We start from the raw sequence: 71,152 nt of genomic DNA on the forward strand, positions 1-71,152 counted from the left end.
CGGCGCTCATCTGTCAGCGGGAGCGGGACTGTGAACGCTCAACTAGTGCAACAACTGGAGGGAGAGAAGCGCTACTGGCGCCAGGTGCTGAAACGTCCCAGCAAACATTTTCTCGACCTGCGTCTAGATGAAGACGTCCAGTCAACGTCGCGTCACGTCGTGACTTTAATTCGACTGTTTTTCAACACCATAAAATAATCTCATGGCAAATATGACCTAATTAAATATGCATTTTAGAGCGGTTTAACTGAATAAACACTGCCAGAAAACGCTTTCTCGACCTGCGTCTAGATGAAGACGTCCAATCGACGTCGCGTCATGACGTGACTTTAATTCGACTGTTTTTCAACATCATAAAATAATCTCATGGCAAATATGACCTGATTAAATATGCATTTTAGAGCGGTTTAACTGAATAAACACTGCCAGAAAACGCTTTCTCGACCTGCGTCTAGATGAAGACGTCCAGTCGACGTCGCGTCACGACGTGACTATAATTCGACTTTTTTTCGACATGATAACATTAGGGGGAATACGATCTCAAAGAAAACATATTTAACTGAAACAACACTGTCAAGAATGATTTCCTCTATCTACTGGTGTGTCGAGATGCAGATATCCAATCATGTCGGGACGTCTGATTAACGTCGGGCAGGCAGGTTGATTTGACGTCTATCTGAGGGGCTGAAATGACCAACGTCATTTAGACGTTGTTTCAACGACCTATCAACGCACGAATGTTAAAAACTATTCGAAATAATGGAAATATGTTCGTGAATTTAAGAAAATAATGTAGTATCATATTGGCAATGTGGGCTGAAATGTTTGTGATTCTAGCATCCATCTAGGAACTATTTTTCCTCGCGTAGTCAGCGCACCTAGTGGTTTCCTACGCATGCGCAAGAAGAACTTTGCAGTGTCAGTTGACGAGGAGGAGACACAGACACCTGTGAAAGGTGAGCTACTAAAAGTACTGTAATTTAAAATGAAACAGTGTTTGGTAAGACATTATACGTTTATCAGTTGCATGTTAGAGTTTAGATTTTTTTGCTGCATCGTGTATTGTTACAGATAGCTGTTTTTTTTTGCTTTTATTCGTAACCAAGCGGCGGCTAGCAGCCGAGTTAGCTGCCGTGTGAAACTAGCCCTGAGTTAGCTCACAGGCTACGTGAGGTGCTCGATGCTAAACCGAGCCGAACATCTGTGCAACTATCGGTTTAGCATCGTTACAGAACCAAAGCACTTTAAGGGGCCGTCCAGACGGGCGAAAACGTTATTTTTTCTCCGTCTTCCTCGGCATTGTTTCAAGAATATTTGCATCTAGACGGATCAACCGAAAACGTTGTAGTTCATATGCCAGGCCTATAGGTGTCGCTTGACATACACCAAAAACGGGACGGACCATACGGTCCATACCAGCTCCCGAAAACTATCTGGTCCACGGACATTGATATGTGGCCAGAAATCGTCTTATAACCGGGGTCTAACCGTTGACACATGCTGATAGTTGTCTGGTGTCGCTACACGACCGCAACGGCAGAGGGCGCCAGCTTATTGTAGAGACGTGACTGACAGTGTGGCTGGTTATCTGTCAATCACAGCGTAGGTGTAGAATGGTCATACTTTGTGCCATCTTCTTCAAATTTGAAACAAGTGTTCACTGATAGTGTGGCTACAGCCCCATAATGCCATTGACATGCTCAGATGAAGCCACAAGCAGTTATTCATCCTTACAGTTTTTTTTTATTTTAGGCGTACTAAAATTTTTACATTTTTATTGACTTCAGAGGTTAATCAATGTCACTATCTCTCTACATATAAAAGTAATCTATTTGTGTGTCTCTGTCCCTCGCATAGGCCTGTTTTGATAACTATTTGTCCAATTTACCTCACTTCACAGGTTTATTGTGAGACGCACACCAGGTGAGATACACACACACACACACACACACTTGAATGGGGGGGCTTGAATGAATATGAATATTTGGATACAGCCTCAGAGCCGTCCGCCACTGTTTTATGCTGTTGTGATGATGCTTGGACAGAGGTGCTAATGCATAACAGCAGCAACAGTGAGGAATATCTTCAAATTCATTCTTTTAGTAAATGTATATGTAAATGTACATGTAAATGTATTCCGAAACTGTAGCACATGTTTGAAATGGAATTGTCCTTTAAAAGAAAACCTCTAATGTGCTATTGTGCTCCCTGTGTGTACAGCCAGGCACCTGCATGAAAGAGAAGTTATGCTTAGTGTTGCATCTCTGTGTTGTGCCTTTTAAAGCCACAAAGATGTTCCATGTCATCAAGTGTAAGAAACTAAGATTGATATAATTGAAATTACTGAATGGGCTTCATGTGCATGTGGCTATCCTGGGCTAAGCTGGGCTACCATAGCACAGACTGTTAATGCCTACTGGCTTTATTAGGAACCATCAGATTCAGGCTACTGAGTGGCTCTAAGAAGTGGTTCTTTCATTACTCTTTCAACTCCCAAAACAATTTGTTCTTGCCATCTATAAAGTGCATTTAACATCTGAATAGGCGCTCTGTAAAAATGTTTATTTTTTTCTTATGCCCTCTCTCCAGCTGCTGTGAAGAGATGGAGTCCAAAGGCCACAGATGCAGAAATAGAGAGTGTGATTCAGAACCAACTTAAAGGAGAATTCCGGTTATTTGACACCTGGACCTTATTTATAGGTGGGTGTGTGCTGGTATACTCACACAGACGATTGTAGCGCAGCTCGGAGTCCTTCGGAAGTTATTTACATCCAACCGATCGTGACCGCAGCTCACCGGGGCCACGGCAACGGAGCTTTTAAATATGAGTTATCTGCCGCGAAACTCGCTCATTTCACCTACATTTTGTCATGAATGGTCAGTGTTATCATCATGTTAGCTCAGCTAGCTTGTTGTCGTCTTCACCCAAACAAACTTTTGATGACGTCATAGGCATGCGCCGCCAAAACTCAGCTGTTTCACTTTGTTTTCGTCGGCTATTTCTGTGCAACATGGCAGAATATTTATCTGATGTAGAGGTGTCTCTTGAGGCTCTGACGCTGTGGTTGCTTGCCTTTTTTCTTTGGCTTCGTGGGAATAAAGTCCTCCGGAGCGAAGTGAGCACTGCAGACCCGATGATCCGCTTCAATTCTTCCACTTCAATATTCGTATCCATTTTGAGCGCAACAAGCCAGAGCTTTAGTAACTCCGGGTAGTCCAAAGGAAGCCGGTGGAAGCTGAACTTTGACGAACTAGTCATTTTGTTTGGACAAAGTGGAAATACACAATGGCGAACCATGTTTGTAGCAGTGCAGCCGAGCGTAAAACAGCGTGGACGGCACGGTACAAAGAGTATCAGCTGAGTTTTGGCGGCGCATGCCTATGACGTCATCAAAAGTTTGTTTGGGTGAAGACGACAACAAGCTAGCTGAGCTAACATGATGATAACACTGACCATTTATGACAAAATGTAGGTAAAATGAGCGAGTTTCGCGGCAGATAATTCATATTTAAAAGCTCCGTTGCCGTGGCCCCGGTGAGCTGCGGTCACGATCGGTTGGATGTAAATAACTTCCGAAGGACTCCGAGCTGCGCTACAATCGTCTGTGTGAGTATACCAGCACACACCCACCTATAAATAAGGTCCAGGTGTCAAATAACCGGAATTCTCCTTTAAACATGCCCCACCAAGAAGCGGGGGCAAGGGGCAGACCCCCACAGGACTGCAATAAAAAGAAAGTCAATAAAACATTTGTTCCCATAAACATGTTCGTTTTTTATTCAATTATTCAATATATAGATAACTCGTTACATATATCTGGTCCTGAATGCTGTCTTTTTTTTCTTTACCTGAGATTTGTCCATGTGCTACTTGTATTTTACAGTATGGGTGAACATTATTCGAGTATTTTTAACTTTATCACAGCTGAGTTTATTTACTATGAAAGTTTTAACCAGGTTCACCATTCCTGTGATATTTTAAGTTGGCAAATGTCAAATTTGCTGGTGTTGTCTATTGGACTTTTTGACCTCTTTGCATTTTAAGGATTTTTTTGCTGAAATTGATAAGTTAATTTAAATAGTTGCAGATTAGAGCATTGAGAATTGCACATGTAGACTATAGGCTACAGCACAAGCGCTGTGCTTGTAATAGAATGTATGGATGTGGTAATGCCAGTTATGTAGGCACTAGTTGAAACTCGATTTAGGTAAACATATTTTTAAATGCAATACATTACATGTGTATTTTGACAAAGGTTGATATGCCGTCGAAACGACGTTGAAACGACGTGAATTGATGCCGTCTAAGAGCCGTCGAAATGACGTCGGTCATGAAAACGACGTCAGAAAAACTTTCATTTCAGCACCTCTGGTAGACGTCGAATCGACCTGCCTGACCGACGTTGATTAGACGTCAAAAAGACGCCACGTAGAGACGTTGAAAAGTCGTCTATACGACATAATAATTGAAGTAGCCTGCTCTGTGAGCCGTTTTTATGGCGTCGAAACGACGTGAATTGATGCCGTCAATATGACCGACGTCAGAAAAACTTTCATTTCAGCACCTCTGCTAGACGTCGAATCGACCTTCCTGACCGACGTTGATTAGACGTCAGATAGACGTCACGTAGAGACGTTGAAAAGTCGTCTATACGACGTAATAATGACATTGATTGAAGTAGCCTGCTCTGTGAGCCGTTGATATGTCGTTGAAACGACGTGAATTGATGCGGTCTAATAACGGTCGAAATGTGGTCGGTCATAAGACCGACGTCAGAAAAACTTTCATTTCAGCACCTCTGCTAGACGTCGAATCGACCTGCCTGACCGACGTTGATTAGACGTCAAATAGACGTCAAAATGTTTGCTGGGGTGTCGTGGCTGTCATTAAGTTTTTAAGTGAAAGGGGGTTGCCTTTCCGTGGTGATGATGAACTTATTGGATCACCACACAATGGTAACTTTCTTGGCATTCTGGAGGTCATTTCCCAGTTTGATCCTTTCCTGGCTGAACACATGAATAAGTATGGTCAAAAGGGAAGGGGAAGCACATCCTATGTTTCATCCACTATATATGAGGAGTTGAGACAGAGCTGAGGAGGAGAGACAGAGCTGAGGAGAGAGAGAGCTGAGGAGGAGAGACAGAGCTGAGGAGGAGAGAGACAGAGCTGAGGACGAGAGAGACAGAGCTGAGGAGGAGAGACAGCTGAGGACGAGAGAGACAGAGCTGAGGAGGAGAGACAGAGCTGAGGACGAGAGACAGAGCTGAGGAGGAGAGAGAGAGCTGAGGAGGAGAGACAGAGCTGAGGAGGAGAGAGAGCTGAGGAGGAGAGACAGAGCTGAGGAGGAGAGAGAGAGCTGAGGAGGAGAGACAGAGCTGAGGAGGAGAGACATAGCTGAGGAGAGAGAGAGCTGAGGAGGAGAGACAGAGCTGAGGAGAGAGAGAGCTGAGGAGGAGAGAGACATAGCTGAGGAGGAGAGACATAGCTGAGGAGAGAGAGAGCTGAGGAGGAGAGAGACATAGCTGAGGAGGAGAGACATAGCTGAGGAGAGAGAGAGCTGAGGAGGAGAGACAGAGCTGAGGATGAGAGAGACAGAGCTGAGGAGGAGAGACAGAGCTGAGGAGGAGAGAGACAGAGCTGAGGACGAGAGAGACAGAGCTGAGGAGGAGAGACATAGCTGAGGAGAGAGAGAGCTGAGGAGGAGAGACAGAGCTGAGGAGGAGAGACGGAGCTGAGGAGGAGAGAGACAGAGCTGAGGAGAGAGACAGAGCTGAGGACGAGAGAGACAGAGCTGAGGAGGAGAGACAAAGCTGATGGAGGTACGTGTGTGTGCGTGTTTGTATTCGGGGGGCCATCCAAGAATTTGTGCCCAGGGGCCCCTGCCCTCTTGATCCAGGCCTGTCTACAACCATGCTTTGGCTGTGACCAGTGATGTCCACAGTGAGGAAGAGTAGGCTAAAAGGCATACACTGGCATCTGAAGCCCATGTGACACTCAAGAACACACACACACACACACACACACACACACACACACACACACAGTGATTCACTAGCATTTCTAAATGGTATTAGTAGCCTATAGCCTAAGGTGGATATATAGCGTTTTGCAAAAAAAAAAAAGTTATGTTGTGTATGTTCTGGCCAAAACTAACTCAGAATCTTATTAATGTGTCTATATGATTATCATTACTCAATCTTTGTATATACTATTCCATATATTTTAATTCAATTTAAGATGTTTGACAATGTCAGTGTTAAGATGATATGTTGCATTTCGGCATGGTTTTTGTTAGAGATGCACCGATCAATCGGCCGCCGATTAAAAAAGCCGGTTTTATATCCAATCGGCCCCAATCGGTGACCGGCAGGTCACTGTCCTAATTTCCGGTTTTCGGCCGATCAAACTGACCCGCATGCGCGGTGCGTAGCAGCTCAACGCGCCCAGAGCAAAACAGCTAAAAACTAGCAAGACTCATGAAGAAAACATGTCGCTGATTTGGACTTATTTCACTTTGTGGCAACAGGCAGGAGAATAGTCACGCACATAAACATTCAGTGGGGTTTAATTGAGAATGTGTTGAGCCTCCTTGAACCTTTTGAGGAACTCACTAAGACAATAAGCTCCTCGTCAGCCACCGCCGCAGTTGTCATCCCTGAAATCACTGCACTGAAACGCCTTTTGGGGAGAGCAGCAGACACAGACCGTGGTGTGGGCACTGCCAAAGCCACGCTGTTGGAAGCAGTCCAGAGAAGGTTTGCAGACACCGAGAAGAATCCACTGTACGCTGTGGCCACTGCTATGGATCCCAGGCAAGTTATATAACTTAAGTTAAACAGTAAGTTAAATAACTTACTGCTAATAATGAAAAGGGTGCTTCTGAACATGCTGGACACAGTGGACACCAGTGCCAGCAAACCCACACCTGATCAGCCTTCTGAGGAACCTGCAGCCAAAAGGGCAAGTCTACTGCTTTCGGTGCATGATGAGATACTGAAGGAGAGTGCTAGCAATGAGGAAGAGCACCTGCTGGGCAGCCCTTCATCTGTGCAGTTACATCGTTACCTGTCCGAGTTGCCCATCAAGAGATCTGAAGATGAAACTGTAAATGATGTACTGAAATACTGGCACGAAAACAAAACACACTACCCTGCACTTGCCCCACTTGCCGAAGCCTACCTCTCTGCTCCATGTACCAGTGTCGATAGTGAGCGCTTGTTTAGCTTGGCTAGTAATGTCATAGATGAGAAAAGAAACAGGCTTTCTGGTGAGAAGGCAGAGATGCTTCTGTTTGTGAAGAAGAACCTGCCATTGATGGTTAAGTGATCGCATTGAGAGTGGGACAGAGTACTTTGTTCACAACCTAAAGCTACCTGTTTGTATTAATGTTTTTTTTTTTTGTATCCCATATTATGATGCACTTTTTTATTCAGAGATGTCAAGAGAGGTCAAAGGCCTGAAATGTGGTGCAATTTGCTTTGAGAACCAGTTTTCATTTTCAAGTACATATAGTGCACTTTATCTTTTGTTTGTATTAATATTTTAGTTTTATCCTATATTATATGCTGCACTTTTTATTTTGAAATATTAAAAGAGGTGGTGCAATTTACTTTGAGCACCAGCTTTAATTTTCAAGTACAAAGATTTCATTGCACTTTATTTTTTTAGATGGAGTTAAAGTTTTCTTTTGTCTTATCAACTGCTGCTTGTGTTGAGGTGTTGTTGAAAGCCTGCAATATATTGAATGTGATGTGACATTGAAAGTCAACTATTCCAGTTTCTCAAATGGTGGTACGTGTACCCCTAGGGGTACCCAGAGGTACTGGAGGGTTAGTCAATAAATTACATTACCAGGCAACTGCTGGGACGTTTTTGAATGTTGTTGTTTGAATGTAAGTTCGTTATTGACCTGTAAACTGGACTGAATGTTATGGTCAGTGTTGAAAATAAATCTGCTCAGGTGGCACTGTTGAAACTTTCACTCTATTTCTTATTTGGGATGTTTTATTCTTGAAAAGGGGGGGTTATGATAGCATCATATAGCCTACCACTAGTTGTGGTTTTAATTGCAGTTATATAAGCAAAATGGTGTCTGGGAGAGGGGTACTTGTATAGAATTTGGGAAAGGGTACTCAAGCCAAACAAATATGGTGTCTATTATATGATTATAATTATTTCTTAGATAGAAAATCGGTATCGGAAAAACCAGTTTTGGCAGGTCCGACCTCCTTTAAAACCGGAAATCGGTATCGGCCAAGAATTTTGCAATCGGTGCATCTCTAGTTTTTGTTTTATTTATTGACTATTTGTAGATATAAAATGTAATAAAAAATATCCTGGATTTGAAGAACACTGTGTCCCTGGCCTTCACTGAGCTCAAGTAATAGTTTACTGTACAAAAATTGTGAATGAACTTGATTGTTGATGTCTTATATATATATCTCGTTTTGCAACGAAACTCTTCATTTCTGAGAATAAATAGTAAAAATCACACTAAACCCCATCTGCCCATTAAGAGGATTAACACAGTGGAATTTATGTGCAAAGTTGAAAAGTAGGGGGATCTCTTCTGCTTCAATTTCATCAGCAAACAAGAACGCATTCGCAATTTCTTCAGCCATAGCTATCCGAACGTGTTCTGCAAACTGCATGTAGCGTACAGGTGGATCTAACAGGATGTAAATATTTCTGTGACCTGTATATTCTTTGACGGCGGCTGGAAACTGTCCGACTTGACTGCAGCTTTTTGTCACCGCCCCCTGCTGCTGCCGCCTGGTCTTGTCCACCTTCCAGGCAAGGCGCAGTTCATCAACGTGCCGGCAATTGCGTGAGATGGGCGGAGGTGTCGATGACCTGCACTGTTGTGCGACCCACAGACGGAGAATTTTAAAACCAGGAAACAGCTGATCACAGCAGTCAAGTCCATCACTTCATCCACGGACGTCAAGATGAGCAACTGGAAAGCCGCTGACATCCGGGGGGTGCTAGCGTCTCCTCAGTCTCTGTAGCTGACAGCTAGCGGACACAACCAAACAGCTAGTAGCTGCTGTCAACCTGTTGTGTAGCGGCAACCTACGAACGGTCGCTACTTTCAAATTAAAAGACCTCCGCTATAAACCCAGTTCTAAAATCCAATGGGGTGCAGTGTAAAGCTCTTATTTTGAAGAAACATTCGTTTTCACTGTTCACTGCCCAACTTCGTGCTTTATGTCACGTCACATGTTTACGACTATCCCAGTGGCAGCCAAGTGGCGGCTTTTGGAAAAGGATGAATATTACGCCTCCCTTTTTAGAAAGACAAGGCGGTAGATTGCCGCCCTTACCTTGGAGCAAATGTGCCGCCTTTTCTATCTAAAAATGGCTATTCATTACTCTCCCTTTCCTTTCTCATGCTGCTGTAATAGATTAGCATGAGGCAAACATGCATGACCACTATCAGCAACTACCCCCCACCCCCAAAACAAAATATCGCCGAGTCGGTTTTCCTCCATTTTGTTACCGCAGCCACGTTTCGCCAAAGCCAATGTCAGAGTTACCCATCCCCCACACTTATTAACCTCCGAGTGCCAATTTGAAAAGAGAAAAGACCTATATTCTATAAATTTTCCCATACAAACTAGTTGCCGTGCACACATTACCTTACCAGAAATAAAGACTAATGAAAAGATATTTAAGGACGGCACCCATGACCACTGCCATCAGCAGAACAGTGAATGACCGAAAAGTTAGCACCAAGACTAAGCTACCAAGTTTTTTATTACCTTTATTGTGTCCAGAGCAGCCCAAATCCACAGAAAATATCACAGCGAGGGAGATAATGGCGGAGCCTGCAGGTCTTCAACCACCATTTTCTGTCCTGGAAAAAAAAGACGCCTCCTAGAGGCGGGGATTTCAACTTCCGGCTGATAAAACATAACCTTGACATGCAGATTTAAAATTCCTCAGTATTGAAATACTTTTAAAGATTTAATCATGTTTTGGAGAGAAATATAAATCAATTATGTAGCATATACAAAACCTCCTTCTTCCATTTTTTCAGTGTAGCGGACGCTAGCTAGTTGTTATTATAGATTTGGGGCAATATATGTTATGGTTTATCTCACATAACCTAATACTGGACAACACGTTGTCAGTAGTTAACAGTCCTTTCACAAAGATAGCTGTTCCCTCCAGTGTGTCACAACGCGGTGAGGGGTTTCTTGTCCTGGTTTTCTGTCTTGTCATTTTCATGTTTTATTTTGAAAAATAACTCTCCTCTCGTTTCATGTCACTTGCCCTTCCTCTTGTGTCACCGGTCTGACGTCTCCCCTGATCCCTGATTGTTTCCACCTGTTCCCCATTAACCTCGTGTGTCTTATAGTCTGCGTCTCCCTTTGTCCTGTGCCAGAGTGTCTCGTTTATTCGTGTGCCTCCAGCCCTCATGTCCACAGCCTTGCCCGATTCCAACGACCACGTTTGTATTTTTGATATCCCTTGTTTCCTCTTTAGAAGAGTGATTTTCTGTTGTAGTTTTTCCTGTTTAGTTTCTAGATCTAGTATTTGTTTCATAGCCTTGTTGTTTTTTCCTCCCTTTTGGAGTGACTTTGTTTTCTTACAGTTTTTCTAGCTTAGGAGTGCAGTGTAGTTAAGTTTGTAGCCTCCTTTTGCTTCCCTCCTTTTGGAGCGTTTTTTGTCCATACATTTTCATAGTCATTCCTCTGAAGATTAGAGTAGATCAGCCTATTAAGTTTTCCTCCCTTTTGGAGTGATTTTTTGTTCAGTCTTGGTTTGTTTTGTTTTTCTGTGATTTGTCTGGTTTGCCATTAGTATAGTTATAGAAGGTTTCATAGCCTATTTGTTTATCACCCTGTCTACTGAGCAAAGAAGACGATTTTCAAAATAAAACGTTTGTTGATCTTTGAACCTCTGCTTCTGAGTCCTCCCTTAAGCCCAGGCCTGACATTACACTCTGGCCAGTATGGACTCAGCAGAGGCGCAACAACTGGCGGGGGCTCTGCAAGCTCAGGAAGCCCGCATTTCGCGTCAGGAGGAGTTCCAAACGGCGATGGCGGCACACATGGGTCAACTCACTGCACATCTACAGGAGTTGATCGCGCAGCTCCCTCGACCCACCGCCCCGGCTCCCGTACCCACTCCACCCACAGCCCACGTCGAAGCCGGAAGTAAGTTGGCTCCCCCTGCACAGTATAATGGCGAACCAGGACTAAGTAAGACGTTTCTCATGGACTGCTCTATTCATTTTGAGCTAAACCCCCATGCTTTCCCCACTGATCAGTCCAAGATTGCATTCATGATCTCGCACCTAACTGGGAGAGCCAAGGCCTGGGCGTCAGCAGAATGGGGCAGGAGATTGCCGATCTGCAACACGCTAACAGATTTCCAGACGGCGCTAACACGGACCTTCGACCCAGTAACAGATGATCGGGAGAAAGCGCAGGAGCTGAGTGGGCTGAGACAAGGCAGAGACTCTGTATGCGACTACGCCATCCGTTTCCGCACACTTTCAGCAGAGAGCGGGTGGAACTCCACGGCTCTGTACGATGTGCTTTTAAAGGGACTGGCAGCACCGATCCAAGATCTACTCGTCCCCCTCGACTTACCTACAGGCTTGGATGATCTCATCACTCTCGCTGTCCGAACAGACAACAGACTCGGGCAGCTCAGACGTCACCGAGGGGAGAGGACTGTAAGGACCGAAGGAGTTTCACGTTCACAGACACAGGGCCGGCCAGCTTCTCACACTTTCCCTCCGGAGCAGTATAATCATCTCCCTGCCGAGGAGGAGGGGGTCCCCATGCAGCTGGGCAGAGCACGGCTAACACAGGAGGAACGGCGCAAACGGCTACTGGAGGGGAGATGCTTCTACTGCGGTGAGGCTGGTCATCTCGTCGTCACCTGTCCAACCAAACAAGCTACAGCGGTGAGTCAAATCAAAGCTTCAAATCCTGTTTCACGTACTCTCACCAAAGTCCAGCTAATTCACCATACTGTCAATAATCTCGCTCATAGATTCAGGAGCTGACGAAAGTCTAATGGACTGTGAATTAGCGGAAGAATTGGGCATTAGATCTGAACCCTTAACTAAGCCCATCAGGGCCCGAGCTCTAGATGGGAAAGAACTGTTTGTCATTTCTCGTATCACTGAACCTCTCCATATGCACATTAAGGAACACAAGGAGAGCATTCGCTTCTATTTATTCAAAGCGGCCACTCACACTCTGATTTTGGGACAACCATGGCTTTTTCACCACAACCCTCAGGTGAATTGGAGATCTGGGGAGATCCAAAAGTGGGGGGAGGACTGCACCAAAGACTGTTTTGTCAAACTAACCCAGAACAGTGATGTTACTGAAGTTAACCTGTTCTCTGTCAATCCTGCAACAGAAACTGAGTACCCGGATCTGAACTCGGTGCCCCCCGGCTACCACCATCTCCGTGAGGTTTTTAGCAAATCTAAAGCCATGTCCCTTCCCCCACACCGCCCATACGACTGTGCCATTGACCTACTTCCAGGATCCACCATACCTAAAGGTCGGCTGTACTCTGTTTCTGGTCCTGAAAAAGAGGCTATGAGAGAATATCTCACCACATCTTTAAAAGCGGGTCTCATCCGCCCCTCGCCTTCTCCAGCTGGCGCTGGATTTTTTTTTGTTGACAAGAAGGATGGATCTCTTAGACCATGCATAGACTATAGCCCTCTCAATGACATCACATTAAAGAACCGTTACCCTCTTCCACTCATGTCCTCTGTGTTTGATCAACTTCAGCAGGCCAAGGTGTTCACCAAACTGGATCTTCGAAACGCCTATCATCTGATCCGCATAAGAGAGGGGGACGAGTGGAAGACGGGGTTCAATACACCTAGTGGTCACTACGAGTACTTGGTCATGCCATTTGGACTCACCAATGCCCCAGCTGTCTGCCAGGCGAGGATCAACGATGTGTTGAGAGATTTCCTTGACGTTTTTGTCTATGTATATTTAGATGACATTTTAATCTACTCCCCCGACATTGCCACACACCAAGACCACGTGACCAGGGTTCTGAAAAGACTGCTGGAGAACCACTTGTACGTTAAGGTTGAAAAAAGTGTGTTTCATGCCGACACCGTCTCTTTCCTGGGCTTCATCATAGACCCTGGAAAGGTTCAGATGGATCCGGCTAAAATTAGCGCTGTAGCTGAGTGGCCTATTCCTGATAGCCGCAAGAAGGTTCAGCAGTTCCTGGGATTTGCGAACTTTTACAGGCGGTTTATCAGAGGCTTTAGCGCAATAGCTGCTCCTCTCCATGCTCTTACCTCCACACAGGTGCGGTTCTGTTGGTCCCCAGAAGCGGAGAGGGCGTTCCAGGACCTCAAGAAACGTTTCACTTCTGCTCCCATCCTCACCATGCCAGATCCGCAGCGCCAGTTCGTGGTGGAGGTGGATGCCTCCAGCGAAGGGGTCGGGGCCGTCCTCTCTCAACGATCAGAGCATGACGGAAAAATGCACCCCTGCGCGTTCCTGTCACGTCGACTGTCCAAGGCGGAACGGAACTACGACGTTGGTAACCGAGAACTATTAGCAGTTAAACTCGCCCTAGAAGAGTGGAGGCATTGGTTAGAGGGGGCCAACCGCCCATTCATTGTCTGGACTGACCACAAGAATCTAGAATATATCAGAAAAGCCAAGACACTCAACTCTCGCCAGGCCAGGTGGGCGCTGTTTTTTAACCGTTTTCTCTTTTCTATCTCTTACAGGCCGGGGTCCCGGAACGTCAAACCAGACGTCCTGTCTAGACTATTCGACCCCGAGCCTGTTGCCAAGGAACCAGAGCCCATCCTTCCACTGACCCGTGTGGTTGGAGCGGTGACTTGGCAGATAGAAGAGGAGGTGAAGCAGGCTAATGGTGGAGACCCGTCACCTAGTGGGTGCCCTGATAATCGCCTGTTTGTCCCTGTTGAGTTGCGCCCACAGGTGATCCACTGGGCTCACACCTCGCTGCTTTCATGCCATCCGGGAGTTCGGAGAACCATGTTCGCCATCTCCCGGCGGTTCTGGTGGCCGTCCATGGAGCCGGAGGTTCGGGAGTACGTGGAGGCATGTTCGATCTGTGCTCGGAACAAGACGTCCTCAGGATCCCGCATGGGTCTACTACAGCCACTCCCTATCCCCTCCAGACCGTGGTCAGATATATCCATGGACTTCGTCACGGGGCTCCCGGTATCCCAAGGGAATACTACTGTTCTCACAGTTGTGGACCGATTCACCAAAATGGTGAGGTTTGTTGCTATGCCAAAGCTGCCCTCCGCCAAGGAGACGGCGGAGATCATGATGAACAATGTCTTCAAGATTCACGGCTTCCCGAAAGACATTGTCTCTGACCGGGGGCCCCAGTTCGTGTCACGGTTCTGGAGGGAGTTCTGCAGGCTCATCGGAGCCAAAGCCAGCCTGACCTCAGGATACCATCCGGAGGCCAAGGGCCAGACCGAACGCCTCAACCAGCAACTGGAAACCGGCCTCCGGTGCCTGGTCTCCCAGAACCCCTCAAAATGGAGCAAACACCTGGTCTGGGTTGAGTATGCACATAACTCTTTACCAACATCTGCAACAGGCTTGTCTCCTTTTAAGTGTGCTTACGGTTTTCAACCCCGAGTCTTTCCAGACAATGAATCAGAGGTAATGGTCCCCTCTGCCCATGCCATGGTCCGACGTTGTCGCCGCATCTGGGCCGCAGCCCGCCAGGTGCTCATCCGACAGGGAGATCGGGTCAAGAGGGCAGCGGACCGAAGGAGGCGGCCGGCTCCCACATACCGGCCGGGACAGAGAGTGTGGCTCTCGGCCAGAGACTTACACCTCAAGGTCCCCTCCAAGAAGCTGGCGCCACGGTTTGTGGGTCCATTTCCTGTCACCAGACTCATCGGCCCTGCAGCAGTACGACTTCGTCTGCCTCGGTCCCTCCGCGTACACCCGACTTTCCACGTCAGCCAGGTGAAACCAGTCAGGGAGAGTCCTATGGTCCCAGCCGCCACGCCCCCACCACCACCCGAGGTTATTGATGGCGGCCCGGTGTATAAGGTTAAACAGTTGTTGGCAGTACGCAACCGGGGTCGGGGCAGACAATACCTTGTGGACTGGGAAGGTTACAGACCAGAGGAAAGACAGTGGGTTCCCTCACGACACATCATGGACTCCAGTCTCATTGACGATTTCCATAAGGATCATCCTGAACAGCCTGGGCCGTCAGGAGTCGGCCCTAGAGGGAGGGGTTCTGTCACAACGCGGTGAGGGGTGTCTTGTCCTGGTTTTTCTGTCTTGTCATTTTCATGTTTTATTTTGAAAAATAACTCTCCTCTCGTTTCATGTCACTTGCCCTTCCTCTTGTGTCACCGGTCTGACGTCTCCCCTGATCCCTGATTGTTTCCACCTGTTCCCCATTAACCTCATGTGTCTTATAGTCTGCGTCTCCCTTTGTCCTGTGCCAGAGTGTCTCGTTTATTCGTGTGCCTCCAGCCCTCATGTCCACAGCCTTGCCCGATTCCAACGACCACGTTTGTATTTTTGATATCCCTTGTTTCCTCTTTAGAAGAGTGATTTTCTGTTGTAGTTTTTCCTGTTTAGTTTCTAGATCTAGTATTTGTTTCATAGCCTTGTTGTTTTTTCCTCCCTTTTGGAGTGACTTTGTTTTCACAGTTTTTTCCTCCCTTTTGGAGTGACTTTGTTTTCTTACAGTTTTTCTAGCTTAGGAGTGCAGTGTAGTTAAGTTTGTAGCCTCCTTTTGTTTCCCTCCTTTTGGAGCGTTTTTTGTTTATACATTTTCATGTCATTCCTCTGAAGATTAGAGTAGATCAGCCTATTAAGTTTTCCTCCCTTTTGGAGTGATTTTTTGTTCAGTCTTGGTTTGTTTTGTTTTTCTGTGATTTGTCTGGTTTGCCATTAGTATAGTTATAGAAGGTTTCATAGCCTATTTGTTCATCACCCTGTCTACTGAGCAAAGAAGACGATTTTCAAAATAAAACGTTTGTTGATCTTTGAACCTCTGCTTCTGAGTCCTCCCTTAAGCCCAGGCCTGACACAGTGTTGCCAACTCCTCAGTAAGGAAAGTCTATTGGCTGTCCTAAAAGTCGCTAGAAGTTGCTAAATGACGTCATTGCCTAATTTGCATAACTGGCCATGAGCATTTAATTGTAATGGACGATGTAGGAGAGAGGAATAACGTTGTGGGAGAGATAAAAAACACCCTTAATGTGGTTAGAACTACAAATGAACTTATTTTAGTGCAGTGATTTATTTTGGACAAAGAAAATTTTATATTTACATCCAGCCCTGACTGTAACCTAGGGTGGGATCAGCCAGCGACGGCTTCGCCCATGAGCAACTCACAGACTGGACGGGAGGGGTGAACTTCTCCCGCTCTGACTGCAGCTGGGAGGGACTGTTGCGCGAGGACTGGGCCCCCTGTGAGTGCTTTGGGACGGCAGCACCCGCTGCTCGTTGAACGATGCGTGCTTTCACGTCAGGGTCTCCACAAGTCTCCAATAACACCACAAAAAGTCGCTAGATTTGTCGCTAGTCGCTTTTTTGAAAAAGAGTCGCTAGAGGGGTCTGAAAACTCGCTAAATATAGCTGTATCCTAAAGCAGTAATTGTGTTAATTATATTATGATTTACATTAGATTAAGTAAAATCTAAATAGATTAGAGTCAACTGTATTTCCTGCTTAAACCTTCCACTACAACAAAATGCAGCTTTCTATTTAAACAGTAGCATGTAGTGCTTTCAGAAGAAGTTCATGTTTAAAGTGCTGTGGTGTAAAAGGGGTTGGAGTGCTACATGACTCCAGTTTTAAATGTTTAAACTGTATGTAATATTTGAAATTCTTAATGTTTGAGTATTTTGTCTCCTCCTATGCTAATCCCTTTCCTTTGTATTTCTAAAAAAAATATGCAGGGTCAATGCTGAAATATGTGCAAGGAGGAGCACATGGCCAAGAGGAAGAACCAGATGATGAACAACCAACCACCAGTACTTCATTCAACAATCAATCCCAGTTGATCGATCAACAGCCCCAGCCAGCCCATCAACAGCCCCAGCTAACCCATCATGAACCCCAGCTGACCAGCAGGTCTGTAGACTCCAGCTCTGATCAACTACCATCACCCAGCAATTCAGGGTTAGGGTTAGGGTGTCGTTCTAGGTAGAGTGTTCCTCCTTGTGCTGGTCAGGACACTGCATGAAAAGTGGGATATTCGGCCCCGTAAACGCCAGGAAATCTCCCTAATTTTCGGCAGTTAACGACAATTTACAGGCCGAAAATGCCGGAAAAAAAAAAATGCCGAAAAATTGTCGGAAACGAACCATGACGTATGTGGAGCTCGCGGAGGTGCGAACGGCTCTAATTAGCATATGAATAGCAGCGAAACCACGTCTGCCCAGAGAATGTGTGGCCTGGCTTGAGTTTCCCCACTCAGGATTGGATGAATCCACTACTTTTAAACACAAAAAATCACTCGTGATTGGTTGGCAGATCTGTCACTATTGGTTCTTCTTTTCTCCGACTCTTGCTTTTTCGTTGCCATTACGGAAAAAAACACAGCTTGCTGTCAAGCCTGCAGTCAAACGTGAGTTGTGGGCGTGAGTTGTGAGGCCCAATCGACCAGACCAGACCACTGCCATGGAGAAGGGGGCACCACGGAGGCGAGGGGGGATGGCCTATAGTAATTCATTTTGCGAGCAAGTAGTCCTGATTGTAGAGTGAAATAGTATCTATAACATACACAGTACTTGATTTCACATTAAAATCTCGATTATGATTACCATGGTTTTTTTCATCAATGTATTTTGGTGCCCCCCAGGCGTCTGATGCCTTACGCACATTGCGTATTGTGCATAATGGTAGCAGCGGTTATTTTTATTTCTTTTATTTGAACAGGGACAGTGCACAATAAAACATTAACCCTGCATATAACAAGGAGAGATGCATTGCACCGGGTTTTAGCAAGTTGCTATTTTCCACCCGTAGTCCCTGGGCAGGTAGATGGAACATACAATAAATTAAAAACAGTTACTAAATATACAAAGTTATGAATACACACATTACCATAACACTAAAATTAAAACAATTCAAAATAAATTACCCACCTCCCGCCAACTTTTATAAACAAATATACCCCCCCATCAAATACACACACACACACACGCGCGCGCACACGCTTACAAATGTCTACAAGGTTAACACAAAGTTAACACAAACTGATGCTCATCTGTTGTGGTTAGGGAGTGACCATGTAGATTACTGACTTTTTAACCAACCGGTCACAGAGGGTGCTTGTTAATGGCTCCTACTCTGACATCCTCCACACCTCCACTGGCTCCCCGCAGGGCTGTGTCCTATCGCCTCTGCTTTACATCCTCTACACCGATGACTGCAGGTCCACCCAGCCAAATTGTCACTTGGTTAAATTCGCTGACGACACAGTCCTGCTATCTCTGCTCTCTACCCTAAACCTTCACCACAGCTCTGTTCTTCAGGACTTTATCACCTGCCCACATAGCAAGCGGGTCCGGGCCAGATCCGGCATCAAGCCGGCACCTCTGGCCTACATCTGGCATGGCAAATAGTATGTTAGCCAGATGTGGGCCAGGTCTGGCAGTGATGGCACTGTTTATGAAATGGCATGCCAAATGTGGGCCAATTGTGGTTAGGTGTATGTGGCTCAGGTCTGTAGCAGACAGGTCTGGGCCTGATCTGGCATCAAGTCGGCACGTCTGGTCTATTTCTGACAAGGCAAATAATATGTTAACCAGATGTGGGCCAAGTCTGGCAATGATGATACCGTTTATGTGATGGTACGCGATACATGGGCCAATTGTGTTTGAGTTTATTAGACCCTAGAGTGACTTTGACTAGGGTCAAAGGGGACTATTTAAGGTAAAAAAAAAAAAAAAGGAGACAGGTTTTACACATTTTATTTTTTATTTTTTTTTAAGTATATTTTTGGGGCTTTTATGCCTTTAATTAATAGGACAGTTCAGAGAGTGACAGGAAATGGGAGGCAGAGAGGGGGAATGACAGGCAGGAAAGCTGAACGCGGGATTCGAACCGGGGCTGCCTGCAGTGAGGACTATAGCCTCAACACATGGGGTGGGTGCTCTACCAACTGAACTAAACACCGCACCAACACATTTGAATTTTAAAAAGGCAGGACAATCCCTTTTCTTTAATAAATGATCAAAGCTTTGTCTGAGAAGGCTGAAATCCTGACATGGCCTCTGCAGTTTGTAAAGTCCCCAGCCCATACAACCTTCAGAAACTTGAAAGGTTTCTGAAGGTTGAAACCTGAAACCTGGCTTGAAAGGTTTTTTTTTAAATGTCTAAAAGACACACACACACACACACACACCCCGAAACCAATGCTTAGAAAAATAATGTAGGAACAAGTTTTTCTTAAAACTATATTTATAAATACACTATTAAGACTTCTGTTTTTGTGAGAAAATTTTACTTCCGCATCGAAAAACGCTTAACGGAAGTGACGTAGGCAGAGGGAGAGCGGTCGATTTGAACAATAGGAAAACAATGGATTGTGGTGCTGGTTCTGACCCCGAGGAAACTTTACATGTGTATAATTACAAATATGACAGACCACAACCGTATAACTATGACTCCATTATGCACATTACAGAGCAGAGAGACACCAGGGGGATGTCACTGTTTTGACTGTATTGAATGCTTCGAAGCAGTGCATCACTCTCGGGGCAACTGTGTCAAAGTGGTTCAGTGCTTCAGAAAGCTTCGGTTTCACCACCACTAGGCAAAAGTTGCAATGATGGCTAAAATGACCCATTCAATGGTTAAAATAATAATAATTAAAAGTAAGTTAGCCAGCCTTACAGTGTCACATTTCATTGTTTAATTTGGTTTTTCTGTTCAACCACTAGATGGCAACACCAGACATAAAATGTACATACTATTCAGTATTTTTTGTATAGCTAGGCTATTTAAATGTCTCAAATACAATAAATTTGGTTCCACAATAAAACACACATTAACAGATACACATCATGGATGCCATAGCAATAATCAAATAAAATTACACTATCATCAAAACTGTAATTAATAAAAATTTTCCAGAACATATTCAGTTTATATTTGGCTGGCAATATGCAATCAATCCAACTATTAACAATTCAACATTTGGAGAGTACAACATAACACAACTCACCATTTAAGAACGCACTCACTCATCACTTGTATTGGAATTTAGCTCGCCTCTCTTTCAAGCAAGCAAAGCGATCAATCACCCTCTCAATGAAATCAGGACTGCACCGCAGCAGCCTCTGAGGTCTGGACTTTCGTAGATGATAGAAAGCTCAGTCCTGAGCCTCTCCTTGTGTGGCATGGGGTATGCCCTCACGGTGGTATTCAGAGCCTCTTCAGGGAATGTTTTCAGATGCCGGTCAAACAGCTTTGCCTCTAGCAGCACGGCACTCACAAGGTAGCTGGTGAAGGAGAACCTGTCTTTGGCATGGCCCAGGATTGTTTCACAGATCTGTTAAAATTATAAAAATGTATACTCAGTAACACACAATTGTTAAAAAAAAAAAAAAATTCTACTGGTGTTGGCATGAATGTGGCCATGATCTACTGTATCTACTGTCTCACAGTTCCAAAGTATGCATTTTATTATTCATGCAGACTTATTACTGTATCCTTGTTCGAGTATAATGGACAAGTAATGGGTGAGTAAAAAAAATGATTACCATCCATTACTGAATCTAACTCTGTAAAAACAGAGATTGTGACTTTATCACTTGGTTTAACACTTGAGTATGCCTACATCATTGGTCAGTAATGAATGCAGATACCTCTTTTGACAGCCTCTGCTACTCTTGTTCCTAAGGCTCTCCTTGATCTTGTGGTACCTGGTGCTTCTTGCTGCTGCTGTTGAGAGGAGCTTTGGTCCCTGAAGGGAGACAGATCAAAAGTGTGAGAATATGATTACAGTATGTCAATGCCATTATCAATAATTACTGTCTTTAAAAAAAACAGTAATACTAGTAAGTAATAAAAAATTGCCTGTGTTGCACAACTTTCTGGAAATGGCTGAAAAAATATCACTATTTCTGGATGTGCTAAACTTACTTATGCACACAAATGCAGATAACTAAATTGGCTCCTTACTTTTGAGTTCCTATACATTATAACCATCACAGCATGCTGACATTTAGTGATGAACATGTGCATAACTATTATTATAATTACTCTATATTATCTTACCTGATGGCCTGAACACTGCTGGTGAAGTTCTGCAGGGCACGTTTGATGAACACCATGTCAATGTCCCTCTTCTGGAGCTGTTGGTACATCATGTCAACATGAGGCATGATTTGATGAAACAGCTGTAGAAAAAATACGCAAACAGCTGTAGGAAACATACGCGGCTCTCAGCTGGATCTAATTTCGTTGGAACGACTTGTAATGACACTAAAGTCATCTGGGTGAGTAAATGATCGTATTTTATGCTAGAAATAAGGTCCAGATTGTAAAAAACGGTAATTATCCATTAATAATCAAAAGAAATATACCATCTGACCCATTTAAAAAAAAAAAACAGTGTTATGAGTATGAAAAGCCTCTGTGGAGTTATCAACGTCCTGTATTAAATCATGAATGCTGTGCAGTGAAGATGCCAACAGCTTCCTCCTTGTTGATCTTCTGGAGGGATCTGGAAAGGGGAGCCGCAGCAGACGAGGACAGGACAGTTCTGCACTCTCGCACTCTCAGAGAATCCATGAGGAGCCAAAAACGCTGACAGACATGAGAGACATATGTGAAAGGCAGAAGATTACAGTACATAAATAACACAAGATATACAAACTGAAATAAATTTATTTTTGCACAAGTTCCCTCCTGCGTCTCAATGTTTCCTTCGGTTGGAGTTACTTACTTCAGTTTCTCCACAACAGGCTGGGCAGTTAGTAAACAGAGACATCAGCTGGCTTTGGCACACAATGAACTTGTCAGTAGCCCTGAAAAAAGAAAATTACCTATTAATTTGCACCATGACACATCTTGGGCTGTGCCTGGAAAGCTAGGATAATAAGAGGTCAATCTTTATACAATTATGTAAGTGTTGGAGTTGTACCGCCTGTATGCATATAGATAGCATATATTATTAATTCTCTATATGAGTTATGTTACACTACCTGTTTCACGATGAGAAGGTCTGAGGCTGCACTGTGAGCCACAGTGGGGCACTGAGGAGCCAGGGAAAGCCTGTTGCTGCAGACCTGACTGTCATCTCCCCTGCCTCATTACTGCCGATGTCTCCCAAATCCTTCAAAATATAGCACATAAAATACATTAGGAATGTTTTAACTGTGCAAACAGGGTCACTGGGCTATAACTAAACTTGACACTTCTTTTGGAAAACCGAGTGCCTTTTCATAAGATAGGTTGTGCAAAAAACGTTGCTAACGCTAGCTAGCGTTAGTTTAGCATTGCTCACTTATTAGCAAGCTAGCTGCGCTGCTCTACAACAACATGTCATGCTGCTTCTTATGTACGTCCAGTAAATGGGTAATTAGCAAATGTTATAAAAGAAGACTTACAAGTGGCTGTTCACGTTCAGCTGAGTCTCTGTCTGATCTGTGACTGTCTCCTGCCGGGGCGGCAGCACCAGCAGCTGCTGACAGACAGCGGTCTGGATGAGGCTGTCGGCACCGAAGGCACCGTACCGCACCGGGGGTTGGGGGTTGGGAGGGGGGGGTCGCACAGTTCTTGCTTCGGAATCCCAGTTGAACTCCATCAGATCGCTGGAGTGATAATCCTCTGGTTTAAAGTGGGCAACACACAACCAAGTTTTTTGTAGCTGACGCAGAGGTGAAGCCCCTTCTCTTCAGCTGCACAACACACACCTAGGCACGGAAGATAGCACCTTTCTTTTTTTCTGTTAGAAAACCGGTGGACTCGTGACAGGCTGGAGTTTGTGAAACCACCACAAACTCAATAAATTACCATGTCCATGATAACGCAATCCAAACCTACTGTAAACACACTGACTCACAATAAGACGGCCGCTCTGACAGATAGCCATCTGCTCCCACACTAAGCTATGGCAGCGGCTAGCATACAACTCCCTCTCATGACGTAATATGACGCAATGTTGGAAAAAAAAAAGAGAGTTTTTAGGCGCTGTGCTCACTTTTTCGGTTAAATTTGTGCTCTTGTGTCTTGAAAAAACATTTCAAATCCTCACTCAACTTTTCAAATGGTATTTTTCACACAACATTACATATTTATTTTGTAAACCAGTATAACCTGCAATATGAAAAATCCTTAGGCACACTTGTATTGGGGGGTCAACCACCGTGCAAAATGTAGGGTCTCTAGGGTCAAAGGGGGCCATTTAAGGCCAAAAAAGACATGTAAAACTTTTTAACAAAAATATCAAAACTTTATCCTAAATGAATACGATTTGAGTATGTTGCTCAGCTAAAATTGTAATACAAGAACATTTTGTTCCCATAATTGGAGCTTTCTTCGCTTTCCTAGTGGCCAGCAGTGGTGAGCTTTTGGAATAGATAACAAGTTTCAAGTCATTCAGTTTGTTGGAATGGTGAAGCCTAATTTGGTTTGAAAATGTGAAAGTTTGAAGGCCCGCCTACCAAAAAGTAGATGTCTAATCAAAGCCAAACCAATGCTTATCTACTCATCTGGGGCTACAGAACATATCAAAAGCTCAGACTTCCACGACCTCTATAAAAAAAATGCTATAAATTTGTCAGTATGTCAGAGGGTGTAACACCCTTTTGAATTGGGCTTTTGAAAAGGACCTTTTTTCTAAATGACTTATATTTTGCTTTCGTATTCTTGTGTAGGGGCCCCAAGACAACTTCCATGCAAATTTTGGGGTCTCTAGGGTGAAAGGGGGTCGCATGGCAGCCAAAGAGACAGGGGGTATTAAAGGTGAAAAAACAGGATTGAAGGGATTTAGCCAGATTTTTATGTTGCTCACCTGTAAGTGTCATACAAAAATATTTTTGTCCCATAATGATTAGAGCTTTCTAAAGCTACTTAGCTTTCCTATTCAAAACACGCTGTACACATTCAGGATGACAAACTCTCTGTTATTCCTCTTAATCTGCACACCAATGCACCAGTCTGCTTCGAGTCGGATTACGCTGACCACTGGGGCATACCTTTTATGCAAGAGTGTCACTGTTCTGTGCATGTTTAAAATACTTTTATTAAAACATGTTACTGTATGTCCTACTGTATAGCCTCCCCTTTCACCCCCTCCATGCCCCCGGCTTTACTGTGTGGCCCCGGCCGGTGGAGCCCCTGCTGCACCATCCAATGGGCCGCCGGTAATGCTCCACTGTCACACCAACTGGGGTAAAAGTCCTCGCAGACATCCCATGGGACACATAAATAATCAAAGTGCACATGCAGCTAGTGGAAATGAGCCAGGAAAGAGCATGCATAACAGCGTGACATGAGCATTTCCTCAGAATGATTGACATGTTGGAGGACAAATAAGATGATCCACCCAGGGTGCTGCATTTGCAATGTTATAAAAGGTTGGCCACCAGAAAAATATCTATGACCCAGTAGGATTACAACCTATATGGACAACCCAGTTAATTTTTTGCTGGAAATCCAATATGGCCACCACAATATTAGCCCCTGTATAATTGAGGTGAATAGGGCAAAAATTTAAACTAAGAGATATCTCCATGAAACTTCACAGGTTGATCACTGACATGAAAGAGAACATCCTATGTATTGGAGGTTTCCATGAAGTTATATTTAAATATGCAAATAGGGCATTATTTGATTACATTACCCTTAACCTAACCCTAACACTGTAAAGTAACTCGGATTAATGGGTAGTCGGACTTTTGGGTGGTCGGACTGACGTATGCTCCCCCAATTCTGTATGGAGGCAATTTCCCGAGCAGCATCAGAAATCTCTCTAGTGAGAGGGAGAAGACAGATAAGGCTGTTAAGAGAGGACTCAGGGTGGGGGAGGGGATGCCACCACAGGATGCCACTCAACAGGCTTAGAAACTGGCCTTCAGTGTCACTACAATGAGCTGCGAGAGCTAAAATATCAGTCTTTCCTAAATATTGTCTCAATATTCAGCCTTCCATGATAAGTCATTTTTTACAAGTAACAAAATTTAATAGAAAAGAAAAATTCTAATTGTATTTTTTTATTTTATTTTCAATAGTAATTTAAATATACATATCTGGTATAAAATATGTGAAAAACCCTATTAAAGATAAACAGCATTTAAAAAGTTCAGACTTCTGCTGCTCTGTATCTCAGATTGATTAAGTGCCATACTACATGCTCCTCTGAAAGTTCACAGTCAGGTCAGCTGCAAGTCAGGGTGGGGGAGGGGAGCTTTCAATGCACCTGCACCTCCAAACTCCCTCCAAAAACATTGCTGCGTTCAAGGCAGGCAGGAATCACTGATTTCCTGGAACTGAATAAATAATGATTATTAATACATGTATAACTTCTTAATCCCTTTATAATGTGAAATTATTCAAAGATAAAAAAAACTATTCTAACTCATTTTTACTAATCAAAACCATCCCATGGCTTGCATGACTGAGAATACTGCTTAAAACTATATTTGAAGTAATTATTTAATATGGGAGTAATTACCTCAATCTGTAGTATTTTTGCATTGAAATATTTGATAAAAGTTTCCTTTCAATTTGAGGCCATAACAGTAGTGAAGTTTCCCACTGCCTAGAGCAGTGAAGTTTCCCACTGCCTGTGAATGCATCAGAGAAGCCAACGGCGACGGCTAACAAGTCCTTCATCTCTGCTAAGTTAATCAGCGGATCGTGCGGAAAGTCGACTGAGGACTCGAGGTATTTTTGCGGTACTATTTATTTTTATAAATTTTTCCATGTTATCTTGTCGACATTCAAATTACTCCATTTACTAAATGTTTGAAACCTTAACGTCTATTGTATCCTTATAGCATGAAGTCCGCCAATAAAGCCAAGCCAAGCCATATTAGGTCGATTGTAACGTTACAAAATACATAAATTACGAGATTGAAACAAACAGTGAAAGTGATTCAGATTTTAATGATGAACATCTGTGATAGACTGCCATGAGCTGTTCTCATGGCACAATCCTTTGTGCATATGGTGGCATGCAAGGTTAGCCACAACCACTAGCCACAGCTGTAGTCACCAAGGATGTTATTTCAACCAGTATGTAACAAATTACGTTTCCATGCTCGACGCTTTTTTTTTTTTAATGTCGACTCACTCGATTGTGATTTTATATAGAGGACGTGTTGAAAATATCAAGATTAAACTCTGCAGGGGAATTCAGCACCGTTTTGGGAGGAACCCGCATAGTCAAAAATGTGTTGTGCTCGGTTTAGGTGTAGGGAGGACCCAAAATGCGGACACTGAGGCTGGAACTGATTACAGGAGTGATTTATTTATTTATGAATGGGAGGCTGTAGATGGTGCGGGAGCTGTGCGCTCCAGGCGGAGTCTCAGTCTGGTAGCGTGGAGGTGACGGCGCGGTGGCCCATGGGGAGGCCGGTGGGAATGTGGTGCGTCGATACGCCGGAGAACACAGAGGGAGTCCACTGGCTGCAGAGGTGCGGAGGGCTGGATGGTCGGAGCAGGTGACACAGGGAGTCGGCGGGCTGGTGAACACAGAAAAGCACGAGGGTAGTTAGTAATTTCCAAGAGAGCGGAACGAAACGAAACAATAGCAATCGAGCGTTACACAGGAGCCATATACCACATCACGTAGACGTAATCATCTGGCAGCAGGCAGCGTGAAGAGCAGGGCTTTATCCGCAGCCGCTGATTGCCAACCTGCTGCAGGTGCGCACCACGGCTCCGGTAGGAAAGCTCCGCCCAGCCTCTCCAAGCACCTCTGCAAGCACAAAACAAAAAGAGACCACACCAAGCACCAAAAATCCCCCACCAAAATGTCACAGGACACAACAAAATGACCTCCTAGTGTTTACCAAACCACACCTTGACCTTGTTGGAAAGCGTCATGAGGTCAAAGAAAGATGTGAAGGAGAATTCAAAAGGACTGAAATGTCTGCGGTGCTCAGATAATCTGACTACACTATGTCTTCAGGTGTTATTGACATGGTCTGCGACGGAACAGAAGCACATGGCTAATTCAAATGCAAAATAATGTCATCACACTGTTTGGACCTTCTCTTGAATTATAAACTGTAATAATTATAAACTTGAGAGGCAGAAGAAACTTTCCTGGAGAAATGTACTTAATAACCCTTGTGTGGTGTTCGTATTTTTGTACTCAACCTGTGGGTCTGGTGGACCCGCTGCATTTTGGGGTATTTAATTCACCACAATCAAATAATTTCATGTTAAAGTAACAGTTGTTTACTTTATTTCTACACACACACACACACACACACACACTTCGGACTAATTGTGATGTTAGATAAATGACCTGTAGCTTGTAACTTACAGAGAGAGTGGACCCAGCAAACATTTTGACGTCTATTTGACGTCTAATCAACGTCGGTCAGGCAGGTCGATTCGACGTCTAGCAGAGGTGCTGAAATGAAAGTTTTTCTGACGTCGGTCTTATGACCGACCACATTTCGACCGTTATTAGACCGCATCAATTCACGTCGTTTCAACGACATATCAACGGCTCACAGAGCAGGCTACTTCAATCAATGTCATTATTACGTCGTATAGACGACTTTTCAACGTCTCTACGTGACGTCTATCTGACGTCTAATCAACGTCGGTCAGGAAGGTCGATTCGACGTCTAGCAGAGGTGCTGAAATGAAAGTTTTTCTGACGTCGGTCATTTTGACGACATCAATTCACGTCGTTTCGACGACATAAAAACGGCTCACAGAGCAGGCTTCTTCAATTATTACGTCGTATAGACGACTTTTCAACGTCTCTACGTGACGTCTATTTGACGTCTAATCAACGTCGGTCAGGCAGGTCGATTCGACGTCTACCAGAGGTGCTGAAATGAAAGTTTTTCTGACGTCGTTTTCATGACCGACGTCATTTCGACGGCTCTTAGACGGCATCAATTCACGTCGTTTCAACGTCGTTTTGACGGCATATCAACCTTTGTCAAAATACACATGTAATGTATTGCATTTAAAAATATGTTTACCTAAATCGAGTTTCAACTAGTGCCTACATAACTGGCATTACCACATCCATACATTCTATTACAAGCACAGCTCTTGTGCTGTAGCCTATAGTCTACATGTGCAATTCTCAATGCTCTAATCTGCAACTATTTAAATTAACTTATCAATTTCAGCAAAAAAATCCTTAAAATGCAAAGAGGTCAAAAAGTCCAATAGACAACACCAGTAAATTTCACATTTGCCAACTTAAAATATCACAGGAATGGTGAACCTGGTTAAACTTTCATAGTAAATAAACTCAGCTGTGATGAAGTTAAAAATACTTGAATAATGTTCACCCATACTGTAAAATACAAGTAGTACATGGACAAATCTCAGGTAAAAAAAAGAAAAGAAAAAAAGGACAGCATTCAGGACCAGATATATGTAACGATTTATCTATATATTGAATAATTGAATAAAAAACGAACATGTTTATGGGAACAAATGTTTTATTGACTTTCTTTTTATTGCAGTCCTGTGGGGGTCTGCCCCTTGCCCCCGCTTCTTGGTGGGGCATGTTTAAGTTGGTTCTGAATCACACTCTCTATTTCTGCATCTGTGGCCTTTGGACTCCATCTCTTCACAGCAGCTGGAGAGAGGGCATAAGAAAAAAATAAACATTTTTACAGAGCGCCTATTCAGATGTTAAATGCACTTTATAGATGGCAAGAACAAATTGTTTTGGGAGTTGAAAGAATAATGAAAGAACCACTTCTTAGAGCCACTCAGTAGCCTGAATCTGATGGTTCCTAATAAAGCCAGTAGGCATTAACAGTCTGTGCTATGGTAGCCCAGCTTAGCCCAGGATAGCCACATGCACATGAAGCCCATTCAGTAATTTCAATTATATCAATCTTAGTTTCTTACACTTGATGACATGGAACATCTTTGTGGCTTTAAAAGGCACAACACAGAGATGCAACACTAAGCATAACTTCTCTTTCATGCAGGTGCCTGGCTGTTCACACAGGGAGCACAATAGCACATTAGAGGTTTTCTTTTAAAGGACAATTCCATTTCATTTCAAACATGTGCTACAGTTTCGGAATACATTTACTCTAAAAGAATGAATTTGAAGATATTCCTCACTGTTGCTGCTGTTATGCATTAGCACCTCTGTCCAAGCATCATCACAACAGCATAAAACAGTGGCGGACGGCTCTGAGGCTGTATCCAAATATTCATATTCATTCAAGCCCCCCCATTTGTGTGTGTGTGTGTGTGTGTGTGTGTGTGTGTGTGTGTGTGTGTGTGTGTCTCTCACCTGGTGTGCGTCTCACCTGGTGTGCGTCTCACAATAAACCTGTGAAGTGAGGTAAATTGGACAAATAGTTATCAAAACAGGCCTATGCGAGGGACAGAGACACACAAATAGATTACTTTTATATGTAGAGAGATAGTGACATTGATGACTCTGAAGTCAATAAAAATGTAAAAATTTTAGTACGCCTAAAATAAAAAAAAACTGTAAGGATGAATAGCTGCTTGTGGCTTCATCTGAGCATGTCAATGGCATTATGGGGCTGTAGCCACACTATCAGTGAACACTTGTTTCAAATTTGAAGAAGATGGCACAAAGTATGACCATTCTACACCTACGCTGTGATTGACAGATAACCAGCCACACTGTCAGTCACGTCTCTACAATAAGCTGGCGCCCTCTGCCGTTGCGGTCGTGTAGCGACACCAGACAACTATCAGCATGTGTCAACGGTTAGACCCCGGTTATAAGACGATTTCTGGCCACATATCAATGTCCGTGGACCAGATAGTTTTCGGGAGCTGGTATGTACTAGAGTCCTAAAGAGAGAGAGTGGCGCCACCTCCGTTTACTGCAATGGTTCAGTTTTTTCACAGCAATGGCGGAGCATGGAGCCCCGCAAAAGTTCCCGGAAGTTAGCTTTCGCTAACTTCCGCCCAATGTAATTCTTATGGAGCACACGGTCGGAGCAACACTTGATCAAGGTAAAATGTTTAAAGAATGACATTTTTACATTAGTATTGCATTAGAATTAAATCGACACGAGTAGTTAATTATGTTAACTATGTTGGCGGATTGTCCCCGTCTAGATAAGAAGATTTAGAGAATATTAACACGTAAAAGTTTAAGCTAGCACTCTGGATAACGATGAAGCTTAAGATATGAGGACATTAGCTAGGACAGCGAGCTCTTAATGTCTTGACCACCGCATTGCACTGACTAAACAGCATTGTCACTGTGTGTTGTGTGTACACACACACACACACACACAATTCTGTTAGTTTAATATAATTACCGTGTGTGTATTGGAGTACAGTACTATAAGGTGAGTACGTAAATACTACTATTGGGATTCTGGACAGACACAAACTGGGTTTATACCAGCATGGTTATATTTTCCATGCATATGTATCATGTTACTAATTCTCCTAGTGAATATTGTGGAGAGACTGTATTATATTGTGAAAGAGACTCCTGACTTGATCATTCAATGTGCACGCAGCATTCCTCCCCCTCGCCACTTAATCGTGCGTCCGGATTGGCTGCAGCTGTCCCTAATTGATTAATTAGTTCAGAGCAGTCAAGCAGAGGGAAAGGCAAAGGAGAAGCGGAGAAATGAAGCATTTGGAGTTAAAGGTAAGAATAAACTACAAGTAGCCACTGTTTACCAGTTTATACAGTTCTGGTTGATTTTGACCAGTGCGTGCACATTTTGGAAAAGTAGCCCCCACTTTATATTTGCCAGGGGTGTGGGGGGGCCTGCATGCACAGCAAATGATCACCATAGCAGTCTCTTCTTCATATATGTATGTCGATTTATCTATATATCTATCTCGCACACAAAAATACGTAATATTTTCCGTGTATATCAGTTACCTGCACTTGGTGCTGTGTGGTCAAGAAGCAGTGATGCCTCTTCATAACTTAATTCTGCACGCTGCAGGCCAGGAGTGCTGAGCAGACAGTGGTGAGACTGAAAAGACATAATGTGATGTTTTTCAAGCAGTCATTCAAATATATAAGTTTGATAAATGAATAATGTATGGCAGAGCAACTGAAATGGATTGTCTTAGATTGCAAAAGTGCTCCTGATGTCATGGTTGACAAGTATGTATATTAGTAACTGTAATGAATACGTAGTTGATTAATGACTTAAGTAATCATACTACATTGCTGCTGCATGCTGCACATCAGGAGAACTGAAGAGTAAGGACCAAATATCTTATAGCTCAGGAGTGATGATGACAAGGATGTTACATGTCTCTTGTTAACAGTGGTGGAACAGTGATGTTTACCGGATACAGGTAGGTGGTGGGTTAGTGATGTTGACTGGGGAGGAGCAGTGATGTAGCTGGGGCTGGTAGTTGGTGGAGCAGGAATATTCTCTGGATACAGGTAGGTGGAGGGTTTGTGATGGTGGCTGGGGAGGAGCAGTGACATGGCAGGGGCTGGTAGTTGGTGGAGGGGCAGTTGGTAGGTGGAGAGTTAGTAATGTTGGCTGGGGAGGAGCAGTGATGTAGCTGGGGCTGGTAGTTGGTGGAGCAGGAATATTCTCTGGATACAGGTAGGTGGAGGGTTTGTGATGGTGGCTGGGGAGGAGCAGTGATGTAGCTGGGGCTGGTAGTTGGCGGAGGGGCAGTTATATTCTCTGGATACAGGTAGGTGGAGGATTTGTAAGCCTAGGTGGATGTAGTCAAATGAAGTGTTACTTGTCTTGGCTTTGTTCTGGTAGGTGGAGGAGCAGTGATTGTTGGGTGCTTGTAGGTGGAGCATTGATAGTGCTGTCTCGGTTCTGGATGGTAAGGGAGGAGTGATGTGGATTGGGTGCTGGCAGGTAGAGGATTAGTGTTGTTGGTTGGGTGATGTTAGGTGGGGGATTACTGAGGGTGGCTGGGTTTATGCTGGTGGAGGGGCAGTGATGCTGGCTTTGTCCTGAAACACTGTCGGCTTTTCTGGGGTTGGTTGATGTTGAACCTCGGCCACAGTTCTTTTTCACTTTCTTGGTTTGGCTCTTGCTTCCAAGATGGCCATCTTTTAAGTGTTGTGTTTTCCTGTCATTTTGTATTTTTTTTGCTTCAATCCGCAACCTCAACCTAATAAATCTCCGGATTATCTTTTCTTTTACTCCACAGCATGATGGAAGCCTGCTGGTGAGTGCCAGAGCTTCCTTCTCCAGCACACCCACTGCGTTTGGAAGCTCCATGAGTGAGGAACCAGTCTTCGTCCTGAAAAGTTCCTCGATGTGGTGAATGACATCATAGGCTTCTTGGGAGGGGTGGCAGAGGGCACCTGACTTGAACTCTTTAAACTTCAACAACATGCTGTTTTCTTCCACAGGATTGTCATCACTGTGCTGTGTTGCAGTTCTGCAGTTTTCACAGATGCTGGCAAACTTGATGATCTTGTGAACAATGTAGCCTGCAAGATGGAAGAGTATACATTTTTCACTCTTTGTTAGGTCAGGTGCTGCTCTGTCCACCACTGTCAGTTGTTCCACTCTAACTGACGGAGTGACATTTTGCTCCACTCTGTCCAGGAAATCTGCCAAGAAGCTACTGTCGTCCTCCTGGTAGCTGCCCGACTTGATCGTGGTGAGGAACTGCCCCACAGATATGATCCTGAGAGCATGGTGGAATTCCACTGGAGTTGGTACAGGATTCTTAGACCTCACACAGCTGAATGTATTTTCAAGGCAGTCTTGAGTGAACCTTGACGTTAACACAAACCTGTGTCCTCTTGACAGCATCTCTTCCTGTATGGCCAGAATTGATGATGTTGCCATTATCACTCCTGACTGAACAGGCTTCCACCATCCCTTTGGACCAATCTTTATGCCACGGAACAAATGGACAATGTCTTGGAGGAAGGTAATGGCCCTCTGGTACTCCTCCATCTTGAGCCTGCTCAAGGCTGTAATCGGATGCCGAGATGACATGAGATCAAACCACTTGTCAATTTGCTCCAGGAACCATGCTGTGGTCATGTAGGATAGAGGGCGGTTTTCCTGCTGCACCAAGTATTTCAGCCCAGCACTCGTTGCCCTACTGAAAACATTCAGAGCTGGCCCAACCTTCATCTTGTCAAAGTGACTTGGTCCAATGACTGCAGCTGTCAGCTGAGGAGCTAGTTTTAATGCCATTCCCTCTTGAAATTGAATTAAGTCCTTAATTGGGACCACAGAAACCTCGTTAGAGGGGAGGTTCTGTTTTTGGACAACATCTGAAGGAAGGAAAAACACCTGTCCTCGGATAAGGGCACTTTTTAGATTTTTGACCAAATGTGGGACGTCGGGCATGAAAAAGAGCTGCCTGTCTGGTGTTGCTGGATGTGTCACCGATGTTTTATTGTGGTCGACCCCAAAGGATTTCCACATGGCCTGGTTAGGGCTACCCATGTCAGTGGTGACATTCATTACATGTAACCCAATTGATGCTGCCCTCTGTATTATTTCTGTAATGATTGGCCTGTACTCTGCTCCCTTGGTAGAATTGCCACTGAAATGGTATGCAACCACTTGCTTCCAGCGTGTTGTGTTTCCAGCCAACATAAACACACACGCATGTGTTGCTACCCCTGTGTGACCCGGCAAAGTCACATCGCCGTACAGCTTTCCTGACAGTGTGTGCAACTCCACACTTGGTGTTATCGCCATTTCATCCAGGGTCAACACACACTCCCTCTCCAGGTCTGTAAACCCATCTGCCTTAAGTTTGAGGAAGTCAAACACCTCTGTCAAAATACCAGGCTCAAACCTTACTGACTGCATTCTTCTCTGCAGGGTCCTAATTCCTGGCAGGGGAATCTTCAAGTCCTGCAGGGCCTTGTAGCCAGAGGAACCAGCAGCAAACCGGAGCTTTAACGCCTTCTTGGCGGTATCATTGCTCCATTTCATCCCTCTTGTAGTGAGTCTGCCTAATGCTCCAATTTGATCTTTAGTCAAAATTTTCTTGATGTTTTTGTCCCTAATTTTCATTGTCCTCTTCAGAACTGCGTTTTCCTTCTTTAATTTTCTCAGTGCTGCCCTGTTTTTTTTTATTTGATTTTCTTGTCGTTTCAATTGTTTTAGGAGCTGTGATTCTGTCGGCGGTGGCTTCCTGCTCTGCTGACTGACTGATGTGAGCTCTCCCTGTCTCTCATCTGCCATGCCCTCCCTTTCTTCTGTCTCACTTTCCCTTCTCTCACTCTGCTCATCCTGTCTTTCCTCAGCATTGGAAACTGGTTTAAGTAGAAGACATGTCACTGTTTATTTTTAAATATTAAAATAATATTGTGTTGCTTAAAGGGAAACTCTCGCTAAAATGCAACCTAGGCTTTTTTTGTGAATGTATATGAGTCAAACCTTCGTGCAAAAGCATATTTACGACAAAAGTGTGGTGTGTTTTGTTTTAAAAATAGCAATGCTAGCGTTCCTGTAGCACTCCCATTGAAAATGACTTTGAGCTGAAAACGAAAATACAGTAAATCTTAAAAGTGCCTCTTTTGTCGTAGTTGTGCTTTTATTACATGAAGGCTTGACTCGTATATATTCCCCAAAAAGCCTAGGTTGCATTTAAGCGAGAGCTTTGCTTTAAATAAGAAATATTGGTATATTTATCAAGATTTGATATACATTATACCTGTGTCACTTGTAATACAGTAGCTGTGATCTGCAGCTAAGGACCCTGTTTTTGCAGGTGAAGGGGGGCATCGTGGAGTAGGGGCCCTCCGCTTTCTGACTACTGCCCGATGCACAAAGATGGTGGGTATGGCATCTTCTCTCAGCCTAGTCTTGCCCTTGCTGGTCTTGACAAACTGGTCTTCCTCAAAATGTGCCTGCAGAGTGACTTGACCTTAGTTCTCACACTCAACAACTCACTTGTATCTAGCACTATGAAAATGTCTAGCATATATCCCATAGTGGTTGAATACACACTATCACATGGCACATTACATTTAGTAGATACGTTTAAAATCTTTGCACACATAAAACATCCAGCTCCTGAGGCACCTTGACAAAATGTGTCACACATCAGTGGCTGATTATACTTAACCATGAGCAGCAAAAGCTGTTGATGATTAGAAAATGTGAATCTGTGTATCACTTTCTGCCCTTGTCCAGCACTGTCCCGAAGCACCTTCAGCTGTTCTTGGGTTGCCCGATGTTCACCTTCATGGTTTGGTTCTTGTTTCCAAGATGGCCTTTTAAGTGTTGTTTTTTTCCTGTCATTTTCTTTTTCTTTTCCCCTTTTTCTCACCCCTTCAATTTGCAACTTAACTTCCCTTGGTTTTTGCATTGTATTCCTGTTCCGTGTTCTGTTTTTAATTAAAAACATGTTAAACTACTCAGTGGTGTGGTTTTTGAAAGCATGCTAAAAGTGCAAATGCATTGTTTGAATATGATTACCTCACATATTTTTTTGTTGGTAGCATCTTTGTAGGTGGTTAAATGGCTCCTTCCAACTTTAACCATCCATGCTTTTCTCCTGTCTCGGTCTTTGGGGAAGCCATACATGCTCACACCTTTCTCAGAGCGATTGGAGCATCCCCATGCAGCACAGTACACCATGGTGAAGACTGTCAAGGACTACATGGTGAAAAGGACACAAACGGCTTGAAATGCTGATCTGTTTGACTTCTTTAGATACCGTTTCTTAGGAATTGATTGTGGTACAAAGTGCTTTGGGAAAAACAAGACTGATTTATTGTGCATCACTGAGTAGAGTAAGTTTGGCATAAGGAAGAATAGTTAACAAATGGTGATAGAACTCAGTTTTATTTGCAGTGAATTCAAATCAAAGTGTAACTTATTTGCTGTGGATTTCCTATTAGAAGACAGTTATCATCATAATGCTGTTGCGAGTCCAGAATTACTGTGCAGTCAATGGGCAAATCTGTGTTAGTCACCTTCTCCTCACTCAAAAAGTTAGTCTGAAAGTGAAAACAAACAGAAAATATTACGATTTTTCAACGACTTTACATTAAAGTTAAGTTGGTAAACTTAATGGCGTTCAAAGCAATTAACACTAGCATATAAATGTTGCAATGAAAAGCTTTTATTGACCATTATTTACCGATCGTCGTGGTTTTCGTATTATTTTCAATTGCCCGCCAAGCACTTCCGGGAACTTTTGGAGGCTACATGGACCACGTGATCGGCCAGCGTTTTGAACTTCCGTTGTCGCCACTCTCTCTCTTTAGGACTCTAGTATGTACCGTATGGTCCGTCCCGTTTTTGGTGTATGTCAAGCGACACCTATAGGCCTGGCATATGAACTACAACGTTTTCGGTTGATCCGTCTAGATGCAAATATTCTTGAAACAATGCCGAGGAAGACGGAGAAAAATAACGTTTTCGCCCGTCTGGACGGCCCCTTAAAGTGTTTTGGTTCTGTAACGATGCTAAACCGATAGTTGCACAGATGTTCGGCTCGGTTTAGCATCGAGCACCTCACGTAGCCTGTGAGCTAACTCAGGGCTAGTTTCACACGGCAGCTAACTCGGCTGCTAGCCGCCGCTCGGTTACGAATAAAAGCAAAAAAAAACAGCTATCTGTAACAATACACGATGCAGCAACAAAATCAAAACTCTAACATGCAACTGATAAACGTATAATGTCTTACCAAACACGGTTTCATTTTAAATTACAGTACTTTTAGTAACTCACCTTTCACAGGTGTCTGTGTCTCCTCCTCGTCAACTGACACTGCAAAGTTCTTCTTGCGCATGCGTAGGAAACCACTAGGTGCGCTGACTACGCGAGGAAAAATAGTTCCTAGATGGATGCTAGAATCACAAACATTTCAGCCCACATTGCCAATATGATACTACATTATTTTCTTAAATTCACGAACATATTTCCATTATTTCGAATAGTTTTTAACATTCGTGCGTTGATAGGTCGTTGAAACAACGTCTAAATGACGTTGGTCATTTCAGCCCCTCAGATAGACGTCACATCAACCTGCCTGCCCGACGTTAATCAGACGTCCCGACATGATTGGATATCTGCATCTCGACACAGCAGTAGATAGAGGAAATCATTCTTGACAGTGTTGTTTCAGTTAAATATGTTTTCTTTGAGATCGTATTCCCCCTAATGTTATCATGTCGAAAAAAAGTCGAATTAAAGTCACGTCGTGACGCGACGTCGATTGGACGTCTTCATCTAGACGCAGGTCGAGAAAGCGTTTTCTGGCAGTGTTTATTCAGTTAAACCGCTCTAAAATGCATATTTAATCAGGTCATATTTGCCATGAGATTATTTTATGATGTTGAAAAACAGTCGAATTAAAGTCACGACGTGACGCGACGTTGACTGGACGTCTTCATCTAGACGCAGGTCGAGAAAATGTTTGCTGGGGAAGCTCCTTCCACACCGCTGCTGAAAACCAAATCTGCATGACCAGAGCGGCGGACCCGCGGTGTCAGAGCTCTCGTCTCTGTTGCACAGAGTCCACGACACAAGCGCGCCCAGTTGTATTTAATGAATTATTTTACTCTTAAACCGTTTAATAATAATAATAATAATAATAATAGGCCTATATAATAATAATATAGAGTTTATATTACACACATATGTGTGTGTGTGTGTGTGTGTGTGTGTGTGTGTGTGTGTGTGTGTAGGAATAAAGTAAACAACTGTGATATGTATATAGATAGAAACAACTGTGATATGTATATAGATAGATAGATAGATAGATAGATAGATGTGCATATATATATGCTAAGTACACACATTTTAAAAACAAACTTCACTTCACTTACAGTTTACTTACAGTAAAAAAAAAAAAAAAAGGGCTGTTGCGCTGCCTGGCTCACCTGCAGCTGGGCTGTCAGAGCAGCTCTGCTCTCCCTCTCTCTTCAGCCTTGTGTTTGGCTGCACTTGTACAAAAAAAATCACAAGCACTTTCAAAATGTAAAAGCGTGTGTTTTATTGTTACTTCTGTAGCCAACACACCACGGAGCGGCGCTCTGATCACAGGAGCACAGAAAAAAGAAACAAACTATGCATGATATTTACCTAATATAAACTCTATATTATTATTATATAGGCCTATTATTATTATTATTATTATTAAACGGTTTAAGAGTAAAATAATTCATTAAATACAACTGGGCGCGCTTGTGTCGTGGTCGAGAGACGAGAGCTCTGACACCGCGGGTCCGCCGCTCTGGTCATGCAGATTTGGTTTTCAGCAGCGGTGTGGAAGGAGCTTCCACTCTCTCTGTAAGTTACAAGCTACAGGTCATTTATCTAACATCACAATTAGTCCGAAGCTGTTTAAGGACGGTTAAAATGAAACTTAAGGTAAATATCATGCATAGTTTGTTTCTCTTTTCTTTGCTCCTGTGATCGTGTTGTAACAGTCAGAGTATAACAGAGCACTACCAGTTGACGCCACATGGTGGCACCTCCTTTTTGTTTGGTCACTTGGTATCACCCTTTCTCCCCGAGTCGACCTCCTTGACTTCAGTAATGTGGACGCTGGTGAAGGCTGCAGGCAAGGAACATATCTGTCCTTCGTTTATTATTTTGCTGAAGGTAATAGTTTATGCCGTGAGACCTGGCTTGTATGGTCTGTATCTGTGAATAAATGTACAGCGTGGAAATCCCTCCACTTCGTCTCCGGCCTCACAACTTTATTTTATGCTGGAGCTATGCTAATAGCATCCGTGGCTAAGCTTTCCGCCAGCTCCACGTTACAGTGTGTTGGCTACAGAAATAACAATAAAACACACGCTTTCACATTTTAAAAGTGCTTGTGATTTTAGTACAAGTGCAGCTAAACACAAGGCTGAAGAGAGAGGGACAGCAGAGCTGCTCTGACAGCTCAGCTGCAGGTGAGCCAGGCAGCGCAACGGCCCTTTTTTTTCTTTCTACCTTCTTCCTTCATGGGGACTGCCCTGGATTACTGGCACACGCCATAGCCGCATGCATTCTGTTTTAAATATGAATATTAATATTAATATTAACGATTAATCGATAATTGATTGTTAATTTTCCCGATGATCGATCAAAAAGACTGCTTCAAATGCCCATCCCTAGTAAGCAGAATCAATACCTGTCACAAAATCTGTTTTGTTATTGCTCTATTTTTTAAACACGATTTGTCTTGTATTTTCCTTCTTTGCAGGGCTTACTTTGAGCCAAAACTCCAGGTACATTAAAAATTGTAAGCATTATGGAGGGGACTTGGGACTACAATGAACGGAGCAATATGAGAAGAAGAGTATTAAGAAAAGTTGACAAACTAATACAAACATTAGAAAATGAAACCCATGATGAAAATGTGGAGGGCTTAAATATTGAAGCATCGGGTGGGTTTGAAGAGATGCACGCTGTAGATGACAATGTGGGGGGCTTAAATAATGAAGCATCGGGTGGGTTTGAAGACATTCACACTAATAGTGGCGGAGAGAGTGAACTTAGTCGGAATATGGAGGAAGAACATAGGTTTGATGATTCTGATGAGATGGACTTGGATCATAGGGATGCATGCAGTGAGAGCGTTCGTGATTTAGGGTCTTCTCTGGCAGACTGGGCCATTGAATTTGAAATGAAATTTGCGGTAAGGTCCAGCTACTGTTAATTTGAATTGGTATTGTTATTTCCTTGCATACTAGATGGACTGTCTAATGCACCAGCCTCTTTAATTTTGTTTATTCCCCTCCTCAAGAGCATATACCATTCAGAAAACTACCAACCAAGGAGGGGCATCTTTGCAACACAAAACCAAATAAATCCAATGCTTATTATGCTGATTGCAGAGTCCATCATACACCCGAGGTGAAGCTGTGTGTCCTCCAGCCTGCATCAGAGAGGCCAGTCATCCCATCGGCTGCACCAGAAAAGCCTTTCATCACTTAATCTGCACCAGAGAAGGACCGTTTCATCTGAGCCACAGCCACTAATAAGAATACCACAAACAAATTTTAACATGTGAGCATTTTATTGATTTATGATTGTAATCTGCTGTCTATAACACAATTTTTATGTGGTCAGGTGTTTAACTGCTTATCCACAAAACCTTTTTTTCCCTCCTACCTGACCTGTGAAATATTCTGCCAATGACAATCATTTCACTGTCCGAGGATTGAAGTCCATAACTGAAGAGGAGATGGGTGTCGAACCAAATCTGCTGCCGCCATTAGCTGATCATCAGTTACGTTGAGGAGCGGCTCAATAGTTCGGATTTACGGTAACTATTACACATGACACATGTTGTGACACACACACACACACACACACAGACACATACAGTACAAACATACACCATTAGGTAAACTTAGATAAATCTAAGTTTCATAAGGAGTTTCAAAGTCTTAGGTTAGGTTTTGAATGAAAGTTGTGAGTTACTTGTGCTTGTAGACATTTGTGTTTTTCTTACATAAATGACTTTGTTTACATTAAAACTACAGGTCTCTCAGTCCGTGACTTTTCCATATTTGATGGTTTCTAAGGCTTACAACTCATACAAATGAAACACACTCGATTTCTGGGCATTTATACCTTGGGCGGACAATATCTTATTTTTTTCCTCAATATTGTTTTCATCTACAGTTATATTTATCATAATATGCCCGATTCGGGAGGGAGAGAGAGAGGGAGAGACATGTCCCCAGCATCCCGAGTGTAAATTACTCATTGCATAATGTAACACAACAGCGTTATGCAGTTTCCAGAAATAGGTAACAAATCAGGATATTTATTCATGTTACCCTCTGTTTAGGAAAATAAAGGTCTCAGTCACATTTGAATAAAATAATGCAATTAGGCTACTATGATATCATGGGATCTTTTTTCAAAGATATTTTATTTTCATTTCCATAATTCAGAGAGGATCACATTTGAATAAAATAATGCAATTAGGCTACTATGATATCATGGGATCTTTTTTTAAAGATATTTTTTTATTTATTTTTATTTTTACGAAATGAAACAAAATTTCATTTTGTTTCATTTCGTTAAGTAAAGATCCTCTCTGCTCATTTCGTTTCATTCCTCGCAGACTGGGAGGTAGAGCACATGTCGACGCAGTGTGTCTTGTTGTGCTGTGCGTCACCTGGCTGGCTTAGGGTGTCACCAGTCTCATTATCACTGTTTGTGTTGTCTGTCAAATGAATGAAACCTATCGACTTTCTATCGGCCGCGTCTTGTAGCCTATTTCTATCGAGGAAAAGTTATTTCAGGATATCATTATGTTTTATCACCCAGGCTGAAAGTGACATAGGCTATTGAAAGTTCACACACACTGAGTTAATTAACTGCTGTGTGGAAAACCATGCTGTGGTCTGTAATCGCGGTGCAGACAGGTGTGTTTGGAGCTGACGAGAGGATCTAAAAATTGAGTGAGACGTATAGCTGCCATTGTTACATTTTTCTCATTGAAAAACTATACTGTATTATTATATTGTCTGTCCATTTCCCATTCATGTTCACTGCTCCCTGCTGCTGTATGTTGTTGTCCTCCTGCTCACAGATGCCACCTGGTGGTTGTTTGGGCACATTGCCGCTTCTCATGAAAATACAATTGATCCTCCACTAAAAAGGCGCGTGACTCTCACGTGACTCACAAGAATGGATGTACCTACTGTAGCAACAGCAGGGGGCTGCCATTTGTGAAGCTGCTACATTTTTTTTTAGACTAACCAATTAGTCTAAATCAGGGGTTTTCAAAGTGTGAGAGAGTAAATCCCTGTAATGGAAATTTTTAGTGTATACTTGTTTATTCATTTCTACTGTTTTGTGCTCTCTGTCTGATACAATAGCAATTAATTTTGTGCATGTTCGTACCTAACATCGTCTGATTCTTGTTTTTGACGCCTGTTGCTGACCTTGGTGTACATTGTAATCTGTTTCAGCAAGATAAAGTTCACTTATAGGGGTTCTGACACATTCTACAAAAACCCTCTGTTCAATGTATTATTTGTTCCATTCCTTGCAGACTGCGTTGCACTCTGTTTGACTGAGAACTGTCTTTGCAAAGAATAAAACCCTTAAAAGTCGATCTCAACATCTTTATTTCAGATCTTGCCAAACAAATTTCCATAACATCCCCCCTCAGAGAAAAAAATAACAGCTGCACCCCCCCCCCCAAATAATTACTATTGCTATCATTACTGTTAATATTTTTGCTGTTGCTATACGTCATGTTTCATGCATTGTCAGACATTGGGATGGCATTTAGCTCGGCAGCAGCAGCTTCTCCATCATCACTGAACACAATTGAACTCCCACTCCCACTGTTCAACAACCAAATGCTGATATAGTTGGCACTTAGTGGCACACATTAATGAACTGAACAATGTTAATGAAATGTGTCATCTTCTCTGACCGAACAGGACCATGGCGTCTCCGAGTTGAGGTGGTAAACGCTGACATGCTGGTTTGCGAGTGTGGCTACCGTTAGCAGTGCTAGCAGCAGTCTGCTCTCCGTGCAGGATAACATCCACATGCTTGTACTGAATGTGGTTATGCATTGCTCCGGTCGAGCACTTATACCGGTATGCCAGTTTACTCTGACACAGGCTACATCCTTATTTTCATTTTCTATGTCAAGATACTGCCAGACCTTGCCGCCACCTTTTACACTAGATGCGGGTAAAACAGTTTAACCGACTAGTATTTCTGGTGACGACAAGCGATGTTTGAAACGTTTACATGACCAGTCGTTTAATCAGGAACATCCCTAGTGCTTTATATGTGTACTGGGGGACTGGGAGATGCATGTTAATGGCCAAACACACTGATGGTTGTTGGAATGTAATCATATTTATTGAGCTAGTCATCAGATGTGTCACTTGTGAACGGTACTCTGATATTCATTAATTTGTGTGTTTGTATGTGTGTGTCTGACTTCTGATGCCACAGACCAAGAAATCGAGACCAGGATTACAAAATGGTTGCAGAAAGCACCTGATGGGAACAGCGGAGGAAGTGAGTAAATGAGAAGGATGGACAATGAGAGAAGCTCTTATGCCTAATACATTTTAGACTTTTGATCTGAACTCTTCACCTTTGGAAGGTGCTACTGCTGGTGGAACACATGGAGACGTGATGTTCCTATGCATGGTGTGAAAGTCTATGCCAAGTTGTTTTGTCTAAAATATTCAATGTTGGTTTTTAAACTGAAGATATGGCAGTGAATGTTAAATTTGTAATAATGTTCTGTAGACTCTTGACATGTTGTGTTTGCTGACAGATGATGTTTTAAGAATATGTTAAGGTATTATGCAACATTCTGCTGCATTGTATGTTTTTGAACAGTCTATGCCAGTGGCTCTCAACTGATGGGTCAGGACCCAAGTGGGTCGTATATGTGAATGGAAAAAAGTCAGACTTTTATTTTGAAGTCTATAATTTCTGATACTGTGCTTTTATTATGAAGGGTGTGTGTTTACCATGAATGCAGCATGGCTGCAGTCATATACTGCCAACTACACAACTTTTCAGTGTTAAAATGTTGCCGCTTTTATAATTGTACCACTGTTGCTTTTTAATCCGGGATGCAGCATTGATTAGGCTGACGTCTGGCCCAGCTCTGGTCCACATGGGGCACTTGCACTTGGCTGACACTGCAAAGAATGACGGTCCCCCCAGTGGCCCAGATCTGGTTAGCCAGAACTGGCTCACACATGGGCCAGCTCTGGACCAACTGAGGCACTTGCATTCGGGTGACATACCGCAAAGAATGACGGGCCCCCCAGTGGCCCGGATCTGGTTTGCCAGAGCTGGTTTACACATGGGCCACCTCTGGACCAACTGAGGCACTTGCATTCGGGTGACATACTGCAAAGAATGACGGCCCCCCAGTGGCCCGGATCTGGTTTGCCAGAGCTGGCTTACACATGGGCCAGCTCTGGACCAACTGAGGCACTTGCATTCTGGTGACATACCGCAAAGAATGACGGCCCCCCAGTGGCCCGGATCTGGTTTGCCAGAGCTGGCTTACACATGGGCCAGCTCTGGACCAACTGAGGCACTTGCATTCAGGTGACATACAGCAAAGAATGACGGCCCCCCAGTGGCCCGGATCTGGTTTGCCAGAGCTGGCTTACACATGGGCCAGCTCTGGACCAACTGTGTGTGTTTGCAGTGGTCCATATCTGGACCACTGGGTCATTCTTTGCCGTATGTCAGCCGAGTGCAAGTGCCTTATGTGGGCCAGAGCTGGGCTGGACCAATTTTGCTATGTGGGTGGTGTGAGGGCGCCTGTCTCCAGCTGAACTCAACAAAGACTAAATAGGTGATTGTGACATTCTCCAGCAAGCAGATACAACTGGCAGAGGCCATCACTACCACCATCTGGGGGAACCTGTGGAGGTGGTGGAGGAATACAGGTACTTGGGCACAATTTTTGACGGCCTTCTGAGGTTTTCCAAAACCACTGCGGAGATCCTGAAAAAGTGCCACCAGAGAGGAAGCTGAGATCGTTTGGAATGAATAAAGTCATTCTCCTGACCTTTTACCACTCCTTCATCGAGAGTGTCCTAACATTTTCATTCATCTCCTGGTTTTATTCCATCAGCCTGCATGTATGGACACGTTTACTTAGCATCACCAAAGTCTGCTCTAAAATCATTTGACACCCTGTTAGAGCTCTGTCTGCTTTCTGTGACCAACAAACAATCCGCACTGCTCACAGGATCCTACATGACCCCTCACACACTCTACACTCAGTGTTTGAGTAGCTCCCACCAGGCTGCAGGCTGTGCTGTCCACGCTGCAGAACACAAAGGAGGAGGGCCACCTTTGTCCCCACAGCAGTCCAGCTCCTGAACTCTGACACCTCCCTGTCCCAACATCACTGCCCCCATCTCAAAGGTCCTTATTAGGCCTAACATTTCAGGCAGTTCCCAGGTACTCCAACACTTTGCCAAACTTTGCTGTAAAAAGGTCCTTCTGACCATTTATACCAAATCTTAGTCTTTCTAGAGAAATATAGTCTGATATCACAGACTTCCATAGATGTACTGAAGGAGGTTCATCTCCCACCCATTTTGTCATAACAGCCTTTCGGCCCAACATAAGCAAAACATTTACAGTGTTCTTATGTGATCTTAGAGATTCAGGGATATATCCCAATAGACATGATATTAGATTAGGTTGTAATTGCTGCTTGATTATCACAGTAACCTCATCACATACAGTTTGCCAAAACCGTCAAATCTTTTCGCATTCCCAGAGGCAGTGAAATCTTGTCCCTAAAATAGTCTTACATTTTGGGCAGTTTGGGGAGGCCCCTGCTGTATATTTACTATACGTATGAAGATAAATAGACATTTTGTAAGATATTATATTGCATTTCTCTGAGTCTGTTACATATGGATATTTTCGAAGGTAGAAGTAAAATTTCCTCCCATATTTCAGTCTCTATTGTTGTTTTTAACCCATGAGTCTCCCATGATTTCCGTAGGAATGATAGTCTGTCTGTATTCAAATGTTGCAGCTTGGAATAAAATTTGGAGACAAAGTGACCTTGACTATCTAAAAGAGTCTTTTCTAATAGTATCCATCTTAGTATATACATAGTGTCTGACCTGAAGGTATTTGTAAAATTCTTTTGTTTGTAGTTTGTATGTTGCCTGTAATGATTCAAATGTTTTAAATTTCCCCCAAAGGTCATAAATATGGTAAATTCCTGCTTCATTCCAGTTCTGATAGTTAGATCAAATGCCCCCCCTATTTAAATCAGGATTATCAGTCATTGTTGTTAAACAACTCAATTTATGTTTAGTCCTTAATCATTTCCGTAGAGAATTCCAAGTATTACCCACATTAGTAATTAAAAAAATGTCTTTCCCCATAATTGGTAGTTAACTCCTGCATTTATCAAGAAAGTTGACAGGAGATTACGGTTTGGAGAAGGTTGCTTCAATCTCAAACCATGGTAGCTTTGGTTGAGCAGTTGCCCATATTGAGATAATTCTGGCTTGCATTGAGATTGTATAGTGGGGAGGCCCCATCCTACTTGTTCTTTTGGTAGTTGTAAAATATCTAAATTAATTTTAGGCTTTCTGCCAGCCCATATAAAGTCAGAGAGAGCTTTATTTATATCTTTAATGTTGTTTCTCTTCAAAGCTATGAAAAGCATAGATAGAGGATAAATCATTTTGGGGATAATTATCATCTTCATAAGATTGACTCTGCCAAGAAAGGATACAGGAAGCTTCTTCCAACTTAACACCTTGTCCTTAATGTGTTTTACCATGGGGTTAACATTTTCAGCATAAAGTTGACACATTTTAGGTGTTATTTTAACCCCAGGTATGTGAATCCATCTGGTGCCCAGCGAAAGGGTTTTACAAAGTCAGGTTCATACTCACACGAAAAAACCGAGAGGCATGATTTCAGATTTTGTAAAATTAACCTTATATCCAGAGATTTGACCAATCTCTTTCACACAGTCGATTAGCGTAGGTATTGAGTTTGGTGGGTCTGGTGTTAATGTCAGGAGGATATCATCCGCGTACAGTAGAATTTTGTGCTGTGTTGTTCCTATGACCGTTCCTTTGATATTCGAGGTTTGTCGGATAGCTATGCTAATGGCTCTATAGCTAAAGAAAACAACAGAGGTGATAGTGGTGACCCTTGAGCTGTACCTGGAAAACTGGCTTGTTAAGACTGAGGCAGTGACCATTTTGTATAAAAGCTGTACCCATTGAACAAAATATGATTGAAAGCCAAATCTTTTCAACACTTCAAGCATTTATTTTCGCTCAATGCGATCAAATGCTTTCTCTGCATCCATCATTACTATAGCACTTGGAGTTTGATTAAAATTAAGATAGTGAATAATATTAACTAAACGTCTTGTGTTATTTGATGAAGTATGGCCTTTTATAAACCCTGTTTGGTCTGCATTAACTATATCAGTCACCACTCTTTCTAGTCGATTAGCCACTATTTTTGAAAGTATTTTTACATCCACTCCAAGTAGGCTAATCGGGCGATAAGAAGCGCATAGTTCTGGATCTTTCCCTTTTTTAGGGATAACTATAATATGAGCTTAGCACGTAGATTTTGGGAGTTCGTCCTGTTCAAAAGATTGGTTGAACATACGTTGTAATAGTTTGTTAATTTTACTTTTCATCTTTTTATAAAACTGTACACAGAATCCATCAGCCCCTGGACTTTTATCTGACTGGAGTGAGGAGATTGCTTTATCAATTTCTGTTAATATAACAGGTCTTTTCAACAGTTTAGCTTGTTCATCTGTTAGCTGAGGCATCTGTAAGCCATCTAAAAAATGATTACTGGTAAGTGTATCGTTGTCCAATTCTGAGGTATACAACATTTCATAAAATTTCTGAAAGCATTCATTGGTCTTTGTATTGTTTGACGGATTTGATCCTCATCAGATATTGCAGCAATCAAAGCTTTTTGGGGAGAGTTTCTTGCAAGACGAGCTAAGAACTTACTTGGCTTATTTCCAAATTCAAACAATCTTTGTCGAGCAAACAAAATATCAGACTCAGCCTTCTTTGTTAGTAAATTAGTCAACATTAGTCTTGCCTCCTTTAACTCTTTAAGCACCCCATCCGATTTGGATCTATGAAAATCTTCCTCTAATTTTTTTTCTTTTCTTTTCAATTCATGATTGTTCTTGAGCGTGCTCTTTTTTCTTCTTGCTAGAGAATGATATAATCATGCCTGGCATGTAAGCTTTATAAGCTTCCCACACCAATCTCGGATCAGAGTCATTGCAGTCATTTACTTCTAAATAGAGGTCTGTCTGTGTTTCCAAGAATTTGATAAAATTATCGTCATGAAACAGTGATGCATTCATTTTCCAAGAGAACGATCGCTCTGGGGGCCTAAGAGGCTGCATTTTCAGAGTGACAGGAGCATGGTCTGAAAGGGCAATGGATCCAATGCCAGACTGTTCTACCAAATGGGCTAGGTGTTCAGATATAAATATATAGTCAATTTGTGAGAATGACAAGTGAGCTGGAGAATAAAATGTGTAATTTTTGTTATTGGGATTCATATATCTCCAACCATCTAACAGGTTAAATATCTCAAGAAAATGTTGTAGTGCTCTGCCAGATTTTGACTGATCTTTATGATGGGGGTCTCTAGCTAGAGAGGGGGAAAAATAACAATTAAAATCACCTCTAATTATCATATTTGTACAGTCCATTTCAGTAATTTTACTGAGTAGGAAGGCAAAAAAGTCTGCGTCATAGACATTAGGAGCATAAACATTTCCTAACAATACTGATTCTCCATACAGTTCTCCTTTTACTAGAACTATCCTTCCGTCTGTATCTTTATAACTATTTTTAGCTGTAAATGGCAACAATCTATGAACTAATATAATTGCACCTCTTTCATTTGTAGAATAAGATGTAAAATATACCCGTCCGACCCATTCCCAGAGATATTTGTTGTGCTCCTCCTCATTCAAATGGGTTTCTTGGAGGAATGCAACCTGGACACCTTCCTTTTTAAGATGCAGACAAAGTAAATTACTGTGAAAAAACTGATACCAGGATTTCACATCATTTTACTGTATTATTTCACAGTAAAATACTGTATTCAAAACATCCTTTGTGATAACAGAACAAATTACTGCAAAACTTGAATTGTGCTTGAACCGCGCTGCATTGTGGGATCAAGAAGAGACAACAGGTGGATAGATACCATTCTCTTTATGGTGGATAATGTTACGACTTGACACACATACCGATAGAAGAGCTCAAAGGTAAGTTAACATCATTAGCCTAAAATATTAGACAGCTTGTCACAACTTTCTATTAGTTGTGTGAGTTAGTAAATGAACAATCTTTTGGATCAAGGGTAACTCACTTTATGCTCCACTTTTTTTTTCTTTAATTTCAAAGCCGTTTTTCTCTGCTTTGCCTCACATTTGGAAATGTCGTTAGGATGCATAGTGTGTGAGTTATTCAACCAAGAATATGCTTTGTTTTCGCCGCGAATTAGCATGAAAGTCAAAGTAAGCTAACGTTAGCCTCCAGCTGCAGCAACTAAGTCATTACAAAGCTGTTTTTCTCCGCGAAGCTTTGCCTCACATAGAAGTAACTTATATCTTTGGAAAGCTGAAATCATGTGTTTTCATTTAATGGTAGAAAAAACCCCTCTCCTCTGGATTTCTATCTCTCCACATATCAATCAGTCTCTTCTCTCTCATCACCTGTCTCAGCACACCTCTGGATGAATCACTCCTGAAACACACACTCGATAAAGCATCCAACCTTGCCACCACACAATAAAATCACCCACAATCATACAGTTGTCACCACACATTCCTCCCACTCCCACCTTCTCTCTCTTTCCTCATTCGGTGCATATACATTCATTAGTTAAAACTTTTTTCCCCATGTGTTCAAATGTAATCCCAATCACTCTCCCGTCCCCATCATCCACACTCTTTCTTACATCCTCAATCACTCCCCTCTTCACCAAAATTGCCACCAGTCATGATTTAGTACTTTTTCGATTTGTCCAGCCTTTTCACCTGACGTCTTGTCATGGGTCTTTTCCTCACTTCTCCCACCTTCTCCATGGTATCTCCCTCACTGTCCGTAACATCAGACACGTCCACTCTAACCTAGTCATTCTCACCTGGTACCCTCACTTGTCCCCCCTCTCCCTCCCCCCTGTCCCCCCGTACTTACCCCGCTTGTCTCCCCATCCAATCCCCCACCCATCCCTCTCTCACCCGCGCCGCTCTCCTCCTCTCCTCCATCCGCCACATTGTCCACGCTGCTCACAGTCACTTTCATGTCCCTCTCTTCTCCACCTTCCCGCTCCATCCTGCTCCTCTTTTTTCCCGCATTTGCTCCTCATCGTCTCCTGTTTCTCCTGCCCCACTCTGCTCCTCTCCTGCCGGCCCACTCCTCTTCACCACTTTCACCGTGGCTCTGCTTCTCATCATTACACCTCTCCTTACTCCAGCCTCCTCCTCCAGTCTGTTGCTCTGTGCACTCCCAGGCCTAATGGCCCTGTTTCCCACATTTAAAGCATGTGTCTAACAATATATATGGGTTTGACTCCCCAGTCTCTTAATTTCTCCAGTATTGCCATGTCCCAATAAGTGGGCAAATTAATAAAAGAGACCACCATTTTGTCTATGCCCAATTCCCTCACCATGATTACATTGTTTTTGATTTTTAGTCTGTCCATGATTTTTGCTTTCCCAATGTTGTCCCTCATAGTTAGCTTGTAGCTTTTTGGTGTTTTAAATCTGCACCCAATCAACTCTCCACATTCTCCCTTTACTTTTCTTAGGAGCTCCATCATCGTCACTCTGTCATCCCCTTCAATCTCCACCACCAGCGTCAATCTTTTTTTAAAGATCTTTCGAGAAAGAGCAAGCGCAAATCGTGGCAGCGGCATCTAGCCGTGACACTTCCGGTGGCACCGTGAGGTGCCGCGGCAGCTGTTTGCTGTGGCATCTTCAGGTGCCGTGGCATCTACCGACCTGCCACGGCAACTGAGGCCGTTTGAGGCACTTGCCACTGACTTGCCGCGGCATCTACCGACCTGCCACGGCAACTGAGGCCGTTTGAGGCACTTGCCACTGACTTGCCGCAACATTTACCGACCTGCCACGGCAACTACAGCTTTATGAGGCACATGCCACTGACTTGCCGCGGCATTTACCGACCTGCCACGGCAACTACAGCTTTATGAGGCACTTGCCACTGACTTGCCACGGCATTTACCGACCTGCCACGGCAACTAAAGCTGTTTGAAGCAGCTGCCACAGGATGAAGTGACTGTGGGGCTGTTAAATCGATAATAAAAAGGGATTTAACCATAAAGACTTAGCACACAAGAATGTAGCATTATCAGAGCACTAGATATTTGTTGAATTTATGAATGCCAAAATCACGGGGTCAATGTATAGAAACTCTCTCTCTCTCTCTCTCTCTCTCTCCTGCCACCCACCTACCACGGCATTTACCGACATGCCGTTGCCACCCACCTGCCACAGGATGAGGTGACTTTGGTTTTACGTTGGCTAGTTTTTGATAGTAAATTTGATTTAATCAAGACTTCGTGCAAATGTAGCACAATCAAAGCTGTCAATATTGTTAGAATTTAAGAAAGCCAAAAACCGCAGGTGGGGGTGGGGGTGCGCGGGGGGGAAGGGATTGGGTGGGCTATAGAAGTTTGCTGCTGAACCCTATTAATCAAAAAACCTAGAGTTGAGATTTTTGTGTGTGTGGGTAGCTTTTTTCCCTGTTTGTTCTGTCAGTCTCAACAGCACAGTAAAGAAGACACTATTTAGCTTTTTTTGTTCAGTCTTTTTATTACTGTTGTTTTAAGCCTTTAAGTTATCTGAAATCTGGCAAACACTTTGTAATTTGCTTCATCCATCATTTTTGCACAGAATTGGTCATAGTCCTGTTTTTTCTCAAAGGCAAACGTGAAGAATTGTGCAGGAGAATCTTCATCACTGTGGTCAGTTCCCCATTGTTTTAGTGAACTGAGGATCTCCGCTTGTTCTAGTTCGTCCATTGAAAGGACAGCAGGAGGTTGGAGTCTGCCCTCAAAATGTTCTTTGCTGCACCAGTCAGCTGCAGTCATGCCATGTCTCAAAAGAATATTTTCCTGAAGAAAACAAAAAAATTCAGTGTGGTCAAAGTTTATAGTAGGCTACATATTTGTGTTGTTCTCAAATAATGCCTCAAAATTATTGAGCATTTGCAGTGCATAATTTTAAACGGAATACTTCAAGACCTTACAGTTGTTAAATTCTGTATTTAAAACATCTACTTCATTCACCTCCCAGATTGAGCTTGCATATAAAATACTTAATCTGCCAACATATACAGGTGTCTATCTAAGCTTCAAGGTTCATAATGTCAAACTAATGTTCTCGTGATTGTGAACGTTATGTACAACTTCCGCCATCAGGTGTCGCCTTTGAGCAAGTGAAGTGGGCTCTGGCCACTGAACAGCTGTGATGGCAAAGCCGTAAAACCAGAACAACTTTGTTGTTGCTGTGTATTGCATTTAATAGTATGAAGCAAGTTAGTACTTTCAGCAACCCAGTTTCAGGTGGATCAGAGCAACTTCACATATAGTTAGTTTTTGTTGCTGAGTGCAGAAATTAAGTTAGTCAGTCAATCTATGTACCAACATCAAATCTGCCTGTATTTATGTCTTCCTAATATATATATATGACACTGACACTTTCATACATGAAATATATGTTTCACATGATTAATCTCCAGAGTGTGTGTGTGTGTGTGTGTGTGTGTGTGTGTGTGTGTGTGTGTGAGAGAGAGAGTGATTGATTGATTGATTGATTGATTGATTGATTGATTGATTGATTGTTTTTAGAAATGTCTTACCTCTTCTGAGCTTTCTGTATCTCTGCAGCTCTGGAAAAACAGTAAAAGATAAGGATCTGAAAATGAATCCATGCTACATTCTGCAATTATGTTAACTTGATCTGCAAAAGTAATTTATGCCAAGACAGACAGAAAAGATAAAAGTAATGTTGTGCATGCACAGCCACAACACAAACCATTACCTTGTCTTGTCCTGGGAAGATGTGCTCTTCATAAGCAAAGATTCTGCTTGGTATCGGCACATGTTGCTGTTGTTTTGCAACCACTTAATCAAAATCTACAAAACAAACATGATAATCAACAATAACAACAACAACAACAATAACAGTAATAATAATAATATGTTTTAGCTCACCTCTGGCAAAATGACCTGTGAAAGGAATTGCTGCTTCTCTGCTACAGGTCCGGGCACTGACAGGATTTTTTCCAGTCGCTCAATAAATCCTTCTGTCTGGGTTAACAAGTAAAGATGAAACGTGGAAAAACAATATTGTCAATATTTATCAGTTCCTCTCTTTCCCCCATCCTCTGCCTAAAAGTACTGTTACTTAACATTTGGTAAAGTCATGTCATTCCTCCCATTCACCAGCATTTCTCTGTCAAAAAAAAGAACTTCTTCCCTAAAAGTTGTCATATATTACTTACAAAATCTTTACAAAAATTTAAGTATGTTTTGGAATATAAATTCTAGAAAGTCGTGATTTCCAGATATTGGTCACTCACATACTGTTGTTTGCAATTATTTGAAGACAGGACAGCACACCAGCACACTGAAAATGCAGCCAGTTTTTGCAAGCTGTGCATTGTACCCATGCGTAGTGCTTTATGTGGTCATGGAAGACACTGGTGAAAAACAGAAGTGAGACAACTTCACTAATACTTCACACTTCAACTTTAGAAGTACTACAAAATTGGTCCATAATTCTATAATTATTCCAGGTTGTCATTTCTGATGTACCTGGTTGTCCCAGTTGCTCGCTGGAACAAACATGACTTTATTTGCCATGCCAGGCAATGGCTGCTGGAGTCTGTCTTTTTGGCCTCAGCCTGCTGGAGTTAAACTTCTTCCTGCTCCATCTGTAGCATTTCTGCTGCAGTAAGTGGGAAGTCCTGTGTGACAAAGACCTTTGCTGTAACCTAAGCATTTGCTTTATTACCAGTAAAGATTTTGAGACATGAAGAGATCAAGTAGTCTAACCTTAGCATTCACATTTTTGATCATTTGTGTTGCATGGTGCAGACGAAGAGCCCTGCACTGGCTGAGAGTCAGAGCCTCTGCAGTGGCCTCAAGATTTCGCACCTCATTTTCAGCAGCCTAGTTAGTAGCAAAACGATTGATTTTGATAAACCCACAGACCACCAATGCTAAACAGGAAGTCAAGTACCTTATATAACTGGGACTTACAGAACACACAAATACTCCTCAATTAACAGAGTCCTGCTGCTTCCACTGTGAGGGATATGTGACTGTTCAGGCTTGAAGGCCACCTGAAAATCTGAAGACGTTGCTAAAAAAAAATAAAAGGTGGCAATAGGTATTATCATACTGTCATATTACCTTACCAATACATTATAAATGTTGTATGTTATGTGACTCACTTTAGAAGGGCCATGTCTTTTATGCTGATTTTGGTGTAGGAAGCAAGTGAATCATATACACATATCTCTTTTGCTTTGAAGTCAAACACCTACAAGGAAATAAATCTGTCATCACTGTATTCCTAGAAATAAGATAAAGCTTTTAGGGCTGCCACGATTAGTTGACTAGTCATGATTATGTCGACTATTAAAATCGTCGACAACTAATTTAATAGTCGATGCGTCGTTTTATTTTTTTTAAACTTTGTTTTCTCTCTCAAAACTGCTGCGGCACCTTCCACTGCCGCGTCTGCCTTTCTGTCTTTTATGGAGAGAATTATGTTCCTTTATTATTCAATCAAATACAATAGATTTGAAACCAAAAAAGAGATTTGAGAGCAAAAGAGAGTAAGTGGCAATCAAATTTTTTTTTTTTGAGATCGAAACAGAACAGGTTGCAATTGAAAAAAAAATATGAGAGAGCATATTTCTTCAACTTCAATCAAAACTCAAAAACATTTTGCTTATAAATCAGCCCTCTTTGCTTTCAAGTTAAAAACCTTTGCTTGCAGATCAGTCCTCTTTGGTTGCAAATTCTAAAGTTTTGCTTGCGAATTCAACTGCACTTGATGGGCGGGGCCTACGCTGGTGGATGAGAGAAGAGTTTCTATTGGCTGGTTTGACCTGGCTCCAGCGCCAGCTGCGCCTTCCGCATTACACCCACTTCGTGAACGACACCATCGGTTAACATGGGCGCCGAAATGAAAATGACTTAGCAGCCGATCGGGGCGCTTCCGCGTCCTGTCTGAACCTGGCGTTAGGAACAAGAGCCTTGTGCAGTTTGGGAGTGTAGTAAAGTTGAATACAGTTGTGAGCACTGAGCACAAAATGCACTTTTGTTATATTTGAGTCAGTGAGACCAAAACTTCAATAATTCCTTAGGTCAGCCAGTGCCTTGTCCGTTTACTCAGCTGTTTGCACTTTATGCTACAATTGTTTGTTACTACAAGCATATTTCATTAAAGGTTTAATGAACTATCATCTTAATTGTCTTCATTTTTAGTTAGCATATACCTTAAACACTTCAAGCTGAAAGCTAATGATTGTTATATAAGAGCAGCTGCATGCTGGTGCGATAAACTGTATGTTATACATTCAATTTACGTAAAAAAATAGTTGGTGATTAGTCGACTATCAAAATAATCGTTTGTGGCAGCCCTACAACTAACATTACAGTTTAAATGTAGGGATTTAGCTCATTCTGTATAATTTCATGTAGGCGGTTCAACAAAACCACTTCAATAAGAAATATCATACAGACCTAACCTTTACCAATCCAATTCTATATAAGTAAAACTATACATTATAAGCTTTAAATCAGTGGTGGCTCACCCAAAGAATGAAATGGTTCCCTGTCTCTGGAGAAGAATGGCCCACAATTCTGGGGAGAAATAGCTTGTCCGAGACCTACAGCATAAAAATAACATCAGGTAGTACAGCACAGTCTATGTTAATAACATTGGTTAATAACATTTTTGTTTTGTACAGTGTCTTCTATTAAACAAAAAAAGAGTCAAAAAAGGACCTACAGGGATGCGTTTCAGTTCTCGGTCGCTGACTCCCTCGCTGTTTGACCATTCGCGGTGCCACAAAACGAAGTCAAACGTACCTAAAGATCCACACTGTAACAGAAAACATAGCATTCATGTTTTTAAAAAAAGTTAAAGATACATTCCAAAATCATAAAGGGAGGACATTTAAATGTATCACCATGTTTTCTTGTGCCAGCTGTGCCACTCTGTAGTTAACTGCCTGGAATTTAAAAATGTTTACAATACAATTCAGATTTTGTGATAACAGTATAAAGTAAACATTTCTTCTTCACAAAAACACTGATGTCTTTGCAGTTCAGTTGATTGTATATTAGTTCAAAACCAAGATTTATTTGTTAAACTTACATCATCAGTCAATCATGGCATAACCATTGAAGACTGACTCAACAACTCCAGTGGGCAAACACAGACAATGTCCTTGACTGTAACTGGAAATCTCCTTGTGGCATAAGTCAGTATTTGCTTCTCATCACGCGACCCAGACAGTAAATCCTTCAGTTTTGCCTTAACACACAGATTATGACAAAATAGTAATTGTTGACACCTTCCATTTATTACTTCATTTTAGACTGAAAGAAAATGGCTCAGCGATCTATTAATTACCTTGTCATTGTCTTCAATAGCATACAATTGTGCTATGAATGAAGACTTGCTGTCCGGTTGGATGTTGACAGTGCCCTCTGACCTTGGAAGGAGAGTTTCCTTACCCTCTAATGAATAACAAGGAACAAAGTAATACTTTTCAGAAAAAACATGTTTAGTTTGTAACTACATTTATCTTTTCACCTGTTTGGGCCACATCATAACGATTAGATACAGTTCTATCTTATGGCATATTACTATGTAATATTGGATATTGACCAAACTTACCAGCAGACTGAAGTCCCAGCATCCCACGCACACCAATACACAATTGGGTTTTACATAGGGCCTCCATTTCAGCCTTAAAACTGTTGTTAATCTTGTCATTGTGGAGGTCAATCATCACCCTTACTGTCTGCTTGAAATGTGGCTCACTCATTTGACAGAGTACTTGACAGCTGCCAGTTCGCGGTTGAACTGCTCAGCAACTGCTGAATTAACTTCGGTCCGTAGGGTGGGACAGATGTTGAGGCTCCTTAATTTCTCTTCTGGACGTTTGTGGTTGCTCTGATGGAATCTGTCATAGAGTGAGTATCGCTCATTGGTGCCTGTGATTGGATGTTTGGCTGACATCCGGTCACTGTCTGGTTCTTCCTGCAGTGGTAATGCGGGCCTCAGGTTCTTCACCCACTGCAGGTCAACCACTAGCTCTTTTTTTGTTGCCCGCTGTACGTTGTCCGATGTCGGGGCACAGAGTCTTCCATCGTTGTCTTTAAAGAACAGTTGTTTGGTACGGTTGTTGGTGTGCCTTGCAACCTGTCCTGCTACATCTGATATGTAACAAGTTGGGAAGTATTTAAAGCTGAGCAGTTCGTCTGCGTGGTCTCTTGCAGACTCCGTCCAGAAGAGAAAGTTTAAGTAGTGCACAACGCCGTGCACACAAGAGAAATGGAGGACACCACCTAAAGAATAGCACAAAAGATTTTACAGCCCAATCATGTTATTGGACATTAAGAAATATTTCAAAGTCATATACTAAGCTAGTTCTCACCACCAGCTTTCTGAAGCTTCACAAAGAGTTTGGGGTAAACATCCTTGTCATGGGCTAAATTTCCATTTCAGTTTAAACACTCCGAGAAACTCCAGGACACAGATGATTACTTTCCATGAAGTTTACTAGGAATCTTGTGAAACTAAAATCACAATACAACAAAATGTATGTATTATTAAACAACCAAACATCACAGCAGTATTTGATACATAGCATGGCTTAGCTATCCTAGTGGCAGCAAAATATAGAGCTAGCTTAGCTTTGCAACACAATTGGCATCTCAGCAGTCTTAATATTCACATAAACTCAAATTGCTCCATAACTTTATGTTGCTGGATGAATAATACTTACAGACGTTGCTTTAGCAAAGAGGGAGGAAGAATAGCCTGCTAATTGAACAACTGATGACTGTGCTCACACAACTGTAGCTGCTAACACAACTGTAACTGCTCACATAACTGAAACTGTTCACACAACTGTAACTGCCACTATAACTGAAACTGCTCACAGAACCGTAACTGCTACTATGTTGCTATGGCTACGAAAATAAACAAATGACACAGAACTATGCCCTTCTAGAAAGGCACACATTTTCTAGGGGCATAACAATCCTTGAAGTACAGGAGCTCCTGAAGCCTGTTTATCATGTTCGCAATTGATCCCTCTGAGGACACACCAAGGGCATGACAAGCTTCCTGAAGGTCCTTTTTTTGAGGCTGTAAATCGAAAAGACACATTAAAATAACATGATGTTTAAACAAACTTAATGTATATATGTTTATACATGCTTGCTGATAAACACAGTAAAACAAGCACAATGTATACCTTCTTTGATTCTATGAGATCAAGTATGATGTCCTCATTGATTGTTTTGGTCGGATGCTTGATGTCAGTGGGTTTCTTTTTTAATGCCTTCTTCACCTCTGTTTTTGGAAGAATACTTCCAATTCTTGTCTGCGGTCCCATCCAAGGTGCCAAAGAAGAATGTCTTATTGATGTGTGGTACGGGTTTGCCACAGATGTTCCTTTTATAAAACATAACACTGTTAAGTCATATATTCAAAGATTGTATTGCTTTTGCATACACAAACATTTAAGTGTAACATTGATAACATTGACCAAGAACTTTGAACACCTTTTTACAGTTTTGATGACATCAAAAGCTGTTATTGTGTTGCACCAACCTGATATGAGGCCTTCTGCAATCAGACCTGTCTAGATCAGACCACACCTTGAGGATGTCCACTTCCAAATCTTTCTCAGATATGGAGTCTGGGTCAGGCCTCTTAAATGTTCCAACTGCAAATTAAGTTTTTCAAATAATTACAAAGGCATGACAACCCCAAATATGCAACAGCAACAAAGAAGCAAAAGCAGGAAGTAGAAGGTATTTCATACAGGCAAACCTTTTATATGTGCATCAGTTATGTGAGTCTTCATTATTAACATAATGTTTTATAGATGAATTACAGAAAAGAAAAGCATTCTTATGTGGTACATCAAAGGCCAGTTTCCAGTTTGCATCTCCTACTACCACTGCTGGGTGGTATCCACACTGGTAGCAAGAATAGTCAAACTGGAAATTTGTCAGTGACAAAAAGTGGTGGAAAGCTCTTCTCACTACTTGGTAATGGTAGCGGTTGTCATTAAAAAATAACAACGTGTCAAGCATCCGTCCACTGGTTGTCTTGTTCTGTAATTGTAAAACAAAGTGTTTGTTCCAGATAAAGTGGATGAAATGGTTAACGCTCTAGCTGTGCCTGATCATCCATCTCAACCACAAGTTGTTAAGCCTAAACAAAGGCCAGCAAACAAAATGGAGGAAAAGATTTTATTGAAGGTTGACGCTCCAGTTCAAGTGATGCAAAATGTTGGAAATCAAACACTACCTGTGTTCCCTCAAACCCAAGCAAGGACTGACAACTATCAGGATGACATTGTAAATATTATGCAAAGACAAAATGATATCACTGCACTACTGGTTCAGCAAAATCTGTCCTCTGTCGTTCCACCAAGAAATATCCCTGTGTTCGATGGAGATCCTCTTCGTTTCAGGTCTTTTATCACAGCTTTTGAAAATGGAGTGGAGGAGAAGACGAACAATTGGAGCGACTGTTTGCACTTTCTTGAACAATGCACCAGGGGGCAACCAAGAGACTTAGTGCAGAGTTGTCAACATTTACCTCCAGAGCAGGAATACCACAGGGCCAAAGGTCTTCTAGCAGAACATTTTGGAAATGAGCATAAAATTGCATCTGCTTATATGGAAAAGATTCTGAACTGGACACCTGTTAAAAGTGAAGACATTGAAGCACTGCAATCATTCTCCTTGTTTCTCAGAGGATGCTCAAATCTAACAGAGCAAATGATGCATATGAAGGAGCTGGACTTACCATCAAATATGAGGAGCATCATCCTGAAACTTCCTTATAAATTACGAGAAAAATGGGGAAATGTTGCTTGTGATCTGCAAGAGCGAAGTGGAAGAAGAGTGCTGTTTACTGATCTTGTCACCTTCATTGAAAAGCAGGTTCGAATATTATCAGACCCTCTTTTTGGCAATATTCAGGACTCACCATCCACCAACTATAAGGCCTCCAATGCTAATCACCTAAAGCAGAGGAAAAAAGGAAGCAGTTTTGCCACCAATGTCACTGCAGTAAAAGAGGGAGTCATTACTCAGTATACAGGAAACAAGACCAAGTCACCGGGACAAGATTAATTTCATCAAGGAAAAAGGAATCTGTTTCGGTTGCCTTAAAGTAGGCCACACAAGCAAAGACTGCAGGAGTCGTTTGGATTGCAACGTGTGTCACGAAAAGCACCCCGGCATTCTTCATATTGAGCGGCAGGATAAAGCAACATCCCCCTCACAAGCCCAGACATCTGTTAGCCCAACAAGTGATTCTACAACTACTACAGTGTCTCAGACCTGTGGCCATATTGGGGCCAGTTGTGAAGACAACTCCATCTTTTCTATTGTAGCAGTTAAAGTCAAGAGCCAAAGGAGTAACAAAACTGTGCAGACATATGCCTTCTTGGATCCAGGGAGTTCCGGCACGTTCTGTACAGAAGACTTGGCAAGGAAGTTGAACCTGAAAGGTAAAAGGACAAGTATTCTGTTAAGAACAATGGGTCAAAAAAAGGTTGTAAATGCTCATGTTCTGTCAGGTCTTGAAGTGTCTGGTATGGACGTGAGTGATTTCATTGAGTTACCGGACGTTTTGACTCAGAGGACCATGCCAGTCTCCACACTCAATGTTCCACGGCAAGCGGATGTGGATCAGTGGTCGTATTTGAAGCACGTCAAGCTCTACGACATTGATGCAGGCATTGATTTGCTTATTGGAACTGATGCCCCCAAAGTTATGAAACCTTGGGAGTTGATAAACAGCCAGGATGATGGTCCCTATGCAGTCAGAACCAGGGTCGGTTGGGTTGTTAATGGTCCACTTCGTGGTGGAAGCAGGTGTGGCTGCCCTGCTGTAACAACAAACAGAATCTCCGTTGAACACCTTCAAGAAATGCTGGTCAAACAGTATAATCAGGACTTTAATGAAAGATCATCAGATGAACAGATTGAAATGTCTAGAGAAGATGTCAAGTTCATGAACATCGTGACCAGTACAACAACATTAAGTGGAGACCATTACTGTATCGACTTACCTCTCAGACAGGAGAATACCATCTTACCAAATAATCGCTGTGTTGCAGAACAGCGCCTCCTGAGCCTGAAAAGAAAATTTGACAAGAATGGTCCATTTAAGAAGGAATACATCACGTTTCTAAATGACATGATAGCTCGAGGATATGCTGAGCTGGTACCTCTGGACCAACTAAAGCAACACGATGGAAAGGTGTGGTACATCCCTCATCATGGAGTTTATCATCCCAGAAAAGGCAAGCTGAGAGTTGTTTTTGACTGTGGAGCAACGTACAAAGGGACATCACAAAACTGCCAGCTCTTGCAGGGCCCTGATCTTACCAACTCACTTATTGGAGTCCTTGTTAGATTCAGGCAAGAGCCTGTTGCTGTAATGGTGGACATTCAAGCCATGTTTCATCAAGTTCATGGCTCAGATAAGCATATCAACTTCCTACGCTTCCTCTGGTGGCCTAATGGCGACACTGCACAGTCTCCACTGGAGTATCGCATGATCTGTTTGGAGCTGTGTCATCACTAAGTTGTGCAAATTATGCTTTGAGAAGAACTGCAGATGATAATGCCAAACAGTTCCCCATTGAAGTGGTGAGTACAGTCAAACATAACTTTTATGTGGATGACTGTCTGAAATTGATGGCTTCAGTGGAGGAAGCAGTACACATGGTCAAGGATTTAACTGCTCTCTGTCATAAAGGAGGATTCAATCTTTCCAAGTGGATCAGCAACAGCCGCACAGTGCTACTATCAATTGCTGCGGACAGCAGAGCAAAGAACAAGATGGAACTGGATTTTGACACGGACCAACTTCCAATGGAACGAGCACTAGGACTACAGTGGTGCATTGAATCCGACAAATTCAAGTTCAGGACCTCAGCACAAGAACAACCACAGACCAGACGAGGGATTTTGTCAGTGGTCAGCTCACTTTATGACCCTTTAGGATTTCTGGCCCCATTTAGTCTGCCTGCAAAGCTGTTGCTGCAGGAGCTTTGTAGGAGAAATTTGGGGTGGGATGAAGCAATTCCCAACTCCTTTGCTGAGCAATGGTCTGATTGGCTGGAGGGCCTCCAAAAGGTGGCTGAATTCAAAGTGGATCGCTGTATTAAACCCAGAGACTTTGGAGATCCTGTTACAGCACAGCTTCACCATTTTTCTGATGCCAGTCAAGCTGGATATGGAACTGTGTCTTATCTAAGACTGGAGAAAGATCACAAAGTACATGTTTCATTTCTCTTGGGAAAAGCCAGAGTTGCTCCTCTTAAGCAGACTACAATTCCTCGATTGGAACTCACAGCTGCAGTTCTTGCTGCTCGAGTGGATAAAATGCTACAGAAAGAGCTGCAACTTAAGCTGGAGAAGTCAGTTTTCTGGACCAACAGCACAACAGTCCTTAAATATATCTCTAATGAAATCAGGAGATTTCACACCTTTGTGGCAAACAGAGCCTCTGTCATCAGGGAAGCAGCAGATGTTGATCAGTGGAGATATGTGGGTTCTAAGGAAAATCCATCAGACGAAGCATCAAGAGGAATGAGAGCTGAGGATTTCCTGAATGGCAGGAGATGGATAAATGGACCTCAGTTTCTCTATAGGTCAAAGGAGGAATGGCCTAAACTGGATGTGGATCTTGGTGTGATTCCTGCGGATGACCCAGAGGTCAGGAGGGACTTGATAGTGAACGCTGTTGTCAAGGATTTGGAAAGTGCCACTGACCACCTTATCTGTTATTTTTCATCTTGGATGAAACTGAAAACATCTGCAGCTTGGTTTCTGAAGGTCAAGGAAACTCTGATGTTATAAGGACGGAAGAGAAAGGAGTTTTGTGCTTCTGCAGGCCTCGGAAAGGACAATCTCCAGACTCAAGAACAGGAAGTAGAAAGGAAAATACACAGCTTTAAGGACACACTCAAAGGACAAAGTCTTACTCCTGAAGATCTTGCTAAGGCGGAGCAGTCAATTATTCAATATGTGCAACAACACAAGTTCAGAAGCGAAATTGCCTCACTGAAAGGTGGCTGCAAAAACATTCACAAAGACAGTCTACTGTACAAACTGGACCCAGTAATGGATGGTGAAATCCTCCGGGTGGGCGATCGACTGAGTAAAGCAGCAATGCCAGCAGAATCCAAACATCCAGTCATCTTGTCCAAAGACCTGCACATATCCACGCTAATTCTGCGCCATATCCATCATCAACTGGGGCATGCAGGAAGAAATCACATGCTGTCCAGTTTACGGCAGAAGTACTGGATAATTAGTGCAAACTCTGCGGCCAGGAAGGTAATATCTGACTGTGTTGTTTGTAGACGCAACAGAGGAAAGCTTGGTGAACAGAAGATGGCAGACTTGCCTGAGGAGAGAGTGTTGCCTGACAAAGCACCTTTCACAGATGTTGGAGTTGACTATTTTGGCCCTATCGATGTTAAGAGAGGCAGAAGTCATCTTAAAAGGTATGGAGTACTTTTCACCTGTTTGACCAGCCGGGCTGTACACTTGGAAGTCGCCTACACACTCGATGCAGACTCCTGTATAAATGCAGTTCGGAGGTTTATCTGTCGACAAGGACCAGTCTCATCTATCAGGTCTGATAACAGCACAAATTTTGTTGGAGCCAATCGGGAGCTGAAAGAAAGTCTGGCTGCTTTAAATCATGGCAAAATTCAAAGAGCTTTGGTCAAGGATGGCATAAACTGGAGCTTTAACACACCAGCAGCTTCCCATCAGGGTGGTGTTTGGGAGCGCCTGATTCGTTCAGTGAAGAGTGTTCTCACCTCAGTCCTGAAACAGCAAATTCTGGACGATGAAGGGCTCCAAACCATTTTCTGTGAGGTTGAGGCAATTCTAAATGACAGACCCATTACAAAGGTCTCAGATGACCCGAATGACCTCGAAGCGCTCACACCAAATCACATTCTAATGTTGAAGGGGAAACCAATGATGCCATCAGGACTTTTTGACCAAAGTGATCTTGGTGGAGGCAAATACAGTATATGGCTCAACTCTTTTGGAAAAGGTGGACTTCTGAGTACTTACCTATGCTGCAGGAGAGACAAAAATGGACAAGGCCAAGAAGAAGCCTCACTCCTGGAGACATTGTCCTTGTTGTGGATGCCACGGCTCCAAGAGGATCTTGGATAATGGGGAAAGTTTTGGATGCCGGACCAGATGCAAAGGGCTTGGTTCGCTCAGTGCGTCTTAAAACAAGGACCAGCATTCTGTGACGAAGCTCTGTCTGTTGCTGGAAGCAGCAGTCTAACATCATGGACTGATCATCATCTCTCTTTCTCTCTCTTTCTCTCTCTCTCTCTCTTTCTTTCTTTCTTTCTTTCTTTATTATTCTCTATTTCTTCTTATTTTTTATTGCAGGTTCATCAAGAATAAGAAGATTCGTTAAGATAAATGCATGACATATAGAATATTGCTATGTCCATAGTTCATATTGTGGGAATAGCTCCTTTCTTGGTATTGTATTGGTAATTGTGATACCGGCACAATTAGGGGCCGGAGTGTTGGAGCTATTTAATTGTTTATTTGTTATTGATAATGTTTGATTAGTATAGTTTTATTTTGATTCAATTCGTGACACTGTTTTCTATTATTAATAATTTAAGGTAAATATTATCCTTTTGTTTTGCTTATTTAGTTTTGTTTTCTTTGTAAATTGGGTAGCACTGGAGGTTATATAGGTAGGAACGCAGGTGGAGGACCAGAATGCACCTGGGTGGGCAAATGGTTTTTTACCAGCGCGAGAGAGGCATGAAAGAAATAGGACTTATTAGTTTCTTTGTATTGCTTGCTTGTTTTTTGGAGTAAATAAATCAACGGAAGAACATACGAACTTTGAATGGACATGACTTCTTTGCCTGCGTACGATTCACCCCCATGGTGCCGAAGTGGCCCTCTTTGATTTTGATTTTTAGTTAATTTGATTTTTCCGACAAATGGCCACTACACAAAGTAAAGATGTATGCATTATCAATGTATGGAATCTAAGTAAGTAAGGGATAATGTATAGTTCTGAGGTATGGAACCCTGATGCGACGCTTCGCGTCAGGGTTCCATACAACCTGTCGGGGTTTATTTCTCCATAACAACCTCCGAACTATACATTATCCCTAACATAACAACTATATATATATATATATATATATATATATATATGTATATATATATGTATATGTATGTGTGTATGTATATATATGTGTGTGTGTGTGTGTGTGTGAATGCTGAATGTCAATTAAGGCTGCCTTACCGCCAAACCTGACAGAAGAAGTTCACATGGTGGCAGAGTTAGAAAAATCCGGTTGTTAAAGTTGTGAAATCCTGAGGAGTACTCCTGGAATCTCACGACATTGGCACACAATGGACACTCTTTCACCGCAACAGAGACACCTGTTAATTTGAAGACAAGTTGTTTTTGTGTTTGTTAACTTGAATGTGAAAAATCTGAATTATATAAATTCACAACCTTCAAGTGTTTACATTTAAATGTGTGTGAAGCCAAATATAAATATATATCATGAGGGATACTTCCATGGAAAGGCATACAGACTACGCTTGGGTAGTCAGAATAGTCGAGGGATTGAGTGCTGGAGGGGTAGGCCCTGGACAGTAGGGGCAGGTGTTTTCTGTGGGGATAAAACAGGGTGGTGGTTGTTTTTCCTGAGTCCTTAAGTCCAGAGGTAACTCCTGCAGACATGGGATGCGCTTATGGTTAAGCAGATATTCTGTCATAACACAGATCTTTTGGGTGTTGACATTGTGTGGCACACAAGCGATGTTGCTTTCGAACATGTGACTTTCCAAGTCATCAATGTCCTCAACTTGGATGTCTGTGGTGGCCACTAGGGTGCCTGGTGACTCCTGGAAAATAAACCACATTCCCATCATGCGATGGATGCAGTGGTGTGATTTACCGGTTCCCCGACACCGGCAGTTCCACTGTCCTGCAACAGCATCAAATGTCACCCGTGTCCTCCCAAACTTACATCAGTTGTCTCAGACAACTGATGTAAGTTTGGGAAAAATCTACACAGATGAAACAGACAACTTGTCTGTTTCATCTGTGTAGACAGAAAAGCAGTGCCACTGTTCAGAGTACCCCTCATTTTTAAAATACACTGGAAAAACAGAGTCCACTCCAAGGTTCTTTGCAGCATTGTTCAGTTCCTCACATTTCACACCCCACTCAGACAACATGAGCCCCTTTGCGTAGCATGTCTTGCAGTGATGGGGATGTGAGGACTGCTGGTTTGGTGTACGGCTTTCCTCTGTTAGTTCTTTCAAGGTGTATGCATTTTTTTCCAGAGTTTCCGGAACTCCATGCAATTCGCATGAACTGACGGCACTTCTCTTCCTCGCAGTCAATTTTTGGTGGATTTGTTGACTTTATGACATGAATGGGAAAAACCGGACTGTGGTCATATTTTGGAGTGACATGAATTCCGTTTTTCACATCAATGCATATCGTGGGTGTAGTGTCAAGGTTATGAGTATCTCTGATGTGTCGTCGCAGGTTTTTGGTTGAACTTAGCACAGCTTTGCAGTGTTGACATGCAAAATGGTCAGGCTTTGAATCCAAGATCTCTGTGGAGTCATCTTTGAGAGTGTCACGCTTTCTCTTTAAAGTGCTTGGCTTCTCTGCAGAAAGAACAACAAAACAACAATAATTATCACTGCTAATAATCTAAAAGAAGTAAACATTAATAAGGGCCTTTAAATCTTTAATATTTAACTGCCATTGTCAGGGAACACTGCCCTACACAGACATCTGCCCTATACATATTTCTTGGAGGTGGTTCTGAAAGTGTGGGTTATTGGGTATAGAAACAGTCTCTCATGACTCTGTTTCAGTTTTGCTGGAAAAGCAATATGTGACATTGCTGGTGAATGCTTGAGGGTGACCTGACCCCCTGAGTTGATTATATACGAATGATATTTTCACTGGCATCATAATTATCAAGTTATGAGTAAATGTCATGCAGATTTATTGCCACAGGTTCAATGGAATGTGTTTCTACAATGTGTAATGGTAAAAGGGGTCATGGAATATGTTGTCCATGCATGCTACTGATACTAAATGTGTCATGGGGCCTTTCATATATCAGAACACATCTTAAAGACAATGCATGGGCATAGTGATCCTTCTGGGGGACTAATTTATATACATATTTTACATAGCTTATATATTACTATTTTATATTTAAAACAAAAACAACAAATGACAAAGACTTTGTGTCCTGTATTACCTTGTCTTTTGTCTGATTCAATACCTGTAAGAGATAGACATAGTGAAAATGTGACAAACATTAGTAGTAGATATTTCTATATGTCATATGATCTAAGTGGACTTGTTAAGGCAAAATCAGAACAAAATATAACCAAGAGAATAATATCAGTAAGCTATGCTGACCAATATCAAATACAGTACTGTTCGGTGATGTCCTACACAATGAGCACTTACAGACTTACAATAAGTTGAGGTCACAGTGACAACAAATTTATGGTTTACAGTGCAAGGACTTTGGTGCAGTGAAAAATGTAACAGTCCTATAGAAAATTGTGATATAAATTCAAAGGTCTGTATTGATTTTGATATTTATGATACTTTGATGGTCCCCCCTTATATTTCTATTTGTCATGGCTTCATGTGTACTTCTATTGGTGACACAGATTAAAATGTTTGTAGATGCTGCAACAGAACACTTACCATGTGTGCTTTTCAAATGCTTTATGAAAATGCCCGACCTAGTTAAAATGCGAAATTTACGAAATGGGCAATGGCTTCTGGATAGTTGGTTGCTGTCCTTGCAGGAGTATGCAACCACAAATTTCTCTGGAAAAAAATTGAAGATGTAATACAATGCATTAAGATATTAAAATAAAAAATTAAATAAATCACATCATGCATCTCTCTATAGTTCAATTATACTCCATACCTTGATTGTTTTCCAAAAAGAAAATTGCATCTCTGAGATGTTTTTTGGAAAGGTGGTCCTTATTTGCAAGTTATTTTTGCTGACAGAAGACACATTCCTGACTGGCACAGGCCAGTAATGAATTCACATCAGAAAATGTCTGATGTGAACCTGTGAACATTAACGATGTAGGCTATGTAATTAGCACTACATCTCACAAGTCATTATTGTATCTATAAGTCAGCCTAATTATTTTCAGATTGTATATCTTACAGTATTTAATTTCATCTACTTGTAAAAGATTGATTTATGTTCTATAATAATTAGTCATTCTCACCTTCCATTTTCCAGAGAGTTTTTCATGAAAACAGACCTATCAGACCTTGAATGTTGATCTTGTAGGCCCAATCTTGTTGTCAAATTTGCAACACTTTTCCTAACAAAAAGAGACAATATTCTCAACACACCAAGTCTTCAAGTGGATACTTAAATGGTCTTCAAGAAGAACAAATGAATTAATGACACTTGTCCTACAAAATAAATATCCCCAATTGGCTATATACTTATAATGGATAACACAAGAATCAGTTTAATTTCAGAATTTCAATTAACAATGGATTTGAGGTGAATACTTTAAACTATAGGTATAATCATCTCACTCTGTGGCTCAGTGCTGTGTGCAAAGGTGTTAAATGAACTACAGTGACCCATCCCCCTCCCTACTCTCTATGTGTCTGCCTCTCTCCTCCCATAGATGTATAGTGCACTTAATACTCTGCCAAACTTCGACATTTTACAGTGATGTAAAGATGTTTTACAATAAAGATTTGTAATCAAAATGTGGCTCTTCCTGAGATTTCTTCCGCATTTTTTTTTTCCCCTGTTAAAAGGGCTTTTTTTTGGGGCAAGTTTTTTCCTCACTCGAATCGAGGGTCGAAGGACAGAGGGTGTCGTCTCTGTACAGATTGTAAAGCCCTCTGAGGCAAACTGTGATTTGTGAATTTGGGCTATACAAATAAAATTTGATTTGATTTGATTTGATTTGATTAATCACACATCTCGTTCTACAAGTGTCCTCAGGGTCAATCTGATTAGACAAACTGACAAGTTGACCAGTGTTGCTCTTCAGGTTGTTAATTAGGCCATTACTGACAACTCAATTCAAATAACCATATTAACACTGTTTTTTCCCAAAACATAATTGCACATATATGATTAAATGACATTACTTACCACGTTTTATACAGTACTTATATCGGGCTTGAAATGCCAGAGACAGGTAGCGCTCGGTCCATGTCTTAAAGTCTTCTCCGACAAAAACAGGGGTCACCCCTTTGGTATAATCCAGTTGACGCCCGGCGGGGTTGCCAGGTTTGGAAGCTAATTTAAATATTTAAGCTACAAATCAAACAAAAACGTCCAAGCAGAAATAGTTTTGTTGAAAAAGCTACCCTACTTACCTTGCCTTTGATGCCCTGTATCTCCTGCCGTCTCTTTCTCAAAAATGTTGTATACAGTAAACACAAATCTGGCAACCATTAAAAAAAACCATTATTTTGTCAATAAACTGAAAAATGTAGGCCTATTAAAATCATTTAGCTATACTAAGGTAATGAAATGTTTTTCAAAATTGTTAACATTTTATTGAGATTAAATATTGCCGGTGAGACATAGTAGACTCAAAATGAAGCCATTGCTCATTAGTAGCTTGCTATTATCTCGGTATATGCATCAGCAAATATCAGGTAATGGGTGTTGGTTGGCAAGACAAACTAACAATGACAGTAGCCTATAAAAAGATTAAAAGAAAACAGTCAAAATTTAAACAATAGAGAAATTATTTTTATTGTATTTTTTATACTTCATACAGTGGAAAACATGTAGGCTATATCATATTATGTACGATGATAAAAAATGAATAAATAGCACAAGGTTGAAGCTCTTGTCTGTCTATTGATTTCAGATACAGTGATTACAAACTGCAGGTCAGTAAAAGCCGCGGCGGATGACTGGCAACTGCCTCAATCAGCTGTAGTTGTCGTGGCAGGTCAATATAATCCGCGGCAAACAGCAGCGGCTGAGTCTGCCAATTATACAGTAGGAAATTAATTCCCCATTTGAGAACCACTGAGTATCCCTACAGACAGTGGCAAATCCATGGCAAGAGAGAGAGAGACAGAGACAGAGAGAGTGTGTGTTTCTATACATGCCCCCCCCCCCCATCCCCCTCACTTTTTTCTTATCATTATTTTTTATTAAAAACTATAATTTTACAGCCCCACAGTCACTTCATCCTGTGGCAGCTGCTTCAAACAGCTGTAGTTGCCGTGGCAGGTCGACAGCTGCCGCGGCACCTCACGGTGCCACCGGAAGTGCCACGGCTAGATGCCGCTGCCACGATTTGCGCTTGCCCCTACTGGGTGTTTTAACGGTGTCCGCGGTTCCATGTAGGAATTACTGCACAGATTTTATCTTGGACTTCTCTTATTGCCAACCGAGGTGAGAAAACACTTTTGGAAGAAGTAAAAACCCTCACAAACTGTTTATTTCTACAACCGCATTCATAACAAATCGAAGAGGAACTAGCATTAGCCGCAAGCTAACGATGAAAAACTCTGGTTAAGGTGAATTGTCCCAGGTCGAAAATATGGAGGTTGCTGTTAAAGATAAACGAAACATTAAAGAAATGCATTCTTATGCCTGCCGAGCTGACTCAGGGGACGAATGCATTTCTTCTCTGAACACTCCAATCAAGCACGCTGCTAAAAAAAGCAAAAGCAGCTGGAATGAGTCACAAGAGCAACTGTCACTGTTCGAGCTACAAAACACAATAATCTCAGCTGTCATCGAGAAGATAAATGAAAGGGCAGACAAAACGGATAAAGCTGTTCACTACAACACCGTCCAAATTGACGATTTGAAAAATTCACTGGATTTCTGCCATCAAGAAGTCGTCGACTTAAAAAAACAAAACATAGCTCTAAAAAACTCATGTGAGCTGCTTAAGAAGAAAGTGAACGAGATGGAGCAGAAAGTGAATGAGACTGACCGCTACAGTAGACGTCATAATCTCCGACTGCACGGGGTTCCCGAAAAAAGATGATACCAACATCAAATCTCAAGTCCAGGACATCTGTCGAGCTGTGCTACCTGTCGAGGAGGCTGAGCTGGTCGTAGCTGCGGTGGATGTTGCTCACAGAATAGGGAGACCAAAGGATGGAGGAAAGGACCAGCCACCGCGTCCAGTGATCATCAGGTTTTTATCCAGGACGGCCAGAG

General features: G+C 42.4%; 1 protein-coding gene and 4 long non-coding RNA genes across 15 annotated transcripts; 1 reads left to right on the plus strand and 4 right to left on the minus strand.

Annotated features, from left to right (window-relative positions):
• Window positions 1-19,384: 19,384 nt before the first annotated feature.
• LOC311261536 lies at window positions 19,385-21,408 on the minus strand. The gene is made up of 3 exons (XR_014623155.1): window positions 21,259-21,408; window positions 20,847-20,944; window positions 19,385-20,530 (listed from the first exon to the last, which is right to left on the minus strand). It is a non-coding gene; the product is annotated as an uncharacterized lncRNA (long non-coding RNA).
• Window positions 21,409-21,501: 93 nt separating this feature from the next.
• LOC311261133 lies at window positions 21,502-22,703 on the minus strand. The gene is made up of 3 exons (XR_014623097.1): window positions 22,593-22,703; window positions 22,188-22,318; window positions 21,502-22,010 (listed from the first exon to the last, which is right to left on the minus strand). It is a non-coding gene; the product is annotated as an uncharacterized lncRNA (long non-coding RNA).
• Window positions 22,704-25,826: 3,123 nt separating this feature from the next.
• LOC311261992 lies at window positions 25,827-44,397 on the plus strand. Of its 3 annotated transcripts, none has more exons than XR_014623197.1 (4): window positions 25,827-25,872; window positions 39,908-40,338; window positions 42,482-42,643; window positions 43,011-44,397. It is a non-coding gene; the product is annotated as an uncharacterized lncRNA (long non-coding RNA). The 3 variants fall into 3 exon arrangements; XR_014623198.1 differs by lacking the exon at window positions 25,827-25,872 and adding an exon at window positions 38,387-38,980; XR_014623199.1 differs by lacking the exons at window positions 25,827-25,872; window positions 42,482-42,643 and adding an exon at window positions 38,417-38,980.
• LOC311261993 lies at window positions 28,538-37,426 on the minus strand. The gene is made up of 3 exons (XR_014623200.1): window positions 36,804-37,426; window positions 29,444-29,482; window positions 28,538-28,768 (listed from the first exon to the last, which is right to left on the minus strand). It is a non-coding gene; the product is annotated as an uncharacterized lncRNA (long non-coding RNA).
• Window positions 44,398-51,406: 7,009 nt separating the features above from the next.
• LOC311261761 (uncharacterized protein) lies at window positions 51,407-59,202 on the minus strand. 9 transcript variants are annotated; one of them, XR_014623178.1, is made up of 18 exons: window positions 58,477-59,202; window positions 58,118-58,317; window positions 57,644-58,008; window positions 57,293-57,434; window positions 56,530-57,203; window positions 56,263-56,369; window positions 56,005-56,163; window positions 55,817-55,858; window positions 55,636-55,728; window positions 55,439-55,513; window positions 54,068-54,156; window positions 53,874-53,976; window positions 53,427-53,783; window positions 53,192-53,311; window positions 52,824-53,088; window positions 52,651-52,745; window positions 52,469-52,498; window positions 51,407-51,722 (listed from the first exon to the last, which is right to left on the minus strand). XR_014623178.1 is itself a non-coding variant. In XM_084360673.1 (18 exons), the coding sequence occupies exons 14-18, from the start codon at window positions 53,279-53,281 to the stop codon at window positions 51,707-51,709; spliced, it is 327 nt and encodes a 108-aa protein (XP_084216799.1). In that variant the 5' UTR covers window positions 53,282-53,311; window positions 53,427-53,783; window positions 53,874-53,976; window positions 54,068-54,156; window positions 55,439-55,513; window positions 55,636-55,728; window positions 55,817-55,858; window positions 56,005-56,163; window positions 56,263-56,369; window positions 56,530-57,203; window positions 57,293-57,434; window positions 57,644-58,008; window positions 58,118-58,317; window positions 58,477-59,194; the 3' UTR covers window positions 51,407-51,706. The 9 variants fall into 9 exon arrangements, 4 of the variants coding, with proteins under 4 accessions (XP_084216799.1, XP_084216800.1, XP_084216797.1 ...); XR_014623179.1 differs by having other exon boundaries at window positions 52,824-53,311; window positions 53,427-53,578; window positions 53,667-53,783; window positions 58,477-59,201; XR_014623180.1 differs by having other exon boundaries at window positions 52,824-53,064; window positions 58,477-59,201.
• Between the last annotated feature and the right edge of the window lie 11,950 nt (window positions 59,203-71,152).

Source organism: Pagrus pagrus (genome assembly GCF_965226575.1).
Source record: "Pagrus pagrus genome assembly, chromosome: 8".
Classification (NCBI taxonomy): Eukaryota; Metazoa; Chordata; class Actinopteri; order Spariformes; family Sparidae; genus Pagrus; species Pagrus pagrus.

What these genes read in the sequence shown, in the direction of transcription:
- LOC311261761 (XM_084360672.1), bottom strand. An exon ending in GAGAACTGAAACGCATCCCT is followed by an intron (nt 55,514 to 55,635) that starts GTAGGTCCTTTT and finishes TTTATGCTGTAG; the next exon opens with GTCTCGGACAAGCTATTTCT. An exon ending in CACAGGTCATTTTGCCAGAG is followed by an intron (nt 52,746 to 52,823) that starts GTGAGCTAAAAC and finishes TTTGTTTTGTAG; the next exon opens with ATTTTGATTAAGTGGTTGCA.